The 72,089-nt window shown below is 41.0% G+C and overlaps 1 protein-coding gene across 1 annotated transcript; it reads left to right on the top strand.

The window, feature by feature from the left end:
* Nucleotides 1–31,495: 31,495 nt before the first annotated feature.
* LOC126234425 (uncharacterized) lies at nt 31,496–70,870 on the top strand. Its single transcript, XM_049943118.1, has 3 exons — nt 31,496–32,277; nt 55,626–55,986; nt 70,294–70,870. Exons 1-3 carry the CDS (start codon nt 31,511–31,513, stop codon nt 70,444–70,446), a joined length of 1,281 nt encoding a protein of 426 aa, XP_049799075.1. The 5' UTR covers nt 31,496–31,510; the 3' UTR covers nt 70,447–70,870.
* The last annotated feature ends 1,219 nt before the right edge of the window (nt 70,871–72,089 follow it).

Genomic DNA, 72,089 nt, shown 5'->3' with positions numbered 1-72,089 from the left:
CGAGGGTCCCGTGTAATCCCTCAGGTAGGCAGCCGGGTGACTGTCAGCGTGTAGGACGGGACGCACGCCCTCTAGCAGGTAGCCGAAGACCTCTTGTTTTTGCGCTGGCTGGCCTCTGCATTGCCACGTTCCTCGTCATCTGTACAATTCTTACAAAAGTCTTATGCCTAACTTTTTCCCATGACCTTCTATGTTATAATAAATTTACATAATGAAACATTGATGGTCTGTCATTTCAGACACTCTTATTTTACTTTTATAGTTATTAATCTATGGCAATCATTATAACATCTAATCTAGACATGGAAATAATTTATTTTGATATATGTGTAGAGACCGATCTCAGTATGTACATGGTGTGTGATAACTGATGCTTTGTAATGGATGAACAACTAAATGTGCGGGCCCGCACTAATATTACTATTAATTATATAGATCGACAGTAGACATGCTACAAGAATTAACTACCATATCCCAACGATCTACATTCTACGTCTTTTAATTAAATTATGTTGTTATGCAGGTCTAAGTTTTACTGTGCTATAAAGAACATGCAACTACGCTACTTTCGCTCGCCCGTCGTCCCTCCATCTCGGGTCTGTGGTTTGGTGACCTGAAAAATAGCAACTCAACAGGCGCGCGCCACACTTGTGGTAGAAAACCCCCACAATATTAATCTAGTTATTGTTAAATCCTACAGTTTAACTTATCCTAGTATCGTACTTTCCCTTTTATTTATTTATTTATTTATTTATTTTATTTATTTATTTATTTATTTATTTATTTATTTTTTTATTTACCTTATACAATACCCTTACATAGTTCCTGTTACGCTGAGATGTCTTGCTGCTCGCCGCTATTGACGACAGTGATGTGCGCGCCGTACGACATGACCTCCGAGTTTTCATTACGCCTCACTGAAACTCCAGAGACTGGGTTAGCCATGGCTATACACGACAATAAATTTATAGTTGCAACTTCCTTCTCTATGTGAAGCGGTTTTCGCGATCGAAGTACACCTTTCCAGAAGCAATGTAATATGACCAAGCCAGGACTGGTTCCTGTTGAGGATTCAGACACCCAACACACGCCAGCTACACAGTATGTCACGAATATCCAAGTACAATTCCTTGGTGATTCATCTGTGACAAAAACGAGCAGCACGCTAAATCCCCAACCAGCACATTAGCATGGTAGGCTTTTATGCCCTCATTTCTCTCGTCTAGGGCACCATTAGAGTCAAATGCTCACAGGTTCACCCCGACTTGCAAGACAACGATACCGGCGCAGCTCTGCAAAAACTATACTGCCCATATTCACCCTCGAAATCGCGCAATATACCACAATCGTGCAGTGCACTGACGCGTGCCTGCAAGCATTGGTATGAACGTCTCACGAACTGGTTGTGGCCGCTATGGAGCGTATCACGACCTCTCAGAACGCTTCTAAGAGCACGTTCTTGTATGCGCCCGTTTGTGCGACGTCTCGTCACTCATCCTTATCCCTTAACATGGACACCAGATAGGAAAGGACAAAAACATTGCTCATGAAAAGGTAGTGTCTCCTACTCCATCGACATTGGAGATCGCAAACATAAACAAAAAGAGGATAGCAGCAGTAAATTCTTATGCAAGACAACGCAGCGTGTTAATACTTTAGCAATCTTAATCTATTAATGTAACGATTATTGTTCCCCGAACAAAGGTTCATATCTTTGCCTATTCTACTATGTACATTTCTTACACTACTACTATTCTACGAACTCCTTTATGTGAGAGAAGTGGTGGAGTCCTATGGACTAGCGTCAATCCCTTCTTAGACTCCCCCTCCTCTGACGTGCATTAGGATTTGGAGGTCTAATTTCAATCTCCTGGTTCTCCTGTTGTCCTTGATTTCGCTCCCTCCAATTACGGTCGCTTTGCCGTTCGTCATTCCTCCTGTCCCAGATTGCTTGTCTGGATTGACCCTGTTCCCTGACGTTCTGGTTTCCGTGTCTCTGGTTTCCATAACCTTGAATAGCGTAACCTTGATCTCGGTAACCCTGGTTTCCTAACTGACCAGTGCGATTATGCGATCTGTTGTCGTCTTCCCTTGCTGGCCCGTGGTATTTGTTATTTTGCGCCTTCTTCCTGTCCTTTGCGTCTTGTTTATCGAAGACTACTTCGAGTTCACGCAGTAGACTCTTGAATGCATCTATGTCAGATCCACACTTCCCGACAAGTGTCTGTTGATACCTAACTGGCAATTTCGAAAAGCAAAATTTAATAATTTCTCCGTTGCTGTATGGACTATCTAAAAACTGATTCTTCTTGAGTAAGTCATCAAAAAATTTGGTTGCGCTCTTATGCCCGGACACTTCCAGTTCAGGACAAAATATTATTTCCTCTTTAATCCTGTCTTGCGTTTCCTTTGACCAGTAGGTCCGCAGGAATGCACCAACAAATTCCTGATAAGTCCGACACGTCGCTGCCACGCCCCGCATCTTTTCCGCGGCTTGGCCTTCGATGTGTCCACACATGAATTCTAATTTGGCCTGGGTTGGCCATGACGACGGTAATGAATTAGTAAATTGCATCACCCAGCTCTTCGGATGCATCGACCCTCCATTATCTTTGAACTTCTGGAATTTGAGTATCGACAGGAAGTGATTGTGATCAAAATTCTGTCCGATCCTCGCACTGGTGTTGTCAGACGTTTCCGATACTTGCACGTCTGCGGAGTGTCCTGATCTATCTTGCTGATAACTGTGATGTGCTACGTCTGTATCACAGTGGAAGTGGCATTCAGCATTCACTCTTCTAAGTGGGCTGCAATTATTGGGGCTATTACTCGCTGTTTCTGCGTGTGCATTGTTTGTTCCGCACGCTGTCACTGGGCTAGAGCACGGCGGGCTTTTCCTCGGAGACACAATCCTGTGTGCTCCATCATTGGTATCCGAACGCGCAGTGCTCATGTGCCCATTTCGCTCTAGTTTTGCTATCCGACTCTCTACTTCTTTCATTCGTTTCGTGATGTTCGTAACCGCAATATTACCTTGAGTCTTTAAGGCCGCTAGGGATTTCGAGTGGACTTGTGTCGCACGTCGCAAGCGCCCTGCGAGTTTAAGAGTTACTCTTGCGATTTTCATTGCCCCTGTTGCTGCAGTTTTGGCTAGGCCTGCTACTTTTTGTGCTACCATTGACATTTGTTTTGCTTCTCCACATTCTTTCTTTATTGTTAATAATTCCCCACGAATTGCCCCTATATGCGAGATTATTGCCTCAGTGTCCCTCTTACGCTGTTCGTCAGCTTCTTCCTTCTCCTTCTTACGTTGTTTCTCCTCTTCTTCCTTCTCCCTCTTACGCTGTTTCTCCTCTTCTTCCTTCTCCTTCTTACGCTGTTCGTCAGCTTCTTCCTTCTCCTTCTTACGTTGTTTCTCCTCTTCTTCCTTCTCCCTCTTACGCTGTTCGTCAGCTTCTTCTTTCATTGATCGTAGGAAGCTCAGTATTGGGTTTACGTCATCTTCTTGATCCTCTTCAAACATGGGCGATGTAACTCTGGACACCTGGGCGCTAGAGCTCTGACGTGACCGAGCTGGCCTCTGTCTGCACTCGTTCGTTTGACTATAAACTTCTGCTACCGTCTCGACCTGTGTGCCTGTCTCTGTTTCATCCTCTACTTCACTATCATAATCACGGCCGCAACGCTGCTCTGAGATCGCGTCCAAATCACCTTCCTCATCAATGCCCCTGGCGTCCTGTCCTGCTAAAAATGTGCCCATCTCATCTCCGAACCTATTCCCGTCAGTAAACTGCCCCTTATCCATTATGCTATCCTCTTTTGTTTTAGCTTCGCCCGATAATAGTCGTGCCTTACTTCTCGTTATCATTCATAAAAACAAATTCATCTAAAATGCACAATAAAATTAATCTACTCCATATATTTTTTACACATAAACATAAAATTTCAACAACGCTGTTCCAACGCTGTAATCACAAACACAATATGATGTGGTACAGAAACCACACACAAATCCGACAAAGTGCGATGCGGTACAGACACCACATCAGCGAAACACAAAAACAACAATGAACAAAAAATATATACACTGAAAACAAAACTGTAGTCATGCGCCGCTACTTAAAACTAAACGCGGAACTACCAAAAAAAACTTGGGTATTAATCATTAAAAAAAATAGAGAGAAAAAAAATTGAATGTTCCTACTAAGAATCCTGTTTGTTTATCAGAGATTCACAGGAAAGATCCGAGGCCAAGGGTCGCCATATTATGCGGGGTGCCGGGGCTAGTAGTGTATTTATCACTAAATTCTACTAGAATCCACATGTGTAAATCATGCTCTAAGCCCCCCCTATTCTAACTCCGACTTTTGCTGTTGCACAAGGATAAAACAAATACGCGAACTGACTCTAATCAACCCTGCTAGTGGAGTAGAAGAGAGTTTGGCACCTGCAATAATTTAATTTGATAAATAAGTTAAATAAACAAAGGTTTCATTAGCATAGTGAGGAATGATAGGGTTGCTCTATTGATTAACAGAAAGAAAGTTCTGTCCAAAATAACAATATGATTTATTAAGATTAAACGCAGAATAGTAAAAGAGACACAGGAAATATAAAACATCAAATCGGCTAAAATTGGAGATTCATACAAACACAGTAGAGGTGAAGTTGTCCCTAACTTAGATCGTGAGGTTTAAGACGAAGTGGTATGTGGAGCCAATTCCTTTCCACTCAAATCTCAAGAGAGACACACAGCTAACCCAATAGTAATTGCTGCTACTCGAAACTGAACAAAGTTAGAAAAGGATGAACAGGCGCGCTCTGCTGAGCTCTGATTATCACCTAGGAAAATCCCTATCTGCCGGTGCTGCGGACGTACATTACCAACAGTCTTCTTATCTCCCAGAACACGATCTGGCGTACCGCAGGCGAGGGCTGGTTGCTCAGACGTCCTCGACCGAAAGGCGACTGCCGACTACTCAGAGCACCCGCACAGGCCGAACACCGAACATTCCCGCCCCCACGACAGTGGCCGTGGTTACGTTCCAATCAGCAACTCGAAAACCGGCGGAAATTCCACTCCATTGCCGGAGCACTACCATTCCACCAATGGAGATTCTTGGCGCCAATTTCTGTGCTGATTTTGCAGAAAGTGCGGGAATTTTCCCGCCACAACTGCGTGGGTACACAAGTCATTCCCACGCCTCGCTGGTAGCCCGCCAGAAAGTGTTTTCGCAAAGTTTCTCTGAAGTAACGGAACCTCTAGCCCAGCCGCTACTTCACACCCCAGCGGGCGTGTCTCTTGACAATGTCGGCGTCTGAAAAGCATTCACTCGACTGCCTCACACACGTCGGCTTAACTCTCTCCAGTTCCACCGAGCCCGCCTGTCACCGGCCCACCCGGGTGACGAGAGACGCTGCGTGGAAAGTACGCGTGTTAAGGAAAAGCAACCCTCCACCGCATGCAACTAAAGAGGAGAATCGTAAGATAGAAATATGAGAGGGGGCTCATGCCACCTCTCAGTTGGTGTTGTGAATAGTAGGTAGCTCTAAATGTAGAAAAATGCAAGTTGATGCAGATGAGAAGAAAAAACAAACCAGTGACGTTCGAGTACAGCACTGGTAGTGTGCTGGTTGGCAGAGTCAAGTCGATTAAAAATCTAGGCGAAACATTGCAAAGGGATATGAAATAGAAAGAGCCTGTGAGGATTGTAGTAAGGAAGGTGAATGATCGATTCTGGTTATCGAAGAAATTCAGAGGCGGGTGCTAGATTTGTTTCCGGTAGGTTGGAACAACAGCCAAGTACTACGGAGATGCGACTACAGAGATGGTTCTAAAATTTAAATGGGAATGCCTGGAGGGAAGGCGACGTTCTTTACGGGGAACGCTGTTGAGAAAATTTAGAGAACCGGCATCTGAAGGTGACTGCAGAACGATTCTACTGCCACCAACATACAGGGTTTTTAACAAGTGATGATCTACGAGGTGCGGCTAGAAAAAAACCGGACTGATGCTGGAAAAAACATTTATTTACAATTATTTACAATTTCATGTTATCTCCTTCAATGTACTCTCCTCCTCGGTCTCTACACCGCTCCATACGAATTTTCCACTGTTCATAGCAATGCTGCAGATCATTTTCGGTAAGTCCAAACATTACTTCCGTCGCTTTTTCTTTTACTGCTTCAACAGTCTCAAATCTAGTTCCTTTCAAAGCTGACTTGACTTTAGGGAAAAGAAAAAAGTCACAGGGCGCCAAATCAGGTGAGTAGGGTGGATGATCTAAGATGGGAATGTTGTGTTTTGCCAAAAACGTCTTCACTGACAACGCACTGTGAGCTGGGGCATTGTCTTGGTGAAGGATCCATGACTTTTTTCTCCACAAATCGTTCCGTTTTCTTCGTACTCGCTCACGTAGGGTAGCCAGGACGCTAATGTAGTAATGCTGATTCACTGTTTGTCCCTCTGGTACCCAATCAATGTGCACAATCCCTTTTATGTCAAAAAAAACAATCATCATTGCCTTGAATTTCGATTTTGACATTCGTGCTTTTTTTTGTCGTGGAGAACCAGGAGTTTTCCAATGCATCGATTGGCGTTTAGTTTCGGGATCGTAAGTAAAAAACCACGATTCATCGCAAGTAATAACATTTTGTAAGAAGGTGGGATCACTTTCAATGTTTTCCAGGATGTCAGAACAAATCATTCGTCGGCGATCCTTCTGTTCAATTGTGAGACACTTTGGAACCATTTTTGAACACACTTTGTTCATGTTGAAACTTTCATGAAGAATCTGCCTAACACTTTCCTTGTCAACTCCTGTTAACTCAGACACCGCTCTGATTGTTAAACGGCGATCTTGTCGAACAAGTTTACCGATTTTTTCAATGTTTGCAACAGTTTTTGCTGACAATGGTCTGCCAGTGCGAGTGTCATCACCGGTGTCTTCGCGGCCATCTTCAAATCGTTTAAACCACTCAAACACTTGTGTTCGCGATAAACAATCATCGCCGTACACTTGTTGTAACATTACAAACGTTTCACTTGCAGATTTTCCTAGTTTGAAACAAAATTTGATGTTAACACGCTGTTCTTTCTGTACACTCAACATTTTCCGACGCACAGACAAAACGTCAACTACTTAAAACAGGCGCCACGGACAGACTGAGTGCAGGAGGCAGATGAAACTCGAGCAGTAGGCGGAGCGAGAGTCACGTGACAGGCCACGCGACTTTCAGCCTTATTGCATTCGTTTTATTGTTTCACCAGTACTAGTCCGGTTTTTTTCCAGCCACACCTCGTATAATTCAGCCATGGAAGGTACAGGCCAAAAGTAGCTAAAAAGCTCCAATAATCATGAGTCCAGAAATCAAACGTTGGCGAGACACAACACATTTTCTCCTGCTGTTTATCAGTGTCTAGGAATGCATGGCATCTCTAAACGTTAAAGAAGGTCTTCGAAACGTTGGCCATGGGTCTGAATGCAACACTGAATTCGACTCTGAAATAAGTTGCGACTCCTATCAGACAGTTCTGGGGAATTCTGTAAGGCCGGCCGAAGTGGCCGCGCGGTTCTGGCGCTGCAGTCTGGAACCGCGAGACCGCTACGGTCGCAGGTTCGAATCCTGCCTCGGGAATGGATGTGTGTGATGTCCTTAGGTTAGTTAGGTTTAACTAGTTCTAAGTTCTAGGGGACTAATGACCTCAGCAGTTGAGTCCCATAGTGCTCAGAGCCATTTTTGAATTCTGTAAATGCTAGAAGGCTGCTTCAATCCGCGAGCATAATTTCTCAAGAGAGTTGACCTCGGTTGTGTAGATCAGGCTTTTGACAAAACACTACACACAGAAATCCATGTGATTTAAATCCGGAGACCTTGGAGGTCGTGGGACACGTCCTCCTCTATCTATCCAATGTTGACCATACGTCCGAGTTATAACCCTGCACACACGTAAATAAAAATGTGCTGGAGCACCGTCATGCAAGATACATATGTTCAGGCGTTAGTTCAGTGGGACATCATCATGTACGTCATGAACTATAGTCCTCAGAAACTGCATCTACTGCTATCCTGTTAGTGTCCCTGCTAGAAAGTGTGGTCCGATTATGCGGTCTCCGAGCAGTACTGCCAAAAAGTTCAACGAATAACGCTGCTGATGTGATACGTATGTCGCCTTAGGATTGACATCGGCCCAAATGTGACAGTTATGGTAGTTAAAAAAACCGTCACGGGTATCTCCAGCCTCATCCATGAACAGAATACTGCATACAAACAGGGGATTCTGGGTAGACTGTTGCTGCACTCATTGGCATAAATTCTCTCTAGGAGCGAAGCCTGCATTGTTGATGGCTTGCACTCTCTCGAGATGACATGGATAGAGTACTTGCCGATGTGTAATCCTCTACACACTGCTATGACTTAGGACCACTCTTGAGTAGCAATTCTCTTTGTTGAAGTACTCGGACGTCCGTGTATAACACCCGTTACTCGGTATCGGGTGTTATGGATCTGAGTCGACCTTCTCGTACATGGCGTGCGAAACTCCCAGTTCCTCTAAGGCGCTGATGTAACAGGTTAAATGCAAGCTTGTCGGGCTGCCTGTGGAGAGGAAAACCTTCTTCATACAATCGTGCAACCTCAAGGGACTGCCATTCGCTTTGCCATACATAATGTGGATGTCAGCGTACTCTTCATTCGTGTAATCTCTATGCATGGTGTTTTCACGTTCGTAACTGATTGTGAGACCGTTACGGCACAGTGCACGGAGGATGGAAAGGAAGTAGTTGTACATGCGGAAACAAACAGATAGTAGATCCCAAACATTGAGATACCAACGTAAATACCGCGGTATCCAGGTGCGTTTACAATTAGTTCCTAACTCGAATTAATGCGATACCTCGGCAACGACTGAATTGCGGATCCGTGTTTATTGGCGCTTTTGAGCTACTATTTGCCTGTGAATTATTGATCATCACTTCTGAAACGTTTCCCGTAAGGGCGACGAAGATAAGATAACTTAGGGCTCCTACGGAGGCGTGTAGACAGTCATTTTCCCTCGCTCGATTTGCGACTGGAACAGAAAAGGAAAAGACTAGTAGTGGTACAGGGTATGCTCCGCCACACACCGTCCTGTGGCTTTCGGACAGTGTAGGCAGCTGTAGATATAGATGATATGTTTCTCCTGCTGTTCCAAATAGTCCCGTACATCATCTACAGCTTTAAGTGAGGGTGTGACTTAGCAAGCCAGTCCATGTGCGGTAGGGCGCCTGAGTTTCGTCACATCAGGAACGTACATGTGCAGTCCTGTAAACACGGCTATAGGCTTGGATAATGGGAGTGTCACAGCAAAGGCATCACGGAGATATACAGGAAATAGTAACACCTTGTAAGTAGGCTGTTTAGGTTTTTTTATTGGTAACGCCACCTCTGTATGAAAATCACTGGTTGTGCTGTGTGCAGCCTGTGGCTGCTTTGCATTGTTGTAATACTCGCCATTGTAGTGTTAGGCAGCTGGCTGTGAACAGCGCATAGCGTTGCGCAGTTGGAGGTGAGCTGCCAGCAGTGGTGGATGTGGGGAGAGAGATGGCGGAGTTTTGAAATTTGTCATGAACTGCTATATATATTATGACTATTGAGGTAAATACATTGGTTGTTCTCTATAAAAATCTTTCATTTGCTAACTATGCCTATCAGTAGTTAGTGCCTTCAGTACTTTGAATCTTTTATTTAGCTGACAGTAGTGGCGCTCGCTGCTGGAATATTCTGATTTTTTTTCTTGTAGTTTGTGTAATTAGTGTAGCTTTTGTTTATTGCTAGCGCGTAATTGTAGAGAAAATCTCCTTTGTAGTTGCAGTCTTTCATTGTTGTACAGTAAAACAGTTGTGGCATGCATGTAGATTTGCACCAAGTATTTCGCAGCTGCAATTAACTACATATTATTTTCAGTGCTATGTTAATGTGTTCTCTTATTTTTGCTCTTCAAATTGTGCTTTTCTGTGTTATCGTGTGAAATATTGTGACAATAATGGCGTGTGAAAAACGTAACACTAGGCTCCAAAGTAAACTGAGAAATGACAGCGAAGACGAAAGCAGTGTGTTAGCGCCACCGAGTAATGAATTAACTGATGTTCAAAGTAGTAATTTGGTAACTGTGCATAGGGAAATGGAGCGGGTGGCAAACAATGGCGTAGACAGTGAAACAATTAGTGAGCAGGGAAGCATTATCGATCGATCGGTCGGCAAAAGCTCGCCTCAGGAATCCGAAATGACAGGACACAATTTCGCAAATACTGTAGATTCAGGTTCTGGGTCATCACCGTTTTCTCAAATGAGTCAAGACACATTTTCTGCTTGTCAAAATGTGAATGTTGCCGGTGAAAATGCACTGCCAAAAAGCATAGAGAAACAGATTCCAGACACTAATACATTATTATTGCAATTAATGCAACAAATGGAACAAAATCAGAGACAAATGGGACAAAATCTCAAAAAGTTAGACACAGTGGAGCAAAAGCTTCAAAAGTTAGACTCATTGGAACAAACTCTTGAACAAACACGTGAAGATTTAACTACTGAGTTACATAACATTGAATCGAAATGTCAAAAAGTCTGTAATGACGTAAAAACACAAATTTGTGAGCATTTCCAACCTATTTTGTCGCGGCATGAAAATGCACTACAGAATCACGAAGCAGCCATAAAAGAACTGCAAACTACTGTTCACGAAAATCATGAGACCTTGCAAGCTAAATTTGACTCAGTTGCATCTACCGATTCGGTTACGCAACTTGCAAAAACTCAGGAAACTTAAAGGACACAGTAGATACTCTGAAACTTGGTTCAGAAAAACACACTGAGGAAATGTGTTCACTATCGGAGAAAGTAGCCGAACTTTCGGATCAGTTCACTAACTTATCTACGAAGGTAGATGATAATCTGAATGACACAAAACCGGTAGTCTTTAATGACACAGAAGAGAGCGAACAAATTAGGAAACTGAAACAAAATCTGAATCAAATTAATACGCAACACCAAAGAGAAATCCGCGAAGTACAAGATCAGCTAACACAGGTAATACAAGAATTACGTATTTCAGAGGACACTCGCACCCCAACACGGGAAGAGGGACTTAGAAATACGGAAAAGACGCAAAATAATAACACAGGGCATTTCGGAAGGTATGAAAGAAACTGGCAATGTGCACCGAATTTTGAGATGGAACCGCCGAAACGACGTAACAATGACCGACATGCGACTCGCCGACATGATTATTTTGACTATAAGCTGTTCATTACTACACGTAAATTCAAAACGTTTAAGAATTCTGCCAACGACATTCATCCACAAGCGTGGCTCCATCAATTCTCTCATTGTTTTCCTCCCAACTGGTCATTGGAGCACTGGTTAGAATTTACGTGTGGCTACTTGAAGAATGAACCAGCTGTAAGAATGCGATCGGTCATTCACGATTGTCACAGTGAAGGAGAATTTTATCATGCCTTCCTCTCAGCGTATTGGTCTCAAGCCACACAAGACCGAGTAAAGCATAGCATCATAATGATGAAACGTTTCGAACAATCTGAATTTTCCAGTCTTGTCAAATATTTTGAAGACATGTTGCACAAGAATCAGTACCTGTCAAATCCATACAGCCCCTCAGAACTCATCCGCATTTGCTTAATCAAATTACCTGAACATTTACGACATATTATTTTAGCAGGACGTTGCAAAGAAGACATTGGGGCTTTTCAGGGACTGTTACAAGAACTGGAAATTGACAGTGACAATCGGGGAACGCGGAAACAGGAGCACAACAATTACAAATCACATCCGTCGCAATTCCGCGATGAAAGAAATAATAACTGGACGCAACAAGGCTATTCTCACAACACAAATCGTGACCAAAACAGACACCACCCGTATGACAACCGTTGGCAGAGTAGTAATAATTACAGGGAAAGATCACCTCTCCGCGGTAATAACTATCACAGAGACAATCAGAGAAACAGACAATATGGTAACCAGAACTATTATTATCAAGGGAGACAGAATACTTTCAGACGCAACAGTTCAGCGCGCAGTTACGATTCAGGGAGAAATTCTCCACCACATGACCGACAAACAAGAAACTATGTAAACTACCGACATGACGACAGACGATATATTCGTAACGACCGACCTGAATTGCATCAGAACGGGCGGGATTTAAACAGGGCAGGGCCTTCTCGTCAAAGTGAATTTGTAGAAGTTAGGTCTCCTAATCCCAATAACGGCGCGCGCCAACAAAGAAACAGACAATGACTCGCACCGCAGGCAGCCGCATGCGCCAGCTGGCTCAGGGAAAAATAACATAGACGCAAACCTTGAGAAAAATTCCAGTATTCTTTACCGACGTATACCACTTGATAATTGCGTTAAAGTTGAAACTCTGCGTACTAGGAAGAGCAAAGGTTTACACCACATTTCACACGTAAAACCGTTTATTGAGAGATAATGTGCTTTTTTAACTTGAGATTTTAATGCAACATTTTGGTTTATTTGAAAATACATTCTGAAATTAAAGTGCTTTCTGAGAGATACCAGATGACACAGAGGTTAGTTTATGTGACAGCTACACGATTTTATCACGACGCTACTAATGAGTGACAATTTACAATGTTGCTTTTGCAGTGTTTCTGTTTTATTTCTGCACAGTTTTTCTGTATTATTCTGGAAAGTAAAACATGTTTTAGTAGTAACTTTTGTGGTATAGCTACAATGAGACAGCCTTTTTCGTGGCACAACAATACGTTACAGTACAGTACTTTCTTCATCACAACAGTAAGCGTAATAACTAAGATATCTATTCGCAAAGCATTTCATTTTTTGTGTATCGTGAGGTAAGTACATTGACTTCTGCAGAACTTAGCTTTCGGAGGACGATAACTACGACACTTCCACAGAGATTATCTTACAACAAGACGCACAGTTTAGCGCTACAGTACACGCATTTGAGTGATTAATTTTGTACTTAAAACATTTATTTTTAAAGATATTTGAAGTACAATGATACAAAGGTATTCCGTGACACATTTCATTCCATTGCTGTAATCTGTAACACCTGAGGGTATTATTCATTTATCCTCAGGGGGGTACACGCCTACTTTGTGTACCATGTGTTTGGCAAGCACAAGGAGCCCTAGCTAATATGGTATTTGCTTATACAACTTTACACATCGGTACCATATTTCTCTAACACAGAATTACACAGCTATCTGATCATTTAACTGAGAGAGACAAACATTTATTTTACGTCAGTGACAGATGTTTACGTAATTACACAGTTGGATAACTTCACACTTATGAAATTGTATTTTGTCAGTACTTTGTGAACTGTTCATATTTTTTCGGAACCATTGTGATACTATGAGAGCTTTGAATGATGTATTTGGTATGGGATCATGATTTTTAAAGTACGTTTGAGGTTGATGACACTATTGAAATGAGCAGAGAATTTTTTTAGGTTTTGAAACTATTGGAGGAAGCTACGACGATTTTGAGAGTTGACTGAGGTGTTATGATGTTATTTTTACGACGACGATGTGTATTATGCTGCTGAGATACGTTTATGGTCAAGAAGCTGATGCTATATGAGGAATTTGATTATGCTACATATTTCATATAATGAAATATTAAAGAAGCGTCGACGAATATATATATATATATGTGTGTAATAAGGTAAGGAGTAATGAGTAGCGGTTAGGGACACTGACTTGTGAAAAAGGATGTTGGAAACCAAGAATCGTACTTTAAGAGGTAGGAAATGTGTGTAAATGCGTGAATGTATCACAATGCCGGCGAAAATTTTTTGGACGCTGTTATATTTATAGGATTTTGTTTCTACAGATTTGTAACCCAAATTCTTGACCTGTGAAATATATTTATATGAGACTGTCACTGTAGCGGAAACTGGTGTCATAAATATTTCGGTAAGAAAGTTCAGTGACCACCTGCACGTAATGCATCGTGGGCACCCAGCTGAGCGGCCAGGTGTGCCAGACGCTTGGAGAAAAAGCCATTATTGCGAGCCCTTTTCAGCGGCACAGGTAGAAAAAAACAAAGGGAGGCCATTATCCTCGCTATTGACGTTTCTTTGTAGAGAGCATCGCAAAAACGACACGGTCGAACTTGAAAACATATGTTGACACTGTAGAGCTCTTAATTTATGATATTTACAGAAATGCCTAATGAAATGACGAGAAATATTTTTACATCTGCACACCTGATTATGACAAGCGTCTTTCTACGAGAGTTGAGAGATTTTCTGTACTACCTTATGAAATGCCCTATGGCTAATGAATGATGTTTCATGCCTTCCTTTGTACATATTTACTCATTTTGTTTAATATCTAGTTTCTAGCTGCATTGCAGCATTGGTTAAAACAAAATTTTATAGATGTACTAATATAAATATTTTCTGTCTACAGATCGAGTAAATAATAATTTTTTCAAAAAAAAATGAGGGAGCACAAAAAGACATTTACCTTCACAGGAACTGAAATCATAGTTTTCTTTTCAAGTACTTGTTAATTTCTTTTGTAGAATAAATTGTGATGCATCACTCTAGTGTTAAGATGTGACATAGGTATTAGACATGGCCATTTTTAGTGTAATACTTTTTCTGCTTGAACTTTGTCATGTTTAGGTATAAGTTATGCTGTTTGCCAGGCATAGTGCTACTGAATTTTAATTTGTGTTACTCTGCTAAGCCAGATTTATTTTTCTTGTTTGCTGCACATTGCATTATATTAGTCGTAATATTGCAATTGCTTCGCTAATTTCTAAAATGCTGCTTCCTTTGCAAATCTGCACTTTTTGTCATTGCTGTTTGCGTTAATTGTTTTATGTGCTGCTGCATTGCCTCATCCCTTAGTTTAGCATCTGAGCTCAGTAGATTTATGTTAGCTTAAGAGGGGTAGACTATATAAGAACCTAACTATGGAGAATAGGGAAAGAATGCATTGAAAGTTATATGAAAACGATGTAGGCCAAAATGAGTATTGTACAATGAGCCATAATTATTTTGAAATAAATATGGTTAGAATACAGAAAAAAGGTATAAATAGGACTTTTTGGGAATAATGATGAATGAAGGGAGATCTCCGAGAAGTAAAGAAAGTTTTGTTTGCAAAATACTGCAGTAAACCAAACCCTGTCCTTTCCTTTTGTATTATTAAACTATATGTTTGTGTACCCTTGTGTATTTGTTTTCTTCCTGTCTCTGTGTAGTTTCATACAATTTTTTTTCTAATACTATTCACTATGATGAGGAATACTGTTATCCTCAAATATAATTTGCATTAATAATATGTTATTTTCTTTGTAAAGATGTTTAGACATTATTTATTCTGGTTTGTTGCTCACATGTGAAGGTGATGTTTCAAAAGTTCTTCTGATCTTTATGTGTTTACTTATGACATAATTCCTGTAACACTGATGTATATGTTTATTTCTATTCTTTTGTAAAGCCCCTATTACTACAAATGTTATCTGTATTGTTATGTTCTTTAATAATGTATTTTGTACCTTTGTAATTGTATTCTTATGTTATAATATTGTAATTGACACCAGTTCTTCAAATTAAGTATCATTTCACTGCACACGTTTCTGTTGGTCATAGTATATGGACAATATGTGAGAAGTAGGGACTGTTAGTGTTTGCACGTGTGTTAATAATTCAGCAAGGGACTGGATAACAGCACTGCTGGTTCTAAGGACATTTCAAAAAAAAATTTGTGAGTGCACGAGTGGTGGTTTATGGACTTCCTATATTGTCCGCAAGACTCTTCAATGATGATTGTGCACCTGCACAGTCACAACAGATGGCTGCTGGCCATTTCTACAAGGACTACAGTGGGTCTACACCTTTGCTGACTCACCAATACCATTATTTCTACAAGGACTGCATTGGGTCTGCACCTCTGGTGGCCCACCAATACCGTAATCTCTACCAGGACTACAGTGGGTCTGCTCTGTGATGACCTACCCACCAATACTCTTCAAAACTTCGACTGACTCCGCTGTGGGTTTGCTCTGTTGTAGCCCATGACCTGTCTGCATGTCGAGAGTCAGCACTGTCTTTCCGTTGGAAGGACAACGCTACTTCTTCAAGATTGCATGGAAATCCACTACTTCCGTGTGCATTTTCTTTTCCTGCTCAGACTTTGAGAAAAACACTGCAATGTGATGAATGATCAGGACTGTCTTTATTGACTGTGAGAAAATTTTAGCTTTTGACCAACATTGTATCAATAAGTGTGTGCATTTGATTTCTTTGTTATTGTAATTACGATTATGAAAAATTTTAACAAATATGTATTGGCCAGTGCCCAAAAAAATTTGTAAAATTTTTTTGTGGGGAGCATGGAGGCTATGTAAGTAGGCTGTTTAGGTTTTTTTATTGGTAACGCCACCTCTGTATGAAAATCACTGGTTGTGCTGTGTGCAGCCTGTGGCTGCTTTGCATTGTTGTAATACTCGCCATTGTAGTGTTAGGCAGCTGGCTGTGAACAGCGCATAGCGTTGCGCAGTTGGAGGTGAGCCGCCAGCAGTGGTGGATGTGGGGCGAGAGATGGCGGAGTTTTGAAATTTGTCATGAACTGCTGTATATATTATGACTATTGAGGTAAATACATTGGTTGTTCTCTATAAAAATCTTTCATTTGCTAACTATGCCTATCAGTAGTTAGTGCCTTCAGTACTTTGAATCTTTTATTTAGCTGGCAGTAGTGGCGCTCGCTGTATTGCAGTAGCTTGAGTAGCGAAGATTTTTGTGAGGTAAGTGATTTGTGAAAGGTATAGTTTAATGTTAGTCAGGGCCATTCTCTTGTAGAGATTATTTAAAGTCAGATTGCGTTGCGCTAAAAAAAAAATATTGTGTGTCAGTTTAAGGACAGTCGTGAATAATTGTATAAAAAGGGGACGTTTCAACCTGATCACCAAGAATGTTGGAGGAATCATCTTAGTTCATTTACTCAGTTGCCTGGATGAGTGATCCCAAGTCATGGCACCAACATACAACCGAAAACGTTGGTCCTTTCACAATTTTCTATCGGAAACTGTCAAGGATGGACCTGCGTTCACTGACTGGTCTCGAGCCAAATGACATCCAGAATATCTGACAATTATGCGGTCTCCGAGCAGTCCTGCCCAAAAGATTTTTGCACTGCCATCTTTCTTGCAATGCGATTGGTACACCAGTACTTGCAGGTACATTGTACATTCTGTATAGCTACAGCAGTAAATCGGCCAACTTGATTCACTGTGATGTCACGGCCTTGTCGAAATGCGATAGGTGGTTTCTGCCATGCTGTCGCGTCTTCACGTCGACCAGTCTTACTGCGTTAATTCCACACAACCGACTGGCAGACACGGGTTGTGTCAGGAGGAAAGGGATATGCTTTCAGGGGTGATAGTGTTAGTAATTCTGAACAAAAAACTTCATGTGGACGTATCCGCTATTCCGAATGGTTTGCAGGATAGAACACGTTTAGCATACATTGTTAGTTATTTTCTGTATTATTCAAACACTGTCATTGTTTGCAAAGTACTACAGTAGTGTACAGTAAGTCGAGACGAACAGTTTCATAAAGCATACTTGTGCTCTATCAAATCCGGAAGCTACGTCAAACTGGCCTACAGAAACTACCTAACCAACAGCACGTGCGCATCGCGTGAGATTTTCAAAATTCTCTCGCTCTGTTCGTGCAAACCATTAGTCCTCGAGCAAAACTGAGTAGGACTTTTTTTTTGTAGGAAATTCATCGTGGATTAATTTTGCTCTACTAGACGTTGTTGGAGGGTGTGGTTTTCGAGATTATGGAAAAAAATGTAGAAAAGTTGTGTTGAATTTATTCCATCTCGGAAATCATAGGGCTTATTTGTAAGTTCAAAAAAAATGGTTCAAATGGCTCTGAGCACTATGGGACTCAACATCTGTGGTCATTAGTCCCCTAGAACTTAGAACTACTTAAACCTAAGGACATCACACACATCCATGCCCGAGGCAGGATTCGAACCTGCGACCGTAGCGGTCGCGCGGCTCCGGACTGAGCGCCTAGAACCGGTAGATCACCGCGGCCGGCTATTTGTAAGTCTATATGAAGTCTGTTTGTCCAGAATCGCTAATATTATAACCCCTCAAAGTATGTAACCTTCCTGCAGATTTACCCTGTATACAGCACTTCGCTGCCATGATCTGCGCCAGCAGTGGAGGGTCACATAGTCATCTGGTACCAGCTCTGCACCACGTACAGCCCTTCAAAGTTAAAAATCTGCTATTGTCAGGAGCTAACAAATATTCTATCCAGTAAATTTATGCTCCATCGTTTTCTCGTGGTCACCTTCCCCGCCTCCCAGGAACAGAAGAGAATCGAAGCGTTTGAGACGTTGTGGTACAGAATAATGTTGAAAAACTAGTGAACTGATAAGCTAATGAATGAGGCGGTTCTCCCCAGGAACTTCGAAGGACGCAGCAAAAGGAAAAACTGACGAGAAGAAGGGACAACATCATAAGACATGTGTTAAGTCATCAGGAAATAACGTATGGTACTACATGGTACTGTGGAGAGCAAGAACTGTATGGGACGACAGAGATCTGAATATATCCAGCAAATAAATGTGGACGTATGTTACAAGTGCTGCTGTGAGACGAAGATATTAACGCAGGAGAGGAATTCTTAGCAGAAGACTGAAGGTTGGTTGGTTGGTGGATATGGGTGTAGGGGACCAAACAGTGAGGTCATCCGTCCCATTGAATTACGAAAGGATGGGGAAGGAAGCCAGCCGTAGCCTTTCAAAGGAACCGTCCCGGCATTTACTTGAAGTAATTTAGAGAAATTATGAAAAATCTAATTCAGTATGACCGGACGCGTGTTTGAATCGTCGTCCTCCCGAATGTGAGTCCACTGTGTTAACCACTGCACTACCTCGTTCGGTGAAGACTGTTCATTAAAAACAAAACAATATAATAATAAAAAACTATGTTGTAATTTAATACCAACAGGTACAGTATAACGTAATAGCATATTAACATAACGCAGCTACAGTGGCCTTTTCTATCAGTAATACAAGTTATACAAGGGATACGGTGAAGACCTCAACGGCAGCGAACGCGGAGAAGATGTACTTCGGTACGGCGGAGCTGGCGGAAGAGGCAGCCTCTTGTCCAAGGCCAAAGTGGACACAGGGCATGACAGTTCCACATGTTAGTGGCGGTACCCCAACAGCGTCTGTTGCGCATGTTAGTGGCAGCTGAATAAATAATATTCCAGGCTAACAACCTGGTCTTACTTTGGGAATTCAGGGATGACTTTGGATTCCCTACTCTCTACAATTCACAGCTTCAAGTCGCAAAATGGAAAATTCACACAATGGATGCTCTACCCCAACTGGTAAGTCTGATGAGGAATCCACCATTACATCTTGTAATGCAATGGGACCTAGGATTCTGGGGAGTCCCAACATTTGCAATGAAGAAGAAATTGAATATATTGAAAAGCCTTCCATGTTTCAGTTCAGGAAGAAGTACTGCTTTGGAACATTAAATGTAAATTCTCTTCTGAAAATTGGGAAACAAAAGGAATCAGAATTATCTCTGCAGAAGAACTATATACAAATTATAGCAGTCCAGGAAACACGATCCTTAGATGAGAATGTAGGTGATACACAACATTATAGAATTTATAAAGGGAAACCAGCAGTGAGAATAATGGAAAACATACCAATGTTTAGAACAGCATTTTATGTAAACAAAAAAATCGTAGACAATATAACAGAATTTAGATCAAATTCAGAAAGAGTATCCATGTTAACAATAAAATGGAAGAGTAAAAGTTACACCCCCATAAACTGTCATGCACCTATAAATGCAGACAACAAATAAATCTGGAGAAAGTAAATCAATTCTGGGATCTTTAGAATCAGAAATTTCTATAATACCTAAAAATAATGTTAAAATACTTATTGGTGACTTCAATGCGCAAATAGGGGGAGAAAAGAAAATTAGGACTATTGTAGGTGAATATCCAGCAGACACAAGACACACAGAAATGATGAAAGATTGTTCGATATGTGTTAAATGTTCCAGTTAAAACTCATGTTCCCACATTTCCGCAAAACTACCAAGAAAAGCCAAGACTTGGAGGCATCAAAATCCAAACTTAGGAGAATTTCAGCCATATCTAAATGGTATATCACGGAAATTGTGAATGTTAAAAGAGTCAGAAATTGGGAATTCGACTCCGATCATTATCTCTCTAAGATTAAAATAAAATTTCTCCCATCTAAAACAAAAAAGGCGACCAAGAAAGTAATCGGATACAGCATCACTATAGCTAACATTAAAAAAGAAATTATAAAAAAATTTAGAGAAGAAATTGAGACAAGTAAAGAAGGTGATTGGCATGAACTCCAGATACAAATAACTCAAGCAGCATTGAAAATTTTAGGATTGGGCAAGAAAAAAAAGAAAACATGGTGGAATGAGGAGTGTGAAGAAGCACTAATAGAAAGATCTCAAAAATAGAGAAAATACACATGTTCGAAAAAAGAGAAAGACCTTGAACAATTCAGATAACAAAGAAAAGAAACATCAAAAGTAATCCAGAAAATCAAAAGAAACTTTGAAAATTCTCAGGTTATTGAAATAGAAGAAAATTTCTCCAAAAATAATACTATAACTTTGTACCAAACTTTTAAACATATACTTCAAGGATATCAGTCACCAAGTATTTGTTTCAAAGATGAAAATCGCAAAATGGGATTAAATAACAAAGAAAATTGTGAAATTTTAGCAAAATGTTTTGAAAAGCTGTTAAACTGTCCAGTTCCAAAAGATGAATTAGAATTTCCAGTGACACCTCAAAATCTAGAGGAAGATTTCCCACCAACAGAGTTAGAAATTCATAAAGCCATCAAAACACTCAAAAACTATAAAGAAAGTGGTGAAGACTCCATGACAGCAGAATTATTGAAGTGGTCAGAACCAAAAATCATAAAGGATCTACAGTGGCTTTTTGAGAACATTTGGAAAAATGAAAAAATTCCATATGAGTGAAAAACAGCATTAATCCACCTGCCACATAAAATGGAGACAAACAAAATGTCAATAATTACAGAGGAGTATCACTTCAGCCTGTGATATATAAAATATTATCAAAAATTCTCCTGAACAGAGTGGTAGATACTTCAGACAAGCAACTGGGAGAATATCAGGGTTGTTTTCGAAAGGGAAGATCCTGTGCAGAACAAATTTTTAACTTAAAGTCAATAATTCGCCATTGAATGTTAAGCAGCACACCAACAATAGTATCATTTATTGTTTTCAAGACAGCATTTGATAGTATAGACAGAGAAACAATAGATAAGGTCATTAGAGAATTTGGTGTTAAATGAAAATTAGCAAATTTAAATCCTTTTAACAATAACAGGTACAATATCTAAAGTCAAATTTATGGGAGAAGTATCTCAGCCATTTCAAATAAAAACGGGTGTTAGAAAAGGTGATGGTTTATCACCTTTACTGTTCAACTGTGTTATAGAAAAAATTGTAAGGATCTAGAATTCGGAGCTAAAAAATCACAAAATGGAACTAATAACTCTGGGAAGGAAAACAAATGGAATTAAGGTAAACTGCTTGTTTTTTGCGGATGATTTTGCAATACTTTCAGAAAAACTGAAAGAAGCAGATATTGAGATAAACCTTCTGGGAAAACAGCAAACGGAACTGGTCACAAAATTTCAGCTGAAAAAAACAAAATTCATGACAAATATAAAAAGGTGCCAAAATTCATAGAAACACAAATTAAAAAATAGAGTGAGGAAATAAATTTAAATATCTTGGCGAGACTATACAACAGAATGGAGTAGAAAAATATGCAATAGATGTAAGAATTAACAAAATGGAAAGAGCATATGGTTTGACCAAAAATATTTACAACAAGGCTGAGCGGTCCTAGGCGCTTCAGTCCGGAAACGCGCCACTGCTACGGTCGCAGGTTCGAATCCTGCCTCGGACATGAATGTGTATGATGTCCTTAGGTTAGTTAGGTTTAAGTACTTGTAAGTTCTATGGGACTGATGACCTGAGATGTTAAGTCCCATAGTGCTCAGAGCCATTTACAACAAGAAATGTATATCTAAAAAAAAAACACTATACCACAGTGGTAGGACCAGAATGTTTATATGGATCTGAATGCCTAACGATGAACTATAAGATGGACAGACTAGAGGTACTGGAAAGAAGGATTATTAGAAAAATAATGGGTGCAATAAAAACTGTACGTGGTTGGAAAATAAGAAGTAATGAGGAGATCTACAAAAATATAGAGAAAATATCTGAAGTAATGGCCAAACTAAGATCAACCTTTTTCGGACACCTCTTCCGAATGGATGGAAATAGACTAAAAAAACAAATACTCCTATATTTCTGGAAGAAGAAATCGATAACAGCATGGATTACAGATGTAAGAAAAGGTCAAGAAAGGAACAACATCAAAGAATCAAAAATAAAAAATGGCTGCGAGCACTGTTGGACTTAACAGTGGAGGTCATCAGTCCCCTAGAACTTAGAACTACTTAAACCTAAGTAACCTAAGGACATCACACACACCCATAGCCGAGGCAGGATTCGAAACTGCGACCATAGCGGTCACGCGGCTTCAGACTGAAGCGCCTAGAGCCGCTCAGCCACTCCGGCCGACAGAATCAAAAATAGCAGAAAGAAACCGTTTTAAAAATAAAATACTAAATTTGGAAGGCTTTCATAGCAGAAGAAATAAAAAATCGCGAACATCATGGACAGAAGAAAAGAAGAGACTTCATGGGGAGAAAATGAGGGAATACTGGAAAAAAAGGAAACAACAGCAAAGGAAGAGGAGGAAATGAAGTTGTTAACGTGATCCTAGTTGGTCAATAAGATAGTAAAAACAAAAAACAAAAAAAAACACAAGTTGAAATGTGAACAAATAACACCAGAAGTCTAAAAATACACAATCAGTTAAAATTGTAGTGTAAGCATGCATGTTAACGATCAACTGTTCTATGCAGATAGCATGTTTCACATATTTATCACAAAATAAATCAAACTGTAAATATTCCAAATTTTTTGGGAACACGTGTTAGTGAAATGGAAAGAAATTGAAATTAAATGCTGCCCTTCATTGTACCCCTACGATATACACTAATGAGACAAAGCATTGTGACCACCTGCTTAATAACTTGTTTCCCCGTCTTTGGATCGAAATACCTCACTAATTCTGCGTATCAGGGGTCAGACAGTTTGTTGGTAGGCTTGTGTATGTATGTGGCATTAGATGTCTACATACAAGACATGTAATTCGCCTAAATAACAGGCCGCTGATATGCTTAAGCAGTGATGGCGCCAGATAGTGATCCAGATGGGTTCCATAGGACTTTCATCAGGCGAATTTGGTCACCGAGACATCAACGTCAGTTCACTATAGTGCTCCTCAAGCCACTGTAGTACGGTTCTGACTCCGAGTCACGGAAAATTTTACTGCTGAAAATGACTTCGCCGTCGAGAAAGATCTCAAGCATGTATCCCTCGGAACGACGTCCAACAGTTCTGTCAATCAATGACAAGCCGAATAACATCTTACATAAGGGGCAGATGTCGATAGATGTGCTATTTACTTCCTCAGTTAGTGAAGCTCTTTCTTTTGAATAAATCAAACAGTTTTTCTGAAACGGTAATCTGTTTACATGCACGTCACGTCTATCGATTTCCGTCCCATTCGGATAATTCCTTCTTGATGGGTCGCCCTATTTTTGTCTAGTGTATATAACACGCAAATTCGTTTGAATGTTGGAAATAGTGTGACCCGTTTCTTTTAGATGAATTGAGATAGACAATTTGGGGCAGGCAAGGCTTATGTGTTCTTTAAACCGTATATCAGAATTGTGCTCAGTCTGACCTATAAAATTCTGGAGTCGGTTACTGCAGGCAATCTCATACACCCCATCATCCTTACATTTACTGTATTCAGCCTTTCATTATCCCTGTATTCACTAAAAACATTTTTTTTGTCATTTAAAATACAGGGTGATTCAAAAAGAATACCACAACTTTAGGAATTTAAAACTCTGCAACGACAAAAGGCAGAGCTAAGCACTATCTGTCGGCGAATTAAGGGAGCTATAAAGTTTCATTTAGTTGTACATTTGTTCGCTTGAGGCGCTGTTGACTAGGCGTCAGCGTCAGTTGATGCTAAGATGGCGACCGCTCAACAGAAAGCTTTTTGTGTTATTGAGTACGGCAGAAGTGAATCGACGACAGTTGTTCAGCGTGCATTTCGAACGAAGTATGGTGTTAAACCTCCTGATAGGTGGTGTATTAAACGTTGGTATAAACAGTTTACGGAGAATGGGTGTTTGTGCAAAGGGAAAAGTTCTGGACGGCCGAGAACGAGTGATGAAAATGTAGCACGCATCCAGCAAGCATTTGTTCGCAGCCCAGGAAAATCGACTCGCAGAGCTAGCAGAGAGCTGCAAATTCCACAATCAACTGTATGGAGAGTCCTACGAGAAAGGTTAGTTATGAAACCTTATCGTCTGAAATTGGTTCACGCACTGTCTGCAGCTGATAAGATTAAAAGAATCGATTTCTGTGATTTTATCCTTGCTCAAATGGAAACAGATGAATCTTTCGTTTCAAAGATTGTGTTTAGTGATGAAGCAACTTTCCACACTAACGGGAAAGTCAACCGTCACAATGTCTGTATATGGGGCACTGAGAAACCGCGGAAAACAACTCAGTATGAACGTGACTCACCTAAGGTGAACGTTTTCTGTGCCATTTCAGCCAATAAAGTTTTTGGTCCCTTTTTCTTCGAAGGTGCTACTGTAACTGGACTACAGTATCTGGAGATGTTAGAGAATTGGCTGTTCCCTCAGCTCGAACAAGAAGCACAACAATTCATATTTCAGCAGGATGGAGCGCCACCACATTGGCACTTATCTGTCCGTAACTACCTGAACGTCAACTACCCGAGGCGATGGATCGGCCGCCAGGCAGCCCGTGACAGAGCACTTCATCACTGGTCTCCAAGAAGCCCTGATCTTACCCCCTGCGATTTTTTCTTATGGGGGTATGTTAAGGATATGGTGTTTCGGCCACCTCTCCCAGCCACCATTGATGATTTGAAACGAGAAATAACAGCAGCTATCCAAACTGTTACGCCTGAAATGCTACAAAGAGTGTGGAACGAGTTGGAGTATCGGGTTGATATTGCTCGTGTGTCTGGAGGGGGCCATATTGAACATCTCTGAACTTGTTTTTGAGTGAAAAAATACCTTTTTAAATACTCTTTGTAATGATGTATAACAGAAGGTTATATTATGTTTCTTTCATTAAATACACATTTTTAAAGTTGTGGTATTCTTTTTGAATCACCCTGTATATTTGAAGTACTCTTATTTTCCAAGTAGTAGTTATTCACCTTTAACACCAGTGTATCTTTATACCATAACTGTATCAACTAGGGACCCACTCGTTGTTACAAAGACAGAAGTCGGGCTGATTCATTAAAAGAGAAACAAGAGTAGACTTAATTCATCCACAAAGGATATAGCCCTATCCTCTCGTGCGATAGATCTCTTTGTCTTGTTCATCAATATAGGCTGTTTCACAAGTAAGACATACAACACATAAAATTCTACTCTTACAGTTGACACAACCTATTTTACAAGCAGGAGTAGCAATAGCTGCTCTTCCTGTGCACTGTCCCCGATGTGAATAGAAATGCAGTTAACGGTATGCTGACACACTACGTTTCCCACACTACGTAGCGGCTCTGAGCACTATGGGACTTAACTTCTGAGCTCATCAGTCCCATACAACTTAGAACTACTTAAACCTAACTAAGAACCTGCGACCGCAGCGGTCGCGCGGTTCCAGACTGCAGCGCCTAGAACCCCTCGGCCACCCTGGCCGGCCCACTACGTAGTATGACGATTAATTGCACCTGCGCTGTGACCTGCTCCTGCTGAGTGACGACAGGCGTGATACTCCGGCAAATATCAATTGTAATTTACACACTATTATACATCATGCAACTAATGTTTCTTAAAACTCTGTGGTGTTTCATATTATTGACACCTTTGCGTTTTTTTCTATGTCACGAAGATTTGGCAAGATTTTTATGTCTGTGGCGACATAGGATGAGTAGGCATAGTAAAATCAAAACTGTGATTCTTGTTCTTGTTTGATAGCACATATGATCGTTCTTTTATTAATAAAAGTCGGTGTTTGCCAAGTCAAATCCTTTTCGATGGTCAGAAAATACTGCATCTATGTGATTGGCTCGATCCATGGCTTTGAGAACGTCATGTAAAAAAAGCACTGCTTGGATTTCGCATGATGGGTAATTGACATGAGGCGGTCATTCTGTTCCAGATAACTCATTAATTTCAGCTCAGAATATATTCTAAGATGCTGCGATAGATTGACAGCAATAAGGCTAGACATTAGTTTTGTGGTTCACTTCTGATACTCTGACTGCCAGTTAGAGGGTGTTCTGACTTTTATTTCTCTTGATAAGAGAAAATATTCCTATGGATGGTGGACACAGTAAACGTTAGAGCTGATTAAGGTCAGTGAGATAACTGGAGAGGATAAAGACTTCTTGAGTACTGCAATACGTTTCGGATAGTAATAGAAATACATAGTATAGTAATAATTACAAGAGAAGGGAGTCTGTATGGATGAACTCTGGAGAGACGGGAAGAGAGGAGATGGTCTGTGTCTTGACAAGACATTGGACTGTAAGCATAGGGATTCAATGCGCAAAAAAGTGGGAAACTGAAGTAATGAGTACTGATATAGTATCGCGGTGGGTAGTCCTGTTGAAGAGGAACGGACATCCTAAGAAGGCACTCTTAGTCGTCCGATGGACGAATATGAGTACAAGAAGGCAACAGAAGAAACACTTCACTTAATCAACGAAAGAAGTAAAAACGAGTACAAGAAATAAATGAATCAGTATAAGTCGCTTACGAAAGAGATCAATAGGAAGTGCCAGGAAACTGAAGCGACATTGCTGCTGGAAAAATGTGAAGGTAGCGAAAAGGAAATGGTCGTCGAAAAGACAGGGACTGAAACCAAAAGCAAGGGCGTCAACATTAAGAAATTCCGCTGTAGAACACAGAGAAGAGAGCGGGTAGTAGAAATGAGCACATTTCGAGCTGCCACGAAGCTCGATTTGGAAGTTATGTGGGATTTGTAACTACAGTTTGAAAGAGCTGTCGAAGATTTAAGGTGAGACAAGGCAGAAAACATAAATAACTTCGGAAATTCTGAAAACTTTATATGAAATACCAACCAATCGATTGACTAAAAAACGGGAAGAAAGAGGTTGGAATGTATGCGACAAAGTTATAAACGTATCAGACCATTCAAAGATCTTGTGGTATCAGCGTTCGGTACCACACTTGTTAGGGGTTGCTGTTACCAACCGCGGTCTGTATTATTATCGTTGGACCCGCGCTCGCGACAAGCGCCGCTGGCGCCGCTCCGCGGCTTGTATCAAGTTTCTAGCGAGCTCTCGTCCACTCTTGCTCGGGACGTCCAGTAGTAAAGTAGTATAGCCTTCATCTGATAGGAAGCAACCTCTAACAAGACGTTTCGTAACGTATGACCTAAGTGAGGCCTCAGTAGCTATCTGTTTATAATTATATCCGTCGCAGATCCAGACCACGCAGCCAGCACCTTATCGACGTTACTGACAAAACTGCTGTGATTTATGTTTCTATTTAGCATTGGCCACCAGTCAACATTGGCGACGACTCGTTCGTCGTCATCATAACAGATCTCATGACAATAAAAGTGTCTATCACACTTGCAAGAGGAAATTATTATTCATTATGCTTTGGCAGGATTTGGTGCCGGCCACTGTGGCCGAGTGGTTCTAGGCACTTCAGTCCTGAACCGCGCTGCTGCTACGGTCGCAGGTTCGAATCCTGCCTCGGACATGGATGTGTGTGATGTCCTTAGGTTAGTTAGGTTTAAGTAGATCTAAGTCTACGGGACTGATGACCTCAGATGTTAAGTCCCATAGTGCTTAGAGCCATTTGAACCAGGATTTGGTGGGTCATGGAGAAAATAACATCGCGTAAATCAAATCAAGCCCCTTTATGGGTTTAATAAACCAAAACAGACATAGGGTGTAGTGTTAAAATCATTTGTAGCACCAATGCTTCAGAATATATAGTAAGGTTTTCATACGTTTTCTGCTATTGCCAAAACTTCACCTTTACTGTACTGCGACAAAGACGCATCAGTGCACTGCACGAGTAGTGGATAAGATCCTTGACTCTGTGTTTAATATAATCTGCTTTGCGCTTGGCCGTCAGTAACCTGTGCAGTGCTAAGCCATTCTTATTAGAGGCACAGCAGCGAGCAGTTGAGTTTTAGAGAAGAAGATCTGATATTAGGCTATTTGATGGAAATTATGTTGAATACTTGATTATGGAGATGAAAACTTGTTTGTGAAGATATTTTTTTCGACTGTGTTGATGGAGAAGATTTTTGGAGGAATATTTCAGGGTAATTGATGCACGTGCAAGAATGAAATGTTTGTTTTTCAGAACTATTAATTGAAGAAATCTTTGTCCGTTAGGTCACTAATAATATTCATGATTAGTGTTAATTCCATCTCTTTGTTTTCATTATGTCACAAATAACGCAGTTAGTTTAAATGTCTGTGATTTTTGTACTGAGTGCATTTCGTAACTGTTAGAATCTTCTTAAGTTGTACAGACTTTTTTGACAATCATCAGAGTTTTATTTTTCAATAACTCTTTTCTTTAGAGTAAAACCCTCCTTAATAAAGTTTTAAATACTTTGCCACGTATGCATAGCACCTTACGCCACACGCTCGAACATATTTTTCTGACAACCGAAGAAGTAGTGACTAAGTTATTTTTCTTTAGCTGTTGCATTTGCTGACTTCAATTTGCTTTCGAGAACGTCAGTACATCACACACAAAATGACATGCTGAGGAAGAGTCAGATCTCAGGGCAGATCGGCAGATCTCACTTTGCATTCTTGTAAAGAGACAGTAAGTAGTCTGAATTTTCAGGTGTTGGACTAAGTAAGAAGCTTAATTTACAATGAGCAGTGAAGGTAATCATAAACAGTTATTTTCTTCCGATTTGAGCAGTATTTTATTTTGTAGGTACTTCAACTGAGACATTGCACTTCATGTCATGTAACTTTCATAATGTACTTCCACATTGAGCTTCAGTTAGATACTTTCCACTGAGCACACAATTCGTTTATTTTGTGATTTAATTAGATTCATTTTCGTTACCTAAAATTCAATACGTCACTAAGATTAAAGTTTTGTTTGGCGACACTGTTCTCAAGCGCAACATAGGGCCAGCCAACAGTCAGTATTGCTCAGCAGTTTAATACGATATCTTAAAGACACGTTACACGAAAAGAAAGTTTTTCGAAAACAGTATTAAGTTTTTCATACATAGATAAATTACATAGAAAGCTTACAACAGTACCGTTTACAAAAACTGCAACACTTAGGAGAATGACCCAAATGAAAAGAAAATTGGGTTGTTGAATAGAGTATGAGTAATGTGTGTGGTTGTAAACGCTAATCTCAGCCAATTAAGACACGTCATCAAAAGCAGAAACGTGAAGTGAGTGTTCAATATACCACGTCTCTGCTGAAAGGCACAATATAAGCATGTCATTGAGTTCGAAACAGAAAAAACATTCAGCCTTTCTGTAGCGTGCTAGCTACCGTCACTTTTCGGCACCAACAAGATTGGAGCTAGGGCAGTGACGTGTATGTGGAGCCAGCAGATAGAACCAAGGATAGTCAAGGTGGAGTAGACAGAAGAGTAGAGGATGCTTTTACAGAAGATTTAATTACACTGATCTGTTTATTAGTTCTATATTACGATAACCAACCACACATGAAACTAAATATTTTCGGTCAGTGACAAATAGATAAATTAAATTGGATATTCCATGTAAGTCAGTCTAATTTTAGAGATTTTTCTTTTTCGAATGTCTCAGATTTTGTTCGTATTTTTTACGCAGCTTTGCTAAGCGACTAAAGAAAGTAAACAAATTTCTGGCGCCCAAATTTCAATATTTTGTGAATATGAGCCTGTTAAGTCAGGGGTGGCATAATGGTCCGGCAACAGCATTGGCTCAGTTTGACTTGCTGCATTTCAGTGAGTAATTTTTGTAAAGGTGTAAAACTTGGCAAAATTGTTGAACAGTGAATAAAGTATTGAAAATTTTGGGCTAGAATTGCACATATCTTCCAATGGTCGTTTACCGAAGCTATACATAAAATCTGAGCGCTCGATCATTTGACGAAGATCGCCCATTTCTAATAAGTCTTCTGACTAGCCCTGCGGGAGAAGTTCACGTTTCCTCTCCTACTGATTGGTGGTTTGAGAGCCGAGTTAAACTGTCGGTCACCCTAAAACTGGCTGGGTGAGTCAGAGGAAGGTAAAAGCATACCAATTCTAATAGGACCATACCTAATAAAGCACTGTGGTCTTCAAAACAACCCTTGGGTAGATTTTACTTTCCTTTTATTCCAATCTCCCCGTCGGGAATATCGTACCCACTTCCTCAATAGATTAACCAAACAGATGTTTAAAGATCTTTAGCAGTCGATGTCAGTAAGAAAGCAGATTCAACAGGCCATTTTGAAAAAATAAGATAAAAATACAGACTAAATTGTTGTGAAACAAAGTGTTACAGACGATAACTATTCGAAGGATGAAAGAAAAGAAAATAGGTTTAGTTTGTCACAGCAGAGGAAAAAGTAACACAGAGAAAGGAGGAGGAAATAGTTACGGTAAAATTAAGAGAACAACTGAATTGAAGAATTATGACGGGACGTGGATCTGAATATGCCTTAACGATATAATACTAATAATATCATGACACGAATTTTTTTCGAGTTCAACTCGTCGACGTGATGTCGATGCTTTCCGACGTGATCTCCCAAGATACATGTACCAATTTTTTTTATCTGCGTTTAGTCTTCAAGCACTTGTCTTGCATCTGGAACTAGTCAATCAAATGGAAAAGCGGCACTGAGAATAAAAGGTCTGGAACAGTGTTAATTAAGCGACCCTTTAAAGTTATCTGCCGCGATAAAAGCTACACGCTACGTATCACAAACTAGTTAACTGTTGTTTAGATTTGACGAGATATAAACGCATCCCTCAAAATAATTTCCCACGTTATGAGCAGCGTGTGACCTTGCAGCAGGAAAAGAAAAGATATGTTGATTTACGGCTGTCTGACCATTGCGTCATAGATAGCGACTGCAGTGAGGAAACCTCCGACAGCCTTTCCCTTGCGTATACTGTAGTTAAGATAGGGAAGTTGAGATACAGTTTAAGTACTAGTGGCCTATCTCTTTATGTAGCCAGTCACTTGCAAGTACTGACGCTGAGTGCACCGTCAGCATGAGCGCCACATCAGCACTCTCTCGAGACGAATGCCGCAAGATCGTCAAGAAGCAGTTGCAGCGTGACGATTTCGAACTGATGTCATTTACAATGACTCCACTGAGCTCTCAGATGAAGGGGCTCATGGGCGATCACCTGAAGCTGCGTGTATCGGTATTACTGGGAGATAAGGAAAACCGAGACACCGAGAGCACCGAGCTACAGTTCTTCATCAAGGCGGTGCCTGTAGATGACGACTATAGGAGGAAATTCGCAGCGTCCGGTGTGACGTATCAGAAGGAGGTACTGTTCTACAGCGAACTTCAGCGCGACGTGCAGAAACACCTGCGCTGCTCCGACCACGAGTCGTCTACGTACTTGGGCACCGTCCCCCAGTGTTACTACTTGCGGCCAGATTTACTGGTGCTGGAGGACCTCGCGTTGGCGGGCTTTGGCGTGCTGGACTCCAAGGAACCGCTGGACTTAGAGCACTGCAAGTGCGTGCTGAAGGCGGTGGCTCGGTTCCACGCGGCCTCCCTCGTGTACGAGGTGCGCGAGGGACGGCGACTCGCTGACACCCACCCCCTGCTTCTGGAGGAGTCCTTCTACAGGAAGGAGCGGGGCTTCAGCCACTACGACGCACAGGCCGAAAGCCGCCGTGTTACACATGTTCTACTGGACCTCATACCTCGATTCGCTCCAGGCACGGCTCACAATGAGGATCTACACCGTTTCGTTAACCCAGTCATGGAAGATGTCTACGAGCTACTGAAGCCATCTGACAAGTAAGTTATGGTGAGAAAGACAACATTCTTTTCTGGCCTGTAACACTTTCCGCCATGTGGTTGTATTCAAAACATTCATTTAGTGGTTGGAAATTTAATCATGGCGCCGGCCGGTGTGGCCGAGCGGTTTCTTGGCGCAGCAGTCACTAACCGCGCGACCGCTACGGTCACAGGTCCGAATTCTGCCTCGGGCATGGATGTATGTGGTTTACTTAGGTTCGTTAGGTTTATGTAGTTCTAAGTAATAAGGGACTGACGACCTCAGACGCTTAGTCCCATAGTGGTCAGAGCCATTTGAACCATTTTAATCATGGCCTTTGAAAATTATTTAGTTGGGTGCGAAAAAGTTACATATAGCTGAACAAACATACAGCTATGACTGTGTGCCTATTACGAATCTCACCCTCATGTTTCGATCTTTTAATGTGGTTGGCAACATTTTACGTTCGCATTTCATAGATATTACTCGCATAGATATTATAGGCAAAGAAAACGACGCACCAAGAAGAAATTATCCGAATGGGACGGAAATCATTAAATGTGATGTACCTTTGTAGATAAACAAATAATTACAATTTCAGAAAAATTGGATGATTTCTTCACCAGGAAGATCTTCACAAACTGAGCAAGTCAGTAACGTGTTATTCCACTTCTGACTCCAGCTTAGGGATGTCGTGCCAAATCATGTCCAATTGGCGCGTTACGTCGTCAAAATCACGATCAGCTTCAAACGTTCTCAACTGGGGAGAGATCCAGTGACGTTGCTGGCCAAGGTACAGTTCGACAAGCACAAAGACAAGCAGGCGAAACTCTCGCCGTGCGCAGTGGGCATTATCTTGCTGAAATGTTAACCTAGGATAGCTTACCATGAGGGGCAACAAAACGGGGCGACAGTCAGGTTGCTATCCCACCGCTGTTTGAGGCATCTCTAGACACTTTTTCGGCCTGGAATGTCATTGACTGGAGTATAAATGTCTTCAGTGATGAGTCTTGCTTCGAACTGAGCCCGAAGATCAGCGAATACGTGTCTGGAGGCCCCCGGACAGTGGTGGGATACTAATCCTATTGTTGTCCGCAATGCGAATCGAAGAACAGGAGTGACTGTCTGTGGTTACTTTCATATTAGGACTCCTTTGGTTGTCACCTGCGGCACTCTTACAGCGCAGCGGTACGTCGACGATATTCACCACTGAAGACGTTTCTACTTCAGTCAATGAGATTCCAGGCAGAAAACCTTTCTGGAGACACTTCAGACAACCCGGGTATACCAAACCGACTGTCGTCCCGCTTTCTTACCCTTCATGGTCAGCAATCCTGAGTTAACATGTCAGCTAGATAATGCTCTTTCGCGCACGGCGAGAGTTTCTACTGCTTGTCTTCATGTTTACGAAACCCTACCTTAGCCAGCAAGGTCGCTTGATCTCTCCCCAGTTGAGAATGTTGGGAGCATCATGGGCAGGGCCCACGAATCATCTCGAGATTTTGAAGATCTAACGCGGCAGTTGGACAGAGTTTGGCACGATATCCCCTGGAAGACATCCAAAAACTCTATCAGTCATTGAAAATCCGAATAATTGCTTGCAGAAGGGCCAGAAATGACCAACGCGTTATTGAGTTGCTCGGTTTGTGAAGCCCTTCCTCTTGAATAAACCATCCAATTTTTTCTGAAATTGTTGCCATTTATTTGTCTGCACATGTACACCAAGTTTACCGATTTCCGTTCCATTCGGACAATTCCTTCGTGCCGGCCGAAGTGGCCGAGCGGTTCTAGGCGCTTCAGTCTGGAACCGCGCGAACGCTACGGTCGCAGGTTCGAATCCTGCCACGGGCATGAATGTGTGTGATGTCCTTCGGGTAGTTGGGTTTAAGTAGTTCTAAGTTCTAGGGGACTGATGACCTCGGACGTTAAGTCCCATAGTGCTCAGAGCGAATTCCTTCGTGGTGCGTCGGCTTTTTTCCTTACAGTGTATAATGTCCTTGGCTATAGTTAATAATTAATAAATTCTTACAAGCAAATCACAATTTAGTAGCCAATTTCAACCTGATTATATTTCAGTTTGTATTCACACTCGTCATTGGCTTTACAACACCAGTTTGGTTCCATTTGTTGTCATTCTTGAATAGTTTCCACGAAATTCATTGAATTTTTAATCATATATCGTTTCATGCAAATGTAATTTCTCACCCTGTGAGTGTACCCTAACCACTATACTATGCGTTTCTTTCACAATTTATCATTACATTACTCCCCCTTAATCCTTTAATTAATATATTCCTTTTATTGCACTTCTGCTTCTTACCTGCTTTTATCACATTTTTGACAGTCACACAATTCTGTATAGCTCCTCCTTTCTGTGTCCACTTGCACTACATTTTCGTACTCGACTGTCGCCAACTAGCGTCTGATTCGTATTGGTTACGTGAAAAGCACCTTTCATTCAGCTCGACAATATCGCATTGTTGAGACGACAATATTTGGGGCTGCTGAGTCGAAATGCCACGAGTTTTGATGATGTGTTGCCTAACAATGGATTGCTCGAACCACGGCACCAACGGCTTATAAATTATTTTGATGAATATCAAGAAAATAATCTGAAACTGATACTAGGAATCTTCATTCCACTTGCTCATATTTCAGCTTTTAACGGTGCTATAAACGCGCGATCTTTAGGTTTCTCAATGCCACTCAAAGATGTCCGTACACCATCATCGGAGGTTCGTATTTCTGGTTGGGGATAACATCACAATGCACTCTACTCGCATACCTCGACACCGTCCGACAGCAATACACACCATTGGCGAAAGATTTGGAGCGAATGATCCCTGAGGCAACTCTGCGATTTCTTATATAGCCTCATTTCCATCCGGAGAGGACTGCGAAACGAAACAACGGCTGCTAGAACGCTGGCGCCCCTGCTTCTGTTCTCAAAAAGCTCCCTCTCTGCATAATAAGTTACTAATAACTTGTCCATTTGGGATCGTAATGCCTCTATAATTACTCCTATCGTAAATTTAAACTTAGAACATTTCACCTTAATTTTAGTTTCGTATCTTACTAAGTATTGGTCTTCAGATTTTTGCGGTGGAACCTTAAGTAAGCTGTATCCTCGTAAACTCCATTAAATGTACTGCAATCTGGTATCTCGTCATTATTTTCTATAACCAATATAGTACTGTATTTTCTACACGCTACCTTCCATCTGTCTACAGGAATCTATTAAGTTTTTCTGTGTTATAGTTTAAAATTTACATTTCCTCTAAAATTTGAGAGAGACTTAAAGATAACTTTACCAAACCTTCTACATCCAAATTTTACGTCAAAACATATACTGGTTCAAAAATTCTGCTTGGTTTTTTTCAACCTCCGTGGCTGTCATATTACGGAAAATAGCGATTTTTGTGGACACTGTTTGTTAGATTTTGCTCACACATTTTATTCCTTACATACACATCATTTTACATTGTTCTATGAACTAATGAAAATATTTAATTTTTTGGTTGGCACAAGGACACGAAGAAGTTGGATTTGACTTGACCTTGGGTCTGGTAGAAACGTAACGGTAATCTCTCTCGCGCGTTAACTTGCCACTGTTACAAGACAGCGAAAGCACTTTCTTTCCCACGAATGCACAGCATATTATGTCCGTCTTCTCGGAGAACTTGTCATCCCTGTGGATATGGCAGCCTTACACGGCCCCTAAAACAGCGTCTTTGTAACTTTAGAGAAGTAGAATATTTCTCAATTTTGGAATCGATAAATTAAACAGAATGCTCAAATAATTCGTTGGTACAACAAAACTTACAGAATGACAACAGTATGTCGCGCAGGCTGTCGTAAATTGGATTAAAATATCATTTTATTTTTTTTCCGCTTTTGCACCATTTCTTCCGTGTAGCCATTTTAAGCGCCTAGAATACGTGCCAGACGTAACATAGTTGCTGTTTTATATTTGCGTTTAAACTATGTTACATCTGGTATTTAAGTAAAACTATCTTTATATAGAAGAATGGGGTTTTCACTCTGCACTCTCCTACCTTCCAAACTTTACAGAAGCTCTCCTGCGAACCTTGCAGGAGTCTCGGTCCTGCCGGCCGAAGTGGCCGTGCGGTTAAAGGCGCTGCAGTCTGGAACCGCGAGACCGCTACGGTCGCAGGTTCGAATCCTGCCTCGGGCATGGATGTTTGTGTTGTCCTTAGGTTAGTTAGGTTTAACTAGTTCTAAGTTCTAGGGGACTAATGACCTCAGCAGTTGAGTCCCATAGTGCTCAGAGCCATTTGAACCATTTTAGTCTCGGTCCGGCACACAGTTTTAATCTGCCAGGAAGTTTCATATCAGCGCACACTCCACTGCAGAGTGAAAATCTCATCCTGGAAACATCCTTCAGGCTGTGGCTAAGCGATGTCTCCGCAATTTCCTTTCTTTCAGTAGTGGTAGTTCTGCAAGGTTCGCAGGAGAGCTTCTATAAAGTTTGGAAGGTAGGAGACGAGGTATTGGCAGAAGTAAAGTTGTGAGGACGGGGCGTGAGTCGTGCTTGGGTAGCTCAGTTGTAGAGCACTTGCCCGCGAAAAGTAAATGTCCCCAGTTCGAGTCTCGGTCCGGCACACAGTTTTAATCTGCTAGGAAGTTTCATATCTTTATATAGTTTATGTTGTTTCGACGTAATAACTAATGTTCTCCTTACTTTTGTCTTTTAACTATGTCACATCTGTACACATTTCAGGAAGTTGAAATTGGCTGCACAGTGCATAGTATAAAGTCATAAATAAACGGATATTTTAGATCAGCTAATCACAGCCAATGCTGCAAATTATTCTCATTCAGAAAATTTGCTGTCTCTGGACCTCATTGGGACTAAAGTAAAATTTTGCACTGGGAAAGTCACATTGCCACTCAGAAACTACGTCTCCCCCCCCCCCCCCTCCTCACCACTTAGACAGTAGTCCGTGCGTGATAACTGTGCATATCAGATAAGCAGGAAGTGACCATCGTATGCAAGAGTTACTACTTCCCGCTCTCTCGTAGTACCGCTGCTGAAGTGGCTGAAACTGGCAACTGTGACACTCTCCCCCACCAACTGTGAGGTTAGGTCCGTGATAACATTTTTGAAAGCACATAACGTAGCTGCGATCGGAACTCATCTGTCTGTCTGAGACGTCTTGATCAGGTAACTGCTGTGTTACTATAATACGCTTTCTTTAAGCACAAAGGACGAACACGCGCGTACCGCTCCTGTCACCTGGAATCGCCAACAATCGCGTGCCTCGACATGCGCGAAACGCCATCGTTCGTAGATCGGACTATAGTGCTTCCGAAGTCAGTCGGCCACCTTTGTTGACGAGCGCCTTAATCCCTCAATTGTCGTCACAAAACTTTTTAAAGAGAAATTCACTACGGCGCAATTAAATACCTATCTGTGCAGATTAAGTTCCTTGTGAAGTAAGCTGACTTTTCTTAATAGCAGATTCTAATGAAAGTCCTTACATTAACAAATTGTTTTTAATTTACAAATCAGTTTAAGGTGCACGACAATTTTTACAAATGAAGATTGGATAACAAAGTTGTATTTTTTTGGGAAGTATCACCCAAGCACAATAAGATTTGCAAAAGTGTCATTCGCGATATAATTTAGATTATTTTCATGATGAGGACAAGACACTGGAAATGTATTACAACATACCTCTTTGAAGGCAAGGTTCATTCAAATCCTCCAAAAGCAATACACAACTATTGAAGTATATCTTCTGTCAGCGACAAATTATTTCCTTTGAGAGTGCAACATATTTCCAAATACACACATATCGATTCTACTTTTAATTGCGCTTTCACTTAGTACTTTCTTGACTAACCTACGATGTACGAGAGAGCACTAAATTTGTCACACGGAGACTTTAAAATAAGTAAGTTACCTGTCTTACCTCCATCAGTCCACCCATGCAATGCCTTTTAGCACTACATTAACGTACATCTGCGATAACTTTGTCTATCGCTAAGAGTAATAGGCTTTCCACGTGGATGATTTCACTTGCCTGGCCTTACATTATATAAGCTTGTTGTCTATATGCGCATTTGCTAAGCAGTCTTTACAAGAGACTCGGTAATGAACACTTCAAACGTATTTTCTTATTCTACATATTTTCATCTAAGTTTACTTTGCACCTAATGTGGACGCCATGGAACATAAATAACTGAAATTACGTAAGTAGGCTCACTTCTTGTAGTTTCATTTGCATTGCATTTTATGAACCAATCATTAAAGAGAAGTCGGAAACTTGTTTCCTTGTATCTTTGTACAAACGTAGAAAAAGCTTTACACCCTTTGTATTACTTTCTCTTGAGTTTTTGATCATTTTGTGTCTGACTTTCGTGCTGAGCTGGGAGGTTTGTACTGTTTGGCTTTACGTAAGTGACTCTCCAAGAAGCGTATCAAACCACTCAAGGATCGATTTTTTCTGTTGTAATGTTTTCTTTTGAAAGTCTGTGGAACTGGAATATTCAAGCTAAAACGTTTCTAAAAAACGGCGGGGACCTCAAATACTACGGGTTTACTTGTCTGCTAAAGTCTCGTTTAGTCTAGATAATATAAAAAACTAAATTTCGCAATACTAACCTTAAACTACAATCGCAAATTGACATAAAAGACTATCAAAGAGAGAAGCATTTTACGCATATTAGCGAACATCATAGGCACACCCCTCAAGATCAAGAATCAAAAACAAAATAATAATTTATCCTGGAACATGAGAGAAACGCTCAAGGTCGCTGCAAGGGCGGCGTCAAAGTGGAAACACGGTGGAGAAGCAAGCCTCGACAGGTTTCAATCATCCATTCACAGCTGTTTCCAGTACGGAAGCTGTGGCACCTTAGGAACAGTAGTCCGAGAGGTGCGGCGCTCTTCGTTCCGGACACTCCCTTCCTATGAAACCCAAACATAAACGACTGTTTTTTTTTTTTTTTTTGCAAATTTCTCTTCCAACCTAACGTTTGGATTGCTTCCTCTCCAGAAGAAAAGAAAAAAAAACTCCAATCGCAACATCACTTGCTTTCTGTCTCAATTCGTCCTGAGCATCCACATATTGTTACGAAAATAGGTCCCCCTAAAGAGAAAAAATCTTTCATAATTTGTATATTTCACACCCACATTTATCGAAATGGTAGCCTGTGTTAAATGAAACGTCGAACAAGTTAACTCGTCGACTGAGAAACGCCAACATTCGATGTATAAGCATTACTACAACCGCGCCGGCCGGAGTGGCCGAGCGGTTCTAGGCGCTTCAGTCTGGAACCGCGCGACCGCTACGGTCGCAGGTTAGAATCCTGCCTCGGGCATGGATGTGTGTGATGTCCTTAGGTTAGTTAGGTTTAAGTAGTTCTAAGTTCTAGGGGACTGATGACCTCAGAAGCTAAGTCTCATAGCGCTCAGAGCTATTTGAACTACTACCGTGAAGTAACTGTTAGTTTTAAACACTCCGTGCTCTCTCAACGTTCCACCAATGGGAAAGGCGAAACTCTACCCTGACAGACTGGAACTATAATCCGTTCATCATAAGAATAAACCTGATGTCAACAAACACAAACACGATGATTGGTCAGAAGCCGTAGCACACGTATGCTGGTGTTGTTACGCTCTTGGAAGTAGGTCGTACTCGTGTATTAGATATCTTATTACTAAGTTACGTTAAATGAAACTTTAAGAGATTCAAATGTTTTTCTTAATCACGCTTTAGCTACGTAGTTTTCATTTCAAAAATCGTGTACAGTCAGAGCCTCTGCAGCGTTGTGCCCCGATTGTCGCGCAGTTGATGCGTAGTACGAAAATGGCTGACTGCTTTCTGTTCCGTAGTGAAACACTCGCGTGGAACACGTTTAAAAAGTGCCGAAAAATAGGCTGTTCTTAAATACAAACACTACATTTATCATGTAGCGCAATAGGTTGCGTAATGGAATGTGAACTGTAGACGGTTTTTCGAGCATGGGTTCATATATCATTGGCATCATTTTTTTCGTTCAATTTGAAATACCTACATCTGGTAATTATAAAACTCATCATCATCATTTTTATGAATAGTGCACGTCTTCTAGTTTCTAATTTCTTACTGGATGCGACATTCTTGTTTCAAATGCAAATTCTTAATTATCGATTTTCTATGAAAGACTGTTCATAAAGTTGTTTAAATTAAGCAAACATAACAATTTATTTTTTAAGGCAAAAATGAAAAACCAAATCCTCTTTATTTGGATTATGTTCATCATTTTATACCACAGTGGTAGAAAAGTATCGTAGAAACATGAAAAACAATCATTTTCACAGCATCGACGGCCTTGCTGTGCTGGTACTGCGAACGGCTGAAAGCAAGGGGAAACTACGGCCGTAATTTTTCCCGACGGCATGCAGCTTTACTGTATGATTAAATGATGATGGCGTCCTCTTGGGTAAAATATTCCGGAGGTAAACTAGTCCCCCATTCGGATCTCCGGGCGGGGACTACTCAAGAGGATGTCGTTATCAGGAGAAAGAAAACTGGCGTTCTACGGATCGGAGCGTGGAATGTCGGATCCCTTAATCGGGCAGGTAGGTTAGAAAATTTGAAAAGGGAAATGGATAGGTTAAAGTTAGATATAGTGGGAATTAGTGAAGTTCGGTGGCAGGAGGAACACGACTTCTGGTCAGGTGACCACAGGGTTATAAACACAAAGTCAAATAGGGGTAATGCAGGAGTAGGTTTAATAATGAATAGGAAAATAGAAACGCGGGTAAGCTACTACAAACAGCTTAGTGAACGCATTATTGTGGCCAAGATAGATACGAAGCCCACACCTACTACAGTAGTACAAGTTTATATGCCAACTAGCTCTGCAGATGACGAAGAAATTGAAGAAATGTATGATGAAATAAAAGAAATTATTCAGATAGTGAAGGGAGACGAAAATTTAATAGTCATGGGTGACTGGAATTCGAGTGTAGGAAAAGGGAGAGAAGGAAACGTAGTAGGTGAATATGGATTGGGGCTAAGAAATGAAAGAGGAAGCCGCCTGGTAGAATTTTGCACAGAGCACAACTTAATCATAGCTAACACTTGGTTTAAGAATCATGATAGAAGGTTGTATACATGGAAGAACCCTGGAGATACTAAAAGGTATCAGATAGATTATATAATGGTAAGACAGAGATTTAGGAACCAGGTTTTAAATTGTAAGACATTTCCAGGGGCAGATGTGGACTCTGACCACAATCTATTGGTTATGACCTGTAGATTAAAACTGAAGAAACTGCAAAAAGGTGGGAATTTAAGGAGATGGGACCTGGATAAACTGAAAGAACCAAAGGTTGTACAGAGTTTCAGGGAGAGCATAAGGGAACAATTGATCGGACTGGGGGAAAGAAATACAGTAGAAGAAGAATGGGTAGCTTTGAGGGATGAAGTAGTGAAGGCAGCAGAGGATCAAGTAGGTAAAAAGACGAGAGCTAGTAGAAATCCTTGGGTAACAGAATAAATATTGAATTTAATTGATGAAAGGAGAAAATGGCTAAGCAGGGATGGCTAGAGGACAAATGTAAGGATGCAGAGGCTTGTCTCACTAGGGGTAAGATCGATACTGCCTACAGGAAAATTAAAGAGACCTTTGGAGAGAAGAGAACCACTTGTATGAATATCAAGAGCTCAGATGGCAACCCAGTTCTAAGCAAAGAAGGGAAGGCAGAAAGGTGGAAGGAGTATATAGAGGGTCTATACAAGGGCGATGTACTTGAGGACAATATTATGGAAATGGAAGAGGATGTAGATGAAGATGAAATGGGAGATACGATACTGCGTGAAGAGTTTGACAGAGCACTGAAAGACCTGAGTCGAAACAAGGCCCCCGGAGTAGACAACATTCATTGGAACTACTGACGGCCTTGGGAGAGCCAGTCCTGACAAAACTCTACCATCTGGTGAGCAAGATGTATGAAACAGGCGAAATACCCTCAGACTTCAAGAAGAATATAATAATTCCAATCCCAAAGAAAGCAGGTGTTCACGGATGTGAGAGTTACCGAACAATCAATTTAATAAGCCACAGCTGCAAAATACTAACACGAATTCTTTACAGACGAATGGAAAAACTAGTAGAAGCCGACCTCGGGGAAGATCAGTTTGGATTCCGTAGAAATACTAGAAGACGTGAGGCAATACTGACCTTACGACTTATCTTAGAAGAAAGATTAAGGAAAGGCAAACCTACCTTTCTAGCATTTGTAGACTTAGAGAAAGCTTTTGACAATGTTGACTGGAATACTCTCTTTCAAATTCTAAAGGTGGCAGGGGTAAAATACAGGGAGCGAAAGCCTATTTACAATTTGTACAGAAACCAGATGGCAGTTATAAGAGTCGAGGGACATGAAAGGGAAGCAGTGGTTGGGAAGGGAGTAAGACAGGGTTGTAGCCTCTCCCCGATGTTATTCAATCTGTATATTGAGCAAGCAGTAAAGGAAACAAAAGAAAAATTCGGAGTAGGTATTAAAATCCATGGAGAAGAAATAAAAACTTTGAGGTTCGCCGATGACATTGTAATTCTGTCAGAGACAGCAAAGGACTTGGAAGAGCAGTTGAACGGAATGGACAGTGTCTTGAAGGGAGGATATAAGATGAACATCAACAAAAGCAAAACGAGGATATTGGAATGTAGTCGAATTAAGTCGGGTGATGTTGGGGGTATTAGATTAGGAAATGAGACACTTAAAGTAGTAAAGGAGTTTTGGTATTTGGGGAGCAAAATAACTGATGATGGTCGAAGTAGAGAGGATATAAAATGTAGACTGGCAATGGCAAGGAAAGCGTTTCTGAAGAAGAGAAATTTGTTAACATCGAGTATAGATTTAAGTGTCAGGAAGTCTTTTCTGAAAGTATTTGTATGGAGTGTAGCCATGTATGGAAGTGAAACATGGACGGTAAATAGTTTGGAGAAGAAGAGAATAGAAGCTTTCGAAATGTGGTGCTACAGAAGAATGCTGAAGATTAGATGGGTAGATCACATAACTAATGAGGAGGTACTGAATAGGATTGGGGAGAAGAGGAGTTTGTGGCACAACTTGACCAGAAGAAGGGATCGGTTGGTAGGACATGTTCTGAGGCATCAAGGGATCACCAATTTAGTATTGGAGAGCAGCGTGGAGGGTAAAAATCGTAGGGGGAGACCAAGAGATGAATACACTAAGCAGATTCAGAAGGATGTAGGTTGCAGTAGGTACTGGGAGATGAAGAAGCTTGCACAGGATAGAGTAGCATGGAGAGCTGCATCAAACCAGTCTCAGGACTGAAGACCACAACAACAACAACTGCACCATTGCAATATGAACCCAACAGAACTGATCTGGAGCCAAGCTGCGGGATTTGGCCCGAGAAGCAAAAAGACCGTTAAGCTGCCAGACGTACTGAACTAACGCACTGAGCATTTTCACACGTCAGTGTTGGCGGAATATAGAACGGCTGGTCTTAAAAGAAGAGGAACTGCTGCTCCTGGTTGGCATCGTGGATTCTGTCGTTGATAGGCTCGTTATCAACGTAGCTGGTGACACTTTCAGAATTGAAATATATTTCTCGGATTCGGATAAGGAAGGAGCTGAGAGAGTACCAGATGATAGTAAATAATACCTTCAGTGGCTTGAATATTTAACTATACGGTTAAATCCTTCAATACTATCTTACGTTACACACAGCTTATGCAGAAAAGTTAGCCTGACGTTAAGGCAGGCATTTTCGTCATTCTTGTTTTTAATTACAATGGTACGTTATCTAAAAACGATAATGTGTTGAAGTGTTCGTCTGGTCGTCTAAAGAGCGTATTGTGGGAGATTTGCAGTGTAGTATTTCATTCTGCTTAAAAATTAAATGACGTTCTAAGCTGTATTGCTCCTTTTCTCGTCTCTTTTTACGTGTGAACTGCACCTGGTCACGTCACTGCAGGCTAGCTGTACCAGAGGACCGGCCAGTGTCGTCCAAGTTGTACGCGTAACGCACAACACAAAACGTACCCGTATTATCGTACTTGACAGCACTCGAGACAGCTTGGCTGCAGTTCCACGTGAAACGGAAATCGAATGAGGTTCGAGCAAACGCGGAAGAATACATAGTGCAATGTTTACATCAGGTTTATTCTTATGATGAACGGATTATAGCCATCGTAACGGCGGACACTGCAATGGGCGAAGATTTCCCAAATAATTAAACTATTTCTATATGAACTCAACCGAAAAGTCATAAAGATATTACATATTCAGAAGAAATGCTATAAGAAGTAGATATAAAACAGTATTAAGCCGTGCGGTTAAAGGCGCTGCAGCCTGGAACCGCAAGACCGCTGCGGTCGCAGGTTCGAATCCTGCCTCGGGCATGGATGTTTGTGATGTCCTTAGGTTAGTTAGGTTTAACTAGTTCTAAGTTCTAGGGGACTAATGACCTCAGCAGTTGAGTCCCATAGTGCTCAGAGCCATTTGAGCCAGTATTAAGCCAAGGTGAGATAAAAATGGAATTTATATAGTTATTTTCTACTGATGTACGACATCTGTAAATTCAGTAAGAATATTTTCACGTCTAAAAATGTAACAATGAGTGTGGAAAGCAATAAATACTTATTGCTTAGTCATTATGAGCAGAATCAATCATGACCAACGTCAGTTATCAAAGCAAGTGGTGTTGAAAATCTACGATTAAGTTACATGTGAGATTGATGGAAACATTGACATCACCGACATCGAAGGAAAAGCACGTTTGTTGAGGCAATTGTTTCACAGTACATTATGAAGGGAAAGCCTCCTAATCATCTGTATTTCGGAGTCACCTATCTGTACCAGATAAGACGAAGTCTCCCAACGACGGCGGCTGTTAGATAACGAGAATGATTATGCAACATGCTCAGTACTTGGAACTGTAGCTCTGATTGTCCTCCTCAAGGGAGTGCGTTTAGGTAGCCTCAGCAACGCACACACTGGTTTGCCACATTTCCCGGTTCCTCGACGAAGTAGTATCCCGACAGATCTCCCTAAAATCATATATTTTCAGCAAAAGGCTCGTCTGTAGTGGTTAGAAATTAGCCGGAAGAAGCTCTTTCCCAGACCTTGTTTATTGTTGTCAACTTTCTTTCTGTTCGGAATAATACTTCAGTTTAGTCGAAGTCGCAATCAAATTTTGGCACTTGGAATGGGATATGTACATCGTATTCATCCTTCACTGAACATGGAACACGTGATAATAAGACTATTTTGACATTGTGGTGCATATAAAACTACTGGGTATTGGAACTACCTATGTTTACAGTCTGTCATCTACAGATGCGTAATTCTCAACGAACGTGTAAAAACACAACACCAGAGACGGTTAACCCGCACACGAACAATGGGCCAGCGGGCCGAATCACTTTCCGTCTCTGCCTCATTTTTTCCGGAAACTAACTTTTTCAACTTTGTACTCGATATTAACTCTTGTCTATTTTTCCCTTTCAAAGAGCATAATGTATCGTTTTTCTGAAGTTATTTGCTTGTTTTCGTGCTTGCAACACTCAGTGGTCACTAAATTTCTCATAAGAATTGCCCCTCTTTCAAAGTGAATGAGGCTCAAATAAATTAATAAAACGCAATCTGTCTTCAGTTACGGTTCTTCAGATACGCATACTTCTGTAGCACTATGGAACATATTCTCGTTTAATATCTGAAATACGTCATTACTGTCCATTGTTGAACTTTCTCCTTACTGAACTGCAGTTGAATCCCCTCAATAACATTTAGTTTTCGCCAGATTAGGAAGATACGGACTGAAACTCACGCATTCATGTACAAGATTGTTATACTACGTTGTGGCGACCTAGTAATATCACATATCACAAAACACGTAATCAAAATGCCGGAACAGGTCCCATGGCGAAGATCTCCTGGCGGCTTACCTTCTCTGATCTGAAAATAATTTACTAATGCAAAGTGTGGATCGCGTCTGAATACTTACTATGAACAGAAGTGGTGCTGGTCGGATTAGGGACGAGAATATTAATTTGAGATACTTTTGCACGAAGTTTTGTGCAAGGGGTTGCTCGCTTCTACTGTCTTGCAAAATTGGCACTAAGTTGAAGAAGTTTATGAAAGTAACCAATTTCAAATAAAGATATTACATTTCCATTGACTTCATACTTACTATTGCACCTCAAGAATACAAAGTTTTTTAATGTCAAACCGATAAAGGGTACTTGAATACGCGCTACAATCAGCACAGTCACCCAAAACACAGTTCTTTAACGTCTGTTTGAAAAGCATGAAATATGAAAAACCTATTTGGCGAATGAAATATGTACACGCTACACTCGATGGCGAATGAAATGTAGCTCATAAACAGAACGAAGCCTGCGCCACTGAATCGTAACCGCGAATACCACTATGCCATGGCATTCAATATCTGGGCCTGAGAAATCTCGACATGTCAACAAAGCTCGTCACACATTTCTTCAGAGAAGTTCCATGAGAGGAGGTATACAATTAACTTAATCACTATACAAATACAAACCAGTTGGTGATTTATATATTGCTCTCTCTCTCTCTCTCGGCATGTTTAAATGCAGTCACTTTCAGCAGCACATCTTTAGAACTGTTAAGATAAGTACGCCTTCTCACTAACACAGTTCCGAACACAACATAACGGACGAACAAGCTTCATTCTCGTTCCAAACTCGCAAAATATGCTCAGCACCTGCGCACCGTAGCTCCCTATCAACTCAGGCCATACTTGCCCTAAAAATCATCAGCAGGGAAACTACCGTAGTATACGTCACAGAGAAAGTCGACCAGTGGGTTCAGAGATAACAGCAAAAGCTACTCCTGAGTAAACGAAAAGCAAAAACCGAATCTACGCAAGGTGGCAAGCGTGCAAACATAACAGACAACTTTCAATGCTTCGTTAAAAATAATTCATTATCATTACCATTATTGCAGACAATTTAAATAAAAGCGATCTTTTCAGCAATATAAAGAATGGTATTCAGGTCCTAGTCATATATTTACCAATGAGGAAGTAAGCACAGACCTAAGATGCTCACTGTATTATTGTCTTACACTAAGAAAAAATTGAAATAAAAATGCTGACAGTTACGAGTACAGTAGACATGTTCACGATATCAAAATCCACGTTCTTGTTGACATTTTGCAAACTTTTCTCTCTGTGAACCAGTTCCTATTCCTAGAGACCAGACATATCCCTGTGGGGCTAGCCGTGGTGACGCCAGGAAAATATTTTTCTTTGGTGTCAGTCAGGGAAGGAATTGTCCACAACTGCCCTACGCGTTGACAAGAATTACACTCTGCAGCATAACCCAAGATAATAAACTGTGGGTCCAAAAAAGTTGTGCAGTTTATGAAGTGTTATTGTTGTTTCGTCTACTGCATTTTCGTAAAATATCTACGATGTCCACACATTTTAGTCAGATGTTTTGCTAATTTAACTTAAGAAAATATCATACATAATAACATCACCAGTGTCATCTGATGTCCGTTACTGGATATAATTCTCCTATAGACATTTTCATACAGCTTGATATTTAAGAGGAGAGCCTGTGTAACAGTAGCACCTGTGCAGAACCACATTTTCGTCATGGGCATTGGGTGAGTACACCCCGATGTTTCGAAGGAGTGGCCGACAAAGTTGCCTGTCAACTTGCGCTCATAATTGAGCTGTCTGTTCCGTGCATGGCAAGGCACTGCAGTCTTCGTGTGCCACAGGTGCAGCGAAGGTTATTCACAATCATGCAAGTGTGATTAAACGCAATGCCAATGAATTTATGTTGGACGAGGCAAGCGAGGAAACAAAAATTGCGTTAAAAACCGAGAGGATTGCAGAAATGACTACCTATTCCAATCGCACTATGAAAAGAATAAAGAAGGACACGAGAAATGTAGCTGCAAGTATTACTACCTAAACCCTATTGGTGTATTGATTCACTATAATGTTTTCGGGTCCACAGAGCAGTCATACGGCCAGGATGATTGTGATCTGGCTACGGACATGACAAGAAAATAATAATTGCTGTAAGGGCGTCTAAAGGCTTCACTATTTGTCAAAGGCAAGGAAAAAGATGAACACTTTTTTTTTTGTAATATTGCTGTTGCTATCCATCAGGATTTTTTTCTTCATTTCAAAATTTTACTGTGGTAGGGACAATGATAGTTATATAACCGTTAATTGTGAGACTCTGAAGTATGTGGAACCACGTGATGTTATGTGCAACAATGGTTTCCCTTACATTAAAAGCTGCCTAAATGGAAATAAGGCTATAATGATGGTACCACCATTTGCGTATAAAAACCGTATGTATCTGAAGAAGAATTTTAAATAACTTATAACATAGCTTCTGTGCATATTCATGTGGTAAGAGCTAAAAAATAGGCTCCAAAAACGTGGTTATTCTTTTGATTATCTACGCCTTTCTTTATAGTGGAGCACCTGAAATTTAACGTGTCTAATTTTACATTCTGGAAGCCAACACAAATTAGGCTCATAGCGTCATATGGCATACCCAAGACACGCAATGGAATACAGCTGACCTCTCCGTATATCATCCATCAAGTTTTCCACTCGTGCTGCTAGAGGCGCTCACAGTCACAAATATAGCTTTTTTTTTCTTTATTGTTATTTCATTCAGCTGCCCCATCCGCCGCTCTTCAGCCGAGGGATATTATATGAATTAAAAACAATGACACTACACGAAACATATAATAAGGCAATAAAAGGGAAGTAAAGGGGGGAGACAATGGGGGCTAAAAATACGCTGACATGGAGATGTTCATTGTGGGACACAGTTAAAAAAGGCCCACATGAAAACACCTTTTATGATGTGTGTAGCACTTAAAACACATTGGAGTCACAAGCAGAAAATAAAAGTAGGCCACTGTATTAAAATCCACATCAAAACGACGGCACTTAAAAAACAGTGCACCAGGTATAGCACACTTGACAAAGATTATAACGGTGAAAAAGAAAACGAGAAGGACCTGCTGAGGGAGGGGAGGCCTGAGAGGAGGGAAGGGAATTGAGAGAAGGGTGCAGCGGGAAGGGGGGCCTGGAGAGGGTGGGATGAAAAAATGGGGTTTGGTGGCGCACCAAGGGACAGGAGTAGGGTGGGGTGGGAGAGTGAAAGCAAGCCAGGAAGGAGCAAAAACACATGATAGGGGTTCGCCAATAAGGTAGTCCGTGTAGGAATAGGAAAAACCGCCCACAGGAAGGGAAGGGAGGGGAGAGGGAGCCCTTCGGAGGGGGGGGGGGAAGGGGGGGTTAGAGTTGCATATACATATAAGATCCATAGTAGACTCCTCGTCCCACATGTAAGTAAATACAAATAAAAAATACACAGCTCTACAAAATAATTTTTTTTTTCGTTGCCAGGGAAGTTTGAACGAAAATGGGATATTGTTATGATACTCATTCCGAGTATATTTGTACTTTTTCCAAATTGGCTCTGGTTTTTGAGATATAGGTTATTTGTGGAAATGAGAGTTTCATGTGGATAATATCGACTGCAGGGTCCATATATGGTGTAATGTATTTGCTACCTGTTTTTTAATTAGTGATATTGTACTATCTTTATTAAACAATTGTGCTCAGGGAGTGCATCTGTGTGGTTGAGGATTACATCATGCAAACATCACACTGTCAGCATGTGTTCAGTCCTGTTGTGCGGTGCGTGTGTTGAAGATATTGAGGGTTGTGCAGATTTGAATTCGGCGGTACTCGACATTCATTTGTTGGCCGAGGTAATCCCCGCAACAGCCGATAGGTAGCGTTCAGTGTAAACAAGAAAAATGGCGATGGTCGAAAGTCACACACATGTGCAGTGCAGCTTCAAGGAGATAGAACCTTTTCATCGTGACGTAGCAAATAAGAGGTGAGTATTCATTTCACACAAAACAATTAATGATGTTTGTTGGATGTGATTGACATGCAAATACAAGAAAGTTCTGCATAATATGTAGTATTTGTGCAATTTAGTTTTAGGAAAACATGAGTTCTTCACGCCGTCTTTGCGTGAACCATCCAGATGAGTTCTGCTACATTTGTGGTGAATACGTTCTTCAAAAGAACAGGAAGAATATCACTCCTTTTGTGAAGGAAGCGTATCTGGCATATTTCGGAATTAAACTTGGGAGATCAAGACAAGGCGTGGGCACCCCATAAAGTTTGTAAATGCTGTGTGGAGTGCTTACGGCAGTGGACAAAACGAAAAAGGAAAAGCTTAAACTTCGGAGTGCCTATGGTATGGCGAGAGCAGAAGAACCATACAGATGATTGCTATTTTTGCATTGTTAATGTGAAAGGTTTTAATAGGTTCAAAAAACGAAAGTGGGAATATCCCGATTTGGAGTCAGCAAGAAGACCGGTGGTGCACAACAACGATGTTCCTGTACCAACCTTCACAACATTACCCACGCTAACATCATCAGATGACGATGTGCACGGCGAGGAATGTACAAGTAGTGGTTCGGAATACGAAGGACGTGAGACACAACCCCAGCAGTTCGACCAGAAGGAGCTCAGTGACTTGATACGAGAACTCAATCTTTCAAAGCAAGCATCAGAACTCTTAGCATCCAGGCTTAAGGAAAAGAACTGTCTTCATCCAAGTGTTAAAATAACAGCTTACCGGACGAGAGAAGAAAACCTTCTTCCATACTTCAACCAAGAAGAGGTTATAGTGTATTGCAGCAATATACCTGGACTTTTACTTGAATTGGGGCTGCCGGAATATAGACCAGAGGACTGGCGTCTCTTCATAGACAGTTCCACTAGAAGTTTAAAATGTGTTCTCCTACACAATGGCAATCGTTACGCATCTATTCCAATTGCCCACTCAACAAAACTTTGTGAAGCATATGCTAACATCAAGATGGTTCTGCAGAAAATTCAGTATATGCAGCACCAGTGGTTGATTTGTGTTGATTTGAAAATGGTGAACTTCTTGCTTGGACAACAAAGTGGATACACAAAGCACCCATGTTTTATCTGCATGTGGGGTAGTAGGGAAAAGCACGAACATTGGAAGCAGAAAACATGGCCTCCAAGGGAACATATGGCTGTTGGTGAAGCAAACATCATTAATGAACCTCTGGTTAGTAGGGACAAGATTGTTCTTCCACCATTACATATTAAGTTAGGACTAATGAAGCAATTCACCAAAGCTTTAGACAGAAATGGTAATTGCTTCACATACATCTGCAATACGTTCCCTGGACTCAGTAGTGAAAAACTTAAGGCAGGAATATTTGATGGTCCTCAAATTCGCAGGCTCATCAACGATACCAATTTTACAAGTGTCATGACTGTCACTGAAGCATCGGCCTGGAACAGTTTTGTCGCTGTTGTAAAATGTTTTTTGGGCAATCATAAAGCTCCCAATTACGAGGAACTGGTCAAAAACATGCTCACTAACTTTCAAAACTTAGGAGCTAACATGAGCATAAAATTGCACTTCCTTCACAGCCACTTGGATCGATTTCCTCGTAATCTAGGTGATTTCAGTGAGGAACAAGGAGAGCAGTTCCATCAAGATATGAAAGGAATAGAGGAAAGATATAAAGGAAGATGGGACAGGCATATGATGGCAGATTATTGCTGGAATCTGCAACGTGACTGTTCTGAAGAGACCTATAAAAGGAAAGCGTGCAGGAAGCGGTTCGTCATGGACGGAAAATGATATACTTATAGAGAAACTTTTCAATTATGTTTTATACGTGGACAAATGCCTATCAGGTTTTCATAGAAGCTATTTATAAAGATTATTTTCTTTTTTCATTGTAGTTTGTAGCGCTCGAGTTCAGTATTAGCAATTTTTTCTAATTTTTTGAATAAATCATGCATTATCTCAAAACTAGAGCCAAACTGCATAAATGGTTGCTATATTCGTCCTCAGCACCACTAACCCATCCTAAAGCCACTCAAATATCCTTGGCGAGAAAATGAGTGTTGACCAGTGATTAGATGCCCCATTCATGTGTAAAGTTCGAATGATTCAACTGTTATTTACATCCCGGCAGATGTGTACTCAGGGGTAGATATCACAGCAAAGCTCATCATCTGGAAGGGGTAGGTGTTGGAAGATGTCATGATAAAGCAAGTGGAGGATGTGGAGATGGAGAGAGAGGGGGACACAACAGTAAATTCGTGGCAACAATTGGGGGTTAGAGAGGGTAGGAGACACCAGGGAGTGAGGAGGAGCAAGTCTGCAGATGACATATAGGGTTCGGATGCATTCTAGGAAATGGAGAAGATGCGGGAAGGGTGATCCGTCAGATCAACCCTTCCAAAACCCAGGCAATCATCATAGACTGTAGACTGCACAACCCCTCCTTCTGGATCCATGATTTCTATATTGCCATCTATGACTGTCCTATCCAGTTTACTCCTACATTGAAATATCTTGGATTTACTATCTCCTTGCCATCCAATGCAAATCCAACAACAGATCTGCCCCCTGAAACTCTTGTCTGGCCGAACATGGGGATTGCATCCTTCCACCATCCTTCATACCTACAAATCCTTTGTCCATCCCATCCTTTGTTATGCCAGTGTCACCTGGATCTCCACCCCTCCTAAACTCTATAAATCCCTCCAAATTCTTGACTGTCATGCACTCCACCTCGTTTTCTGTACCCACCTCCCATCCCCCATAAGGATCCTCTATGACCTCATCTCTTTCCCACCTCCTTTACACTCTCTGCTGACTCGATCCCATTCACCCCCTAGTGTCGTCTTCCCTCTCGACCTCTGCCAATGTGTCCCACCCTCTCTGATCTCCACACCCTCTTCCCCTCTTCCACAGAAACTTTCAGCATCACCCCGTCCCAGATGATGAGCTTCAGCCTGATATTTATCCGTCTTCCAACTCTGATGCTCCTCTTCTTCTCCCCTCCTCCCTAGGGCTCCCTCTCCTTTCCCTTTCCCTTTGTTGTTTCCTGCCTCCTCCCCCCTGTCTGTCTCACTCCTTTCCCAGTCTTTGCGCTCCTTCCTGAATAGCCCCCTTCCCCACCTTCCCCATCTCCCATCCCTTGGTGTGTTACTGGCTCCCCCCTTCTGCCCCTACCTTCCCCCCCTCCCCACCCTTCTATTTCCCTCCTCTCTGGCCTTCCAAACCCTTGGCAGTTGCTTTCAGTGTTACTCCAGTTACTCTCCATCGTGGTTTGGTGCTCACCATATGTGTTGCATAAGTGCAGTGTGTTTTAAGTGTTGTTGTCCCATGTGGCTTTCATACTGTGAATGCTGTTTTTTCCCATGCTCAAGTGCTTCCAGTGTTTCTGTACTATGTCTTGTCGAGTGTGATTTTCCTTACATCTGGATTTTATGCGAATGTGCCTCGTTAAACTACTCCTGTTTGTGTATTTCTGCCCCAATTGTTTCCCCTTATCATTTGTCCACGTCATCTTTTATCCCCATATTATTTGTTTTTAACGTTTCTCCTTGGCTAGTTTATACGTTCTCTTCGCTGAAGAACAGCGAATTGTGCCGCTGCCAACCCATCCCTGCCCACATTGGGCAGTGGTATCAAATAACAACAAAGAAAAACAAATTTGACGATGCCTTCTATTCTACTCAAGTCTAATGATTTTTAACACTTTCGTCACTTCATAATGGCCTAAGGCCGAAACCTAGATTGTGGAACAAAACCTTCTGTAAGTCAAATGTCGGTTATATCTTTCACAAAGTCTAATCAAACTGCGTTGCTATGGAGTATCGTCTTAGTTGTGCGACTGGATTCGTGATTTTCTATCAGAAAAGTCACTGTTCGAGGTAACTGTCGGTAAGCCGCAGACTAAAACAGAAATAATATCTGGTATTCCCCAAATAAGTGATGTGGGCCCTCTGCTGTTCCTCATCTACATAAACAATTTAGGAGACAATCTGAGCAGCCGACTTAGATTGTTAACCGTCTTGTATAGTCGTCAGATGATCAAAAGTAATTGCAAAATGGCTTATACAGGATATTTGTATGGTGCGCAAAGTGGGTATTGACTCTAAATAACGAGAAGTGTTAAGTGATCAACATGAGTGCTAAAAGCAATCCCCTACATTTCGGCTATACGATAAATCACACAAACCAATGGCTGTTAATTCAGCTAACTACTCAGGGGTTACAATTACGAATAACTTAAACTGGAACGATCACATAGGTAATGTTGTGGGGAAAGCAAACCGAAGACTGTGATATACTGGCACAACACTTCGAAAATGCAACATGTCTACTAAGGAGACCGCTTACACTACGCTTCTCCGCCCTCTTCTAGAGTACTGCTTTGCGGTATGGCCTCCACATCAGTTAGGATTGACGGATTGACAGAGGGCATCAAAAAAGTCCAAAGAAGTGCAGCTCGTTTTGTATTATCGCGAAATAGGGGAGAGAGTGCCACGGATATGATATGTGACGGCAATCATTAAGACAAAAGTGTTTTTCATTGCTGTAGGATCTTTGTCATGAAATTTTAATCATTAGCTTTCTGTCCCAAATCCGAAAATATATTGTTCGAGCCCACTTATATACGTTTAAATGATCACCATACTAAAATAAGAGAAATCAGAGCTTGTACGGAAAGATTTTCGTGTTCGTTTTTCCCGAGCGCTTTCCGAGAGTGGAACGATAGAGAAATAACTTAAAAGTGATGCGATGAACCCTCTGGTAAGCACTTAATTGTGAATTTCAGAGTAATCACGTACATGTAGATGTAGATTAGCCAAGGATAAGTTTTTTCTCCTTCTTCCACGTCTTCCCGAAGTGGTAAAGCGTTGGGAAGAATTTGGAGCTATGTTTTCTCCCTACTTGTTTATCCTCTTTATCAAGCGACTGGAATAGTTGGCGGTTTCTGCATGTATCTCAAGCTCAGTTTTTAATGAGTTTCTCGCTTCTTTGTTGGCTTCTTAGGACACAAATTCTGTGGAACTGCATTCAATCACGCGCGCCTTGTTAAGAAGTGCTTTCCCTGCACTTATGGTTCACAGATGCTGTGTTTCCTTGCCATGTAGTAACGAGACAGCACGGAGAACGCTCGAAGTGTGCAAGTTGCCGGGCTACATTCAACTGAGGCAGCCATCCTTTTGGAGCAATTGGATGGAATAATCCAGTGCTCATGACATAAATGCGCTTATGCCCTTATTTTGCAAAATCTCTGCGCATAAAATGACACTATTTCTATCACTAAAATGGTTCTCTTAATGATTGCGTATTTTAATAACCTACTTGAAGAAAAAAAGTCATTCAAAGTTTGAATAAACATAAGAATGTTACTAGTAAGGCCACTACATGTTTTAAAAAGAATTCAGGCTGCTTGTTAAGGCATTTGTGGCTTGCTATGCAGGTACCGAAAAGTGCTGTGCCACAGAGATTTGTGGTTAAACAACATGCTGTTCGCGGAAGACGCCAAGGGCGAGCTGTCGGTGCGGTTGGTGGACTTCCAGACGCTGCACCTGGAACCTCCAGCACACGACGTCTTGCTCTTCCTCCATCTGAACACGACGCGTGAGCTGCGGCAGACCCACGGGCGGAAGCTGCTGGAGCTGTACCACCAGTCACTGGCCGACGTGCTTCGTCAGCACGACCTCAACGTAGACTCCGTCCTTCCCCTGCACATCTTCCTGCAGTCCTGCGACGACTCCAAGCCTGTGGCAGTTATTATCACCATCTACATTTTGCAAGCCCTCTTGCTGCCTCTACAACAGGTACAGATTCTTCTTACTACTGAGCTGCTGCACATACTTAAATCATGGGTATTCAACAAGAAAAGGGAGTTAAGAAAACTCCGTCCACAGGCCCTGTAGGGCTCATCGGTTCCGACAGGCCGCCCTGTCGTCCTGTGCTAATTGCGTCATTGCATCCAGTAAACATGGGTGTAGAATCAGCACACAGCTCTCCTGGCCGTTGTCACTTTTCGTGACCTGGACCCTCTACTACTCGGATCCGGTAGTTCGTCAATTAACATCACGAGGCTGAGTGCACCGCACTGCAGTTCTCGCACTCAGGAAAATCCCTGGTAGTACCGGAAACTGAGCCTGGTAGTCAGTCGCTTTGACCACTCAGCTGACAATGGGGATACTCCTAAATCTTTCATGTCGTCATCACTGTGCGTGAGATACTCAGCGTTCTGGCCCTATAAGTTGCGTGCCTTAGGCAAGGATTACCACCATCCTCATCGTCATGAGTAAAACTGCCTACCACGTTCGCTGTGTATGCCTCTGTAGTTACACACTGGGCCAGAGTTTATTAGCCATTGGTAGCATGCCGGCATTCAGAGGATGGGGTCTTCAATTGGGAAAGGAGAATATGATTACGAGTTCACTCGGCTGCAGGAGTGGCTACCGGCAACTAAACCGTTGAAAGTCCAACAGAAATTTTCCCAAGTGTCTAGTAGTAGATGTTGCAACATCTCCACTCGACATTACTGCCAAAAACCATAGTGATGTGAAGTGGTTGTAACAGTCTGACATTTCGCATGGGAGTTGCAGTTAGACGTGCACACTTCAGGCACACTTCGCTAAAGTTCTGTCCACTTCTGCGCCTTCTATAGTGTGTCCCTCTCACAGAAGATCTCACAGGGTCATAGCCTTTCTCAATTCACACTGTTGAGAGCGACGCTCAACCGCAGAACTGCTGCTACCCCTTTGTGTCACGCCGTTCTCAAATTCTGGACAGGAAACACAACGCTTCCTTATAAGGGCGTGCTGTAGGCAGCCAACTGGAGATGAGAAAATGTATTTCACTGTCCTTTCACGTGATCACCCACGCACACAGCACTTGATCACGACTCAATATGCATTGCTAAGTTCGGTTTAAGCCATATTACACCAAATTACTATTTCTGCAACGGTCAGTTTGCCATACATATCGCTATTTGCGGTAAAATTTTAGTATTTTCAAATTGAATATTGTGCCGTCTCACCAAGTGACCTTCCATAAAGTTGCTCATCAACATTCAAAATGGTTCAAATGGCTCTGAGCACTATGGGACTCAACTTATGAGGTCAACAGTCCCCTAGAACTTAGAACTACTTAAACCTAACTAACCTAAGCACATCAGACACATCCATGCCCGAGGCAGGATTCGAACATGCGACCGTAGCGGTCACGCGGTTCCAGACTGTAGCGCCTAGAACCGCTCGGCCACACTGGCAGGCTGCTCTTCAAGGGTTATGAGCTTTTTGTGACATTAATATCATGAACACCAGTCGCAGATCTTATGCATGACAAAGGTGACTGTTGGTGGCATTTGCGTCTCGCCAGCGTTACAGTTATTCAAGAACAATGGTTGTAATTAATCGTGCAGTTCTATATTGATGTATCGCACAGTGTATCTAAGCTAGTAGTTTGTAACGTTGCTCTTGGGGGGCGAAAATAAAAAGAATTGTCATTTTTTTTAAATGTCGAAAAAGTGAATATTTTAGTGGGCCACTTGGCAACAGAATCAGGGATTGATTACCATATTATAATAACATACGTTGAGCATTAAATACCTGAATAATAGCAGCATATTGACATATTTGAGATCGTTCGGAAGGAACATTATCATTTCTGTGCATTTTTATAGTTGCGATGTAGTCATACCCTAATCAATACCAAGGGACCAGAAGATTTATAGACTTTAAAAGAAATGCAACACTACACAATTAAAAAAGAGTTGGTTCAGAAATAATAGGAAAACGATAATGTTCCTTCTGCCTCATGCTACTTTCGGCCCATCAGCGTGATCGTAATTTCTGGTGATGAAGTAACACAAAATAATTATCATTCAGGTAAATAAGGAGATGGAAATCATCAAGGTTAATTTACTAAAATAAGCACACTTATCTTTAACACACGTTTTTTTAATGCTACGTACCTTTTCATATTAAATTATAGATGTCCATTGTGGTTAAATACTTTATACATAACAGTCAAAATGTCCTCTTGATGCTGTCTGTTCCTAATCAGTTACAAGAAACTACATGTTTTCTGATTGGAAAAATAACAATTAGCATATTCACTCAATATTTTCACATAAAATATAAAATACAGTTGCGGAACGCAGCAAGTCCGCGTCCGCCTTTCATAGAATACAAACAGTAAAAGGTGAGGCGCCAAATCCCTCATTTGTCTTGAAATAATAGAATTCTTTTTTATACCATTAATCGATTCATGTACATAGACATTTTCAGGCACCGCGCAAGAACGGCAAAGATAAATAATAATAGACTCTGTCGCTGCTATGCGATGGTTCTTTTCTTTTACTTTACAATGCTCAATAGTACCGTGAAGTTTCCACAATAAACCATGTTACTCATATGTTCTTTTACTCAGCTTGTTTATAGTCTGGACTCGTCTTAGTTTGCGTTATATAATAAACTTCCTTTTTATTCCATCACGCTTTTACTTAAGGTAAACGTCAGGTCTTTATAGAACAATTGCTCTGCGTTATCAATCTGTTCATGCTTAATCCTAGGTATCTGTTTACTTCAAAGAGATGTTATTTTATCGCTGGCACAGCACTGTGCTGGAACTTATAAGTTAAATCTACCGACTGTTTTGCGCTAACAGGTTGTGCCGTGTTTACATCACATTTTAAAATAGGGAATAACCTCATGGAATCGAATCTTTTCACACTACTTTCCTCTTTTGTCTGGATGTTAAGTATTTTCTTTCAAAACAGGTCATTAATTTGTCCTCGATTTAATTTCACTTACTAATACTAAGCACATATAATCATCATTTTCATATCACTATTTAGCGATATAAGTGCATTATTCGCTCCTTCCTCTTTCCTCCTTTTAGTACCTCAGGGCTAATTAATACCTCTCGAGTGCATCATTTTTCTTACATACTAACTTATAACTAAAATTGAAAATCGCCTCTAGGACATGTCCTCCTGTTTACGTAAAGATTATTCATATAAATACTTGTCTACAACTTATTCTGTATTATATTTTCCAGACACATTGTTTTAATACACAAGGTTTCCTTTTAGCACCGGTTAACGTCCGTAATCAGTTCACTTCAGTTCTTGTCACTCATTGGTTAATCCTGATCTCCAATACCTTAGAATTTTCGTAAAGCTTAAATTAACTTAATTCCTGGCGTTATAAAATTTTCTTAAATCATGATGGTGGAACAGTCCTTTGATTTTATTCGTGGCAGGGTCAGATAACAAATAGCTACCAATGTGTGGTTTCCTCATTATCACAAAGGGACCTTCATAAATGAGTTGCCACTTACGATTCTTCTTTAACAACAGGGATGGTTTAAAGTGAGTCCTGACTAATACCTTTTCTCCTTCTTTGAAATCGATAACTCTGTTTACCTTCTTATCAAATGCCTTTTTTCGGAGGTTAGCATACGTTGTCAATGATATGAGAGCTTGCCTGATTTTTGGGTCTAGGTCCAGTTCGTTGTCTTGTAACTTTGGAAGGGGGTCTATCCACTCATTCCTTTCTTTTGATCTTGACATTAACTCATGCGGCGTGAATCCGGTCGACAGATGAGGAAGGTGGTTTTCAATCTGTTCGAAAGGTTTTACGAAGTCTACCCACTTAGATTGCTTATTCGGAATGTACGTCCTTATAAATCTGTTAAATTCTTTGAAGATTCTTGCTGTCAGATTCGATTGCGGTCGAAACCGGAATATCAAAATTTGTTTGATTCCATGGCCAGCAAGAAATGCACGCCACGGGCGTGATGTGACATTTGAAGCATTATCGGACAAGATTGATCCTGGAACCCCGAATCGTGGGAAATAATCATTTTCAATGCGACGAATTATCGGATTTGCACAAGACGATTTCACTGCGTACAGTCTGATGTGCTTAGAAAAATTGTCCAGGATTGCTACTAAGTATTTAGCGCCTCCCCTACCGGTGGGTAGTGGACCTGCCAAATCAATACTAAGAAGCTGGTTTGGCCTTTCTGCAATTATTGGATTTAGTGGGATTGAAGTGGAAATGTTTAAGGATTTTGCCTTTTCACACATGACACAGTTTTTCAATAATTTATGGATTCTCTGATGTAGATTCGGAACATAACAGTTAGTCTAGATTTTCCTTTTACATTTTTCTGGTCCGTAGTGACCCCATGAAATGTGAGTGCACTACAGAAGATATTCAATGAAATTTCTAGGGATGCAAACACACCACCTCTTAGATGACTCAGACGTCTTATGAAATAGCACTTGGTTATGAACTTTATAAAACTGTGACAACTTGTGGGCTGGATTTTCGTGAAGAATTTGTCTAACCTTTTTTCATTTTGGATCTGCATTTTGAAGAATCTGAATCTGCCTACATAACTGAAGAAAATACTTTCTGTGAATTGGATCTTTCATTAACAATACTTTATACTTAGACATTTGTTCCACCAGTTCGCTGGTTTCTGGTAAGCCCTCAGGTGAGCGAGAAAGTGCGTCTGCTATAACATTATCTTTACCTTTTATATACATAATGTCAAAGTCATATTCCTGCAGGAATAAGCACCATCGAGTAAGATGGGAAGGTTGCAACTTGCATGTAAGGCTTGATGGTCTGAATAGACTTTAATTTTTCTTCCATAGATATAATAGTTAAATCGCCTAAAAGCCCATACAGCGGCGAGTGCCTCCAACTCCGTAACCGAATAAGACTTTTCACATTCAGATAACACTTGACTCGCAAAGCTAATAACTTGGATTTGCTCGTGTCCATCTACTAATTGAATCTGGAAAAGACAAGCGCCGATACCCACAAAGGAAGCATCTGCAGTAATGCAAAATTCCTTATCCATCTGAGGATGATGGAGAATGTTACTGTTAAGCAAACTGTCTTTAATTTTCTGAAATCCGTCTTGGCATTCCGGCGTCCAATTCCAATGTGAATTCTTTTTTAAAAGGTTGTGAAGAGCGGGATTGTTCAATACCTAATTGGGAATCTGAAAAATGATGTAAGACCGATAAATCCTCTCAGTTTCCTTTTTGTAACAGGGGTTGGAAAGTTTTTTATAGCAGACAATTTTTCCGGGTCAGGTTTAATTCCTTCAGGGGTGATGATGTGTCCTAAAAATTTAATTTCACTTTTTCCAAACTTTGAGTTCTTAAGATTTGCTGTAATGCCATACTCTCTGAATCGTTGAAATACCTTTTGCAGAAGGGCCACATGATCTTCCCAATTTTTCGATGCTACAAGAACGTTATCCACATAGACTGTTACCTCATCTAAAAGTTCAGGACCTAGTACATAGTCAAGGGCTGAAATAAAAATTCCGGAACTCACATTTAGTCCAAACGGTACAACTTTGAAATGGTAAGATCTACCTGCAAATATAAACGCAGTGTACTTCCTAGACTCCTGCGCAAGTTTTACTTGCCAGTAACTGCTTTTCAAATCAAGGGTGCTCAAATACTTAACTCCATGAAACTTCTGCAGATGTTCTTCAAGAGCCTATGGTCTCGTTCTAATGGGTACTATAAATTTATTGATTAATCTTGCATCTAGGACTAGCCTTACGCTACCATCTGATTTTAATACAGACAATAAAGGACTCGAATAAGGTGAATGAGATACTTCTATCACATTCCAGCGTAACATTTCCTGATCTCGCACTTGACATCTTCGCGTCTCGTAAATGGAATGGAATAGCTTGTTCTACGGTAGGTTGAATAGGGCAGGACATCCATTCGATATTCAAAGCCTTTTATTAGTTTCTTAGAAAATACTTGAACGTAATCTGTTAACAAATTGTAAAGCTCATTCTTCTGTTGTTTGAATAATTCAGTGGACTCACTAGCTTTACCGTATAATTCATTCTGACCGGGAATTAGGTCTTTATACTCATCGTCATTAACACTTTCAAGATCTGTCATGTCTTCTGTCTGACTGTACTGTTGTCTTTTAGTCCATGGCCGTACTGCTATTTGAAGCACCCCAAAGTTTGTCTTCACCTTACTTCTTAGAAAATTTACAGTTACTTGTTGCTGACTCGCTACTAGAGTACAGATCCCACACTCGATGTCAATTTTAGCTTTCGTCTGCCTCAAGAATTTCATACTCAGGATACGTGGCACTGATAGCAATAAGAAAATGCACGTTACTGAAATAGACTCTATCTGGATTTGAAGCTGAGTCTGAAGATTTACACGTTGTGTTAGTGGACCAATTGCTCCCTAAACGGTGCAACCTTGAATTGGAAGTGATAAAACTTTGCATACAGAGGCTATTTGCTTAAATAAACATAAATATAAGACATTTATATTAGCTCATGTATCTAGAATGGCTGTTACTGGTATGCTGGCAATTGATACTCTTATGGAAGCTTGAACTTGTTCGTCCCATGCGTCATCATTGTCTTTCGTCTCAGTGTCTGCTACTAGATAATCCCGTAAGTTTGTCTCTTTGTCATACCTAATTGCTTTAATTTCGTGTGGACTAAGGGACAGGGTGCCCCCATTCAAACCTGCAGCATCCTCTAGGAGGCTCAAAGGTGCTGCTTTTAATTTTCCGCTCGACACTTACTTTCCTGCTGATTTATATTTCTTAAAGTTTCTTCCGTCTCGAACTGGTGTTGGTTTTGTGGTACGAACTCGGGTGGAAATGGATCTTTTTGTCCTGGCGTATTCGCTTGTGCATAATAAATTTGCGTATTATGCGGGCGTTTAGGCTTCAGACTTCCCGAAGGTCCGTTCGATCGTTGCGTGAAGTGTATATTTTGTGGCTGAAAAGTATTTTGCTGTGGCTTGTGTTGATTGTAACCGTTACTGAAAGGTGTACGTTGGTCTCCACTTTGATTATGCCATTTATTTCCTTTCCACTGACGATTTGAATCGTAAGACTGATCGTTTTGATAATTACCGTTGATCGGTTGCGTGTTTCCATATTGCTGGGGCTGTGTATTATAATGTGCATTTCCGTACTGAGGTGGTGACTAATTATATATTGGATTGTATTTCTGGCCATTATTGTACTTATTTTTGTATTTACTGTTGTAGTACGTAGTGTGTTTATTTTTGAAACCGTTGTGGGGTTGGTACTGGCCGTCGCTGTGACGCGCTTTCGCTCGGCCACCATTGTTGCCTGCGTATTCTGTATTGTGCTGGCCGCCTGCACTGAAGTGGGCGTTGCCAACATCAACTCTAGCGTCCTCGTAAATCAGATCTAATGAGTCTAACACAGATAGGAAGGTGTCCGTATCGTCCTCAGACACGTTTACTAACTTTTCTCTGATCGCAATCGGTAGCTTAGTTTTTAGAATCATAATAACGTCTTTGGCGGTGATCGGCGAATCCCAGAACTTGATTTTCGCTAAATACTTTTCAAAATATCGTCTCAAACTACCGCTCTTATTGTTAAACACTTCGGTGTTGTAAACCTCTTTTCTCAGGCGCTGCTGCATACCAGAACTCCAGAATTTAGCTAAAAACACCTGTTCAAACTCTTTGTAACTTTTACAAGAGTAGACCATTTCGGTTTCCCATAAGGCAGCATCGCCTACGATAAATCCAGTAACGAATTGAATTCGCTGACGGTCTCTCCAGCTATTCGGGAAAATTCCTGAAAAATTTCGGGAACACTATAGGATGAATTTCTCTTTTCTGTGGGTGAAAGGTCGGAAAAACACGATGTTTGATCACGCTTTCCTCCTGCATAAAACTGACAAAAGTGGGGGGTGGTACTCTGGTTAAATTGTGCTTCTATAGAACTATGAGTTTGAGCGTTATCAAATGGTGAACGGTAATGTACCTGCTGTTGTTCATTACATCGTGGTGAATTATTCCACTCTCCTGACACGGGAGGTAGGGAATTTTCAACTTGATATTTTAATGTACGAACTTCATCAACTATCTGTTGACGCCATTCAGGTAAATCTTGAGCTAACGTTCGTCTTATCTGGCCTAATTCTGACATAACCGTGTCTCCTGTTTTTCCAGGGGCTGCCAACATTTCAAAGGTCACGTTTTTGACAGTTTCCCTGAGTTCGTTCTTGACCTTGTTTTCTATGAATCCGTCTTTGTTTTTAATCCACTCTTGGTAGTGGTCGGACAGTGCTTCAGCATGTGCCTTAACGGTATTCTTTATTTGATCCTCTACATTAAGAGTCTCAATCTGTTTGGAAAGATCATCAACAACATTCTCGATCGCGTCTGCTTGACCTCATCAGAGATTGCATTATAATCTTCTTTTAAGGACGCAGCTTGTTGTTGATATTCCGTCACTTTTGAATTTATCTCTCCCTTGGCTGCTTCGATTTTTTCATCTAACCGTTTTGAAATATCCTTTATTTTCGAATCTACTTGTGTGTCAGTTTCTAACCTCATGGTCGTGATCTGACTTCTGTTTTGGTTTTGGACATTACCCAACTGGGTATTTAAATCAGCTGTTATGTCTGCCTTTAGTTCGGCCTTTACCGAATTTAACCGTGTATTTAGGTCATTTATCTCCGTTTGCAGATCTGTTTTTACTGAATTTATGTCTTCTTTTACTGAATTGCACAGATTTGTAAGGACCTGATCTTTGTTATGCCGTCTTTCGGCCTTCTCTTTTCCTTCGCAGGTTTTTTCATATAATCTTTCCTGTTTTTGGCTTTCGAACTTAGTTCCATTATTGCTTCGATCATTGCGGCCAAGTCATTTTTTTATAAAGCGGGGATAGTTTGCACACCAGGAGCAGCTTCTAAAACTTCGGTCGAAGCTGCTTCTGCCTCCGTTCGTGTACCTATGGCGCGTGATCGTAATGGATAGTGAGGTCCATTCGCATCACCGCTATCGTCTGCTTTTGTTTGTGTCCGCTGTTTACCGTCAGCCATGTTCATGAATTATTTGTCAAACGTCAAAATGCTACAGATACTGTTTGTCACTGCCGTCAGTCGTTTGTCTGTGACGTAGTGCTACAGCTTACTGGGACCTAAGATGAAATTTTAACTCTGGGTAACAATTGACGTTCATGTACTCCAAGAAGACAAGATGGTTCCTACTAATTACAAACAAATGAAATATCACACGTTTCACCAGCTTTGAGCGTAATTATCCGACATATTGTAAATTTTTTTATGCACTGACAACAATGGTACACTTTCACTGAATTTAACTACATAAGAATGGACTATGGACAAATTGAAATGGAGCTGTTTCAAGGCAAGGAGAGACAGGTTTACGTTCTGATCAACTGGAAAGATGCAACGTCACTAGGAAAGCTTGGCTAGTGCGTATAAAAATTTCACATACTATGGCTGTCTTGATGGTGATACGGCTGGATACTCGCGTTTTTTTTTTTTTTTTTTTTTATAATTTCATCAATCGTTCTTCTGAATTAATTAAAAGGTTTTCCCACTTCCCTTTCTCGGTTGAATTGCATCCACATGTAAAAATGAAACAATTATTAAAACAAGCACTGAAAAATTTTTAAACTCATACATGAAATGATTTTTTAACGAATCCCTGTTCGGGCGCCAAGTGTAACGTTGCTCTTGGGGGGCGAAAATAAAAAGAATTGTTATTTTATTTTTTTTTTAATGTCGAAAAAGTGAGTATTTTAGTGGGCCACTTGGCAACAGAATCAGGGATTGATTACGCTATTATAATAACATACGTTGATCATTAAATACCTGAATAAGAGCAGCATATTGATATATTTGAGATCGTTCGGAAGAAACATTATCATTTCTGTTGATTTTTATTTCCGCGCTGTAGTCATACCCGAATCAACACTAAGGGACCACAAGATTTATAGACTTTAAAAGAAATGCAAGACTACACAATTAAAAAAAGAGTTCTTTCAGAAATAATAGGAAAACGATAATGTTCCTTCTGCCTCATGCTGCGTTCGGCCCATTAGCGTGATCGTAATTTCTGGTGATGAAGTAACACAAAATAATTATCATTCAGGTAAATAAGGAGATGGAAATCATCAAGGTTAATTTACTAAAATAAGCACACTTATCTTTAGCACACGTGTTTTTAATGCTACGTACCTTTTCATATTAAATTACAATAGATGACCATTGTGGTTAAATACTTTACACATAACAGTCAAAATGTCCTCTTGATGCTGTCTGTTCCTAATCAGTTACAAGAAACTACATGTTTTCTGATAGGAAAAAATAACAATTAGCACATTCACTCAATATTTTCACATAAAATATAAAATACAGTTGCGGAACGCAGCAAGTCCGCGTCCGCCTTTCATAGAATACAAACACTAAAAGGTGAGGCGCCAAATGCCTCATTTGTCTTGAAACAATAGAGTTCTTTTTTATACCATTAATCGATACATGTACATGGAGATTTACAGGCACCGTGCAAGAACGGCAAAGATAACGAATAGCAGACTCCGTCGCTGTTATGCGATGGTTCATTTCTTTTACTTTACAATCGTTCGATAACTTTAGGCCAACAGGCGTTTGCTATTGAGCGTATATTAATGTTTGTGAGGCGAAAATTACCAATATTACAAGTTGTACAGTACATTTTTAGTGGGTATTTCTTCTCGTTGTAGTCGTGAACCAAACATTAACAATTGTGATCTTTGGAAACCATCTGAGACGCTCTGTAGATGCACTATTTTAAAAGTCTTTGGCCCCACAAAAAATTTCGCACTCACATTTTACTATCTTTGTATCTCAGGAGGTGAAACAGCAGGAAAGACCTTGAAGCTAGTAGAACGGAACGGATAGTGTCTTGTAAAGACATTAGAAGATGAACTTTAACATAAGTAAAACAAGAATAATGGAAAATACTCAGATTAAATCAGGCGATATTGAGGGAATTGGATTAGGAAATAAGACACTGAAAGCAGTAGATGATTTACTACTTCTCCAGCAAAATAACTGACGATGCTCGAAATGCAGAGGATACAAAATGCTAACGGAAAACTAGCAAGAAAAGCATTTCCGAGAAAGAGGAATTTGAAAACATCTGATATCAATCTAAGTATTAGCAAAACGTTTCTGAAACTGTTCGTATGGAGTAGAGCTTTACATACAAGTGAATATGGGCAATAAGGGATTCAACCAAGAAGAAAATAGAGGCTTTTCAGATGTGATGGTGAAGACTAGATGGGTAGATCGAATAACTAATTGGGAGGTACTAAATCGAACTGAGAAGAAAACAAATATATTTCAAAACTTCACTAAAAGGAAGGACCCGTTCATAGTACCGGATGATAGGACATATCCTAAGGCATCAAGGAATTGCCAGATTGGTAACGGAAGGAAGTCTGTGTGTGTGTCTGGGATGGGGGCGGCGGGACTAGTAATTGTAGAGACAGACTAAGGCTTGAATACAGTAAGCAGGTCCTAATGGATGTGTGTTGCAGAAGTTGCGGAGAAGTGAAGAGGCTAGCACAGGGTAGAGTAGCGCTGAGAGGTACTCGTACATCAGACCAGTCTCGAGACTGAAGGGCACAACACCAACAAGGTGCCATATACAGCTACATTCATAGAATCGGTTCGGTTTCTGAACGAAACGGGCTCGTGATCTATCATAACTACTTTATTCACCCTAATTCATTTTTAATGTCTTTCTATAGAACCATATTCCAAAAGTTCCTTATTCTTGTCATTTTCCTCGTTACCTGCGTTAATTGGAAACTATACCTACTGTTTCAGGAATTTCTCCCTCAATTTTGTGTCACTATTTAATGCCATTTTTGTGGAGAAAAGATTTTTCGCTTGTGTAGGTCTACATGTGACATCTCAGCTGTGTCATCCGTTCAGTGTAACCTTGATTGCAGCACAGAATTATCTTCCAGTTCTACCATTGGTAAAGGAAAAGCGAGGCTATGATCTACCTAAAAGCTTGTTTACTCACGGTAATGCTGTGCTAGTGGTGATCCTGTTGATTTTTCTGGAGAAAAGATTTTTCGCTTGTGTAGGTCTACATGTGACATCTCAGCTGTGTCATCCGTTCAGTGTAACCTTGATTGCAGCACAGAATTATCTTCCAGTTCTACCATTGGTAAAGGAAAAGCGAGGCTATGATCTACCTAAAAGCTTGTTTACTCACGATAATGCTGTGCTAGTGGTGATCCTGTTGAAAGTGGTGTGCACTGGCCTTCCTCCAAACCTTGTGAACTGACTGATCAAGTGAGCTGCAGGAAACCCCCTGGTGTAACGTGGAATCCGAAGTCATGCCTTTCGTGACTTACCATACTAAGTATTTTCGGAGCAGTGAACTATATCAACAGAAAAAGAGGACTGGATATTACAATCTTGTCAGATGCACACTCTTTGAACATCCAAGTAGTTTGAAAGCCTATTAGGAAGTTAGTCACTTTCTTTCTGCTCTCTATTATGTTAGTCATAATTTTATGTATCAGTAACTAAATCTGAGGATAATTATCTGTCGGTGTTTTCAGCTTCAGTCCGAAGACTGGCTTGCTGCAGCTCTGCACGCTAGTCTGCGAGCCTCTTCACATGTGCAGAAGTATTGTAATTTACATCCACTTAAAACTACTTACTGCGTTCAAGCTTCCATGATCTCCATCTACCAATTTCCCCTCCCACACTTCCCTCCATTATCAAACTGTCATTTGTTATGCCTCAGGACGTTTACTATCAATCAACCCCTTCTTTTAGCATCACATTCGAAAAGTTTCCGTTTTTTCTTACCTCAACCATTTATCGTCCACGTTTAAACTTCACATAAGGCTAGGCTTCGGACGAACACCTTAAAAACTGCCTTCTTAACTCTTAAACTTGTATTCAGAGTTAATAAATTTATCCTTTTCGGAAATGCTTTTCTTTCAATTACCAGTCTCCATTTTAAATCCTCTCAGCTTCAGCCACCGTCGGCTGTTTTGTCGCCCGATAACAAAACTCTTCTTCTACTTTCAATGCCTCGTTTTGAAATATAATGTTTTTAGCAGTTTCTGATTTATTTCGACTGCATTCAACTATACTTGTTTTAATTTTGTTGATGTTCATCTAATAATCTCTTTTCAGGACACTATACATTCCGTTTAACTGGTCTTCCAAGTCCTTTGCCGTCTCTGACAGAATTGCAGTGTCATTGGGTTACCTCAAAGCTTTCGTTTCTTCTCCGTGAACTGTAATTCCCTCGCCGGCCGCGGTGGTCTCGCGGTTCTAGGCGCGCAGTCCGGAACCGTGCGACTGCTACGGTCGCAGGTTCGAATCCTGCCTCGGGCATGGATGTGTGTGATGTCCTTAGGTTAGTTAGGTTTAAGTAGTTCTAAGTTCTAGGGGACTGATGACCACAGCAGTTGAGTCCCATAGTGCTCAGAGCGATTTGTAATTCCCTCTTGAATTATCTGTCTACTGTGTTTAGTAACCGTTATTTTCCTGCATAGTCTTAACCTAAATAGCAGTATCAGTAGCAACCTTCATTACTGAGTCAATTTGATTTTTATTCTGAGAGGGTATTTTGTTACCTGCTTCATTGCTTTTGAGTGTGCTTAAAAGATAACGCCATAAAGTAAAATGTTAATTCACTCTGTTTTACTAATTTCCAACATACTGGAAAGGATGAGGTCAGCAACTGTATGGTTTACCAATTATGCAATACTTTGCACAGAACTGTCCATGTTGCAATTATTAATTTCCTTCATTACTTAATGACTAGCTTCGAGCCTAAGCTTATTAACGAATCATCCAATAAGGTATGCAGTAACGTAGATTCCGACAGCCACTAGAAGGTTCATTGCAGTTAAACACATCTTTAGTGTACTGTTTTGTGTTTAACTACAATGAGCAATCATGTGGTGTCGTAATTTAATTTATTGCATAGCTTATTTGTGCTTCGATAATGAGTTTGGGCTCGAAAGCAGTCATGAAGTAATACAAAAAATCAATTTTGCTGCTTCGACGTCACTCTTTCTTATTGTACGAGCTTCCTTTTCTATAGATTCCGCTTTTTGGAACCATTCCTAGCATCTTAGATACTACAAATTTCTAATCTGCCTCTTCACTTCCTCCCTATTCATATGTCTAAGAAACATAGTTTGTTACTAATGTTATTGTAGTCTTTTATGTCCAGGGCGTATGGAGACGGTTATGAGTAATGTGGATGTGTCATTCTTGTTCCGCAGGATGCTGACTTGGAGAGTTTCCTGTTGGACCGTACGCCTCTGGCGAAGGCCGCGTACGAGCGCGACGAACGCTACCGGTCGAGGATGACGGAGGCCATGGAGGAGCTGGTGGAGACCTGCCTCCTGCCCCGTCTACAGGAACACCAGCGGTGACCACCCAGCCGTACTGTTCTCTACCGCACTACAGAAGAAATATCTCAGACTCTACTTGCATGAATGCAAACATAATTTCTTACTTTCCGATGTTTTTCAAATATTGTTTCTTGTATTTGACTAACATTTTACCCGCGGCTTCGCCCACGTACGCTCATGTCACATATATATTCGACACACACATATCTGAATCTGTGCTGTTTTACACCATACGTTCCCAGCGAGTATGTTAACTTCATTTGTAGAATTCAGCCGTGAGCCATGATCTTAGGTCCCGAAGTATACAGACGAAATCGTTGGTACGCTGCCATGCTCACTCTCGCGACCTGGTTGACACGCTAGACAGCACGAGTAAGAGACAAATAGCACATCATAGTTTTGAAGTATTTCCAGTCAGCTTAATAAAGGAAAAAATAACAACTAATTGTTTTAGAACATTTTTACGATCACCTCCTTCTCATCCCCATCCCTATGGGAAGTAGTGGTGACTCACTCCGACTTATACAAAAAATAAGATATGTATATAACGAATTTCGTCACGTTGCTCTATTTGTCTCTGCACTTTGCTTTTGTGCCACCCTTTTTTACCCCTAACCTCAGCTATTAGGATTCTATAGGGATCTTATTATCTCAGTACTTTTTTTTTTTTCTTACAGTCTGCAAAAGCTACATGGGCCAACGTTTAGTACAAATTGCTGCAGGCGTTAAGGGTTGATATGTCGCTTTCTTTGCATCCCACCCCCATCTACACTCACACACACACACACACACACACACACACACACACACACGCACGCACACACAGAGCAGAAGAACCACACTGGGTGCCCACATGACGGAACATGCTAGTTATGGTTTCACCAAAATAATTAGGAAAAGTTTTAAATTCTCTCCTAATCTTCCTTCCCCATTCTGTTTCTCTCTTCCCTCTTTCATCTCCTTGATAGCACCTTGTCCCTATTCCATCTCCTTCCACACATCCTGTCCTTATCCCATCTGCCTATTCCATCTGCTTCCTCCCAACCTGCCCCTCTCCCCCTTTCCCTCCTCAAAACCTACCTCTATTACATCCGCCTTCCCACACCCTGTCTCATGTCTCACTTCTACCTGCCTTCTCACAATCTCTCTTCCATCTGCCTCCTGACACCCTCTTCCCTTCCACCAGCCCAATACTTCTCTCCATCTTGCACCTGCTTCCTACACCACCCCCTCTTCTCCCTCCTCCCATCCTCCCCCTCCTCCCCCTGCATCCATCTTGCCCACCTCCTCCTCCCCCCCTCACTCTGTTCATCTCCTCGTTCAACCTTTCTTGGACCATTTCCTCCTTCACTTTCTCGCTGTCCATCCTCTTCCCCCTCTGATCATCTCCTCCTTCCCCATGTCTCAGTCTATCTCCTACCTCACCCTAACTTTCTGTGAATTTTCTCCCCCTACCTGTCTGTGTCCATGTCCTATGTCATCCTATTCCCAGCACCTACTCTAACCCCAATGAGAGGTATATGACTAGTAATCAAAGCATCCTCAGTCCCAGATTCGAACCCCATCGCTGTTTAAATTTTGAAAAAAAAAACATTAACAAGGGTGATCGAAGACTTCCTCATTCTGCCAATGGCTGTGTCAAAGAGGGCGGAGGAGCAGACAGA

Source organism: Schistocerca nitens, chromosome 2 (genome assembly GCF_023898315.1).
Source record: "Schistocerca nitens isolate TAMUIC-IGC-003100 chromosome 2, iqSchNite1.1, whole genome shotgun sequence".
Classification (NCBI taxonomy): Eukaryota; Metazoa; Arthropoda; class Insecta; order Orthoptera; family Acrididae; genus Schistocerca; species Schistocerca nitens.
The sequence above is the reverse complement of the archived record's forward strand: the minus strand, read 5'-3'. Positions and strand labels throughout refer to the sequence as shown.

What these genes read in the sequence shown, in the direction of transcription:
- LOC126234425 (XM_049943118.1), top strand. Translation starts at nt 31,511, where the DNA reads ATGAGCGCCACATCAGCACTCTCTCGAGACGAATGCCGCAAGATCGTC. An exon ending in CTACTGAAGCCATCTGACAA is followed by an intron (nt 32,278 to 55,625) that starts GTAAGTTATGGT and finishes CTTGCTATGCAG; the next exon opens with GTACCGAAAAGTGCTGTGCC. An exon ending in TCTTGCTGCCTCTACAACAG is followed by an intron (nt 55,987 to 70,293) that starts GTACAGATTCTT and finishes CTTGTTCCGCAG; the next exon opens with GATGCTGACTTGGAGAGTTT.